The 72,089-nt window shown below is 38.9% G+C and overlaps 2 protein-coding genes across 9 annotated transcripts in view; one reads left to right on the top strand and one right to left on the bottom strand.

The window, feature by feature from the left end:
* LOC120535446 (zinc finger protein 821) overlaps window positions 1–11,200 on the top strand; it is a 132,787-nt gene extending 121,587 nt beyond the window's left edge. For all 8 annotated transcript variants that reach the window (XM_039763308.1, XM_039763313.1, XM_039763311.1 and 5 more), the window contains 2 exons: window positions 6,288–6,454; window positions 10,070–11,200. In XM_039763308.1, the coding sequence (XP_039619242.1) occupies window positions 6,288–6,454; window positions 10,070–10,802 (900 nt within the window). In that variant the 3' untranslated portion in view covers window positions 10,803–11,200. The remainder of the gene's footprint in view (window positions 1–6,287; window positions 6,455–10,069) is intronic.
* A 19,984-nt stretch (window positions 11,201–31,184) lies between these two features.
* atxn1l (ataxin 1-like) lies at window positions 31,185–64,332 on the bottom strand. Its single transcript, XM_039763305.1, has 3 exons — window positions 64,140–64,332; window positions 38,371–39,590; window positions 31,185–32,988 (listed from the first exon to the last, which is right to left on the bottom strand). The coding sequence occupies exons 2-3, from the start codon at window positions 39,469–39,471 to the stop codon at window positions 31,711–31,713; spliced, it is 2,379 nt and encodes a 792-aa protein (XP_039619239.1). The 5' UTR covers window positions 39,472–39,590; window positions 64,140–64,332; the 3' UTR covers window positions 31,185–31,710.
* Window positions 64,333–72,089: the final 7,757 nt, after the last annotated feature.

The raw sequence follows: 72,089 nt of genomic DNA, 5'->3' as shown, positions 1-72,089 counted from the left end.
TGGCATCTTTTTTTGGCCACAAGTTCGTTTCTGTTTGGTGTGAAGTTCTGTGTTGTGGAGATTCTCAGGATGGACTGCAGGTGCTCATCAGTGAGGCGACTCCTGTGTGCTGTTTTGTTAGTCTTTATCACTGAGAAGAGCTTCTCACACAGATATGTGCTACCAAACATGCACAAGTTTCGAGCCACATGTAGACGGACTTTTTTTGTTCTTCAAAGTCACCAAAGCGCCGTGCAAACTCAGTGCGCAATAACTCTAGCTTCGCAATAACTTGCAGCATCATAAGGTAGACTTGATTAACGCAGTAAGTGTTTGGCAAGGCAGCTGAAGCGCTGCATTATGGGATCTGTAGTTTATTGTGTTACCAGCGCTTCATATACCCGGGCCATTAATAACAATAATACAGTATATAAAATGATCTCGGGCGGATATAATTACACGCCGGGGCGGATGTGGCCCGCGGCCCTTGAGTTTGACACATATGGACTAAATAGAACTTGAAAAGATATATTTTTTCAAATGTGATCGCAATTCAGATAGAGTTGACGCCAAGACTACAGCCTGCATGCCTCAATGAGTCATCCTCCCTCGCTCTTACTTTTTACCGCTCATCTAATGAATACACTGAGTATGGCTTTACCAAAACAATCATTGATGGCGAATAAAGTATCCATTATTCGAGTATGTAGATCGGTATATATATATATACATATATATATATACCCACGTATCGCAGCGGAGAAGTAGTGTGTTAAAAAAGCTAGAAATAGAAAAGGGAACATTTTAAAAATAACGTAACATGACTGTCAATATACAGTATTTGTTTTGTGAGTGTTACTGAGTGTTGCTGTCATCAAGGATTTGATTATCATTATTTCTTTCAATCAGGTTCGTATTTGTAGGATGTGTTGTGTTCAAGTTACATTCCGTGTTTGTCAATCGTTGTAAAGATGACAGGTTTCATTCATCGATTCGCTTCTTACTGCATCAATAAACAGCTCGCCTTCTTCTTTATCTGAGACCTGACACACTGCATGCACGGGTTTTTTACACTGTCTTCCTTTAGCGGGACATTGACTTTTCCAACGTGTGCTTTGTTTCCGCAGTAGCTGGATTTATGAATATGCTTATCAGACGCTTCATATTTTTGCTGCCTTTTCAATTGTGTAAATCTTTTTGTTCAGCTTTTGGAACTGTTGCTTTTATCTGTGCACTGCGCCAGTTCACGTGAGCCACTCGGTGTACATGCATCGAAGGTTCCCAGCTGTGCTGGTGCCATCTCGCTATGTCCATGGCTGTATTTAATGTTACCTTAGTCCTGGCACTTAAAACTTTCTCTCGCAGTTTCGCTGAGTTTGTGTCAAACACCACCCTGACCATCTCATCTTCCTCTCCATAAGCACAGTCCTTCACCCGTGAATATTTACCCATGGCAGTTTGCTATTGGATTGCCGCTGACGGACGGCCTTATATGGGCAGGCACTAAATTACAAACGCCAGCGCAGCCTGTCTATGAACTTAATTTAAAGTGTAGGTTTACATCGTGCTTTGTTTCCAAGTAGCAGAACTCATGAATATGGTTGTATATGTCTTTCGCCGCTTCTTATTGTTTCGCTGCCTTCTCAATTATATAATGCATGTTTTCTTCAGCGCTTTTTGAGGTCTTCCTGGTTTTCTATGTACTGCGTGATTACGGGAGGCGTGATGATGTCACACGAAACTCCCCTCACGGCGTTGAAGCTCATCTCCATTACAGTAAATGGAGAAAACTGCTTCCAGTTATGACCATTACGCGTAGAATTTCGATATAAAACCTGCCCAACTTTTGTAAGGAAGCTGTAAGGAATGAACCTGCCAAATTTCAGCCTTCCACACACGGGAAGTTGGAGAATTAGTGAGTGAGGGCTTTGCCTATATATATATTTATATATATATATATATATATATATATATATATATATATATATATATATATATATATATATATATATATATATACACACACACACACACAAATAAAAGGCAAAGCCCTCACTGACTCATCACTAATTCTCCAACTTCCCGTATAGGTAGAAGGCTGAAATTTGGCATGCTGCTTCCTTACAAAAGTTGGGCAGGTTTCATTTCAAATTCTACGCATAATGGTCATAACTAGAAGCTATTTTCTCCATTTACTGTAATGGAGTTGAGCTGAAAGCCGTGGGGCGGAGTTTCGTGACATCATCACGCCTCCCACGTAATCATGCAGTATGTAGAAAACCAGGAAGAGCTCCAAAAAGCGCTGAAGAAAACATGCATTATATAATTAAGAAGGCAGCGAAACAATTAGAAGCGAGTGAGTGACATATAAAACCATATTCACCGGCTCACATGAACTGACGCAGTGCGCGGACGAAAAGCAACAGTTCCAAAGAGTGCTGAACAAAAACCGAATTACACTGCTACGCTCAAATAGACAAACTACACGCCGTGCCGCAATAGTAGAGGCTTCGCCTCTAGCGCAGACGTCCGAGGTTCGATTCCCGAGAGGGAATGTACTGAGTATGTACGCGCGCTTCCCGATTCATTTTAGCCTCGCATCGCCTTGGTTTGAGACATATGAAAAAATATGCGGTTAACGCAGAAAGATATCACCAATTGAAGCTTTATGAATAATGGATACTTTATTCGCGATCAATGATTTGGTAAAGCCATACTCAGTGTATTCATTAGATGAACGGTAAAAAAGTAAGAGCGAGGGGAGGGTAACTTACTGAGGCACGCAGGCAAAACCACTATAGCACGCGGGTTATGTACTGTAGTGCGCGTCAACTCAATCTGAATTGCACGATCACATTTGAAAAGAAATATATCTTTTCAAATTCTATTTAGTCCATATGTGTCAAACTCAAGGCCCACAGGCCACATCCGGCCCGGTGTGTAATTATATCCAGCCCGCGAGATAATTTTATATATTATTGTTATTAATGGCCCAGGGATATGAAGCGCTGGTAACACAATAAACTACAGATCCCATAATGCAGCACTTCAGCTGCCTTGCTGAACACTTACCGCGTTAATCAAGTCTAGCTTATGATGCTGCAAGTAATTGCGAAGCTAGCCCACACGATGCCTAAGAGAAGAGGTGATTCTGAACATAGAGCCTTTAAAAACCGATGGGAGGCTGAGTATATGTTTACTGACATTGCCGGTAAACCCGTGTGTCTCATTTGTGGAGCTAATGTGGCTGTAATTACAGAATTTAATCTAAGACAGCACTATGAGACAAAACATCAAGATAACCTGAAAGACCTGAATGCAATGCACAAGATACAGAAAGCAGAAGAGTTAAAGAAGAATCTGACACTTCAGCAGACGTTTTACCGTGCAAAATCACAAAGTGATTTCAAGTGAAGCTACTTTTATAGGAGACACAAATGCACCAGTACAACTTGCCCCACTTTCCCTTTTGCCAAGTAATCTTGAACCAAATCGGCACAACGGTGTTCCCAAATACGCACTTTGCTGATAAACTGAGCGCACTGAGTTCGCACGGCGCTTTGGTGACTTTGAAGAAAAAAAAAGAATTTTGAGTTGTTTCACAACCCATTTGCCGTCGATGTGGAAACTGCACCTGTGCAGCTTCAGATGGAGGTGATTGAGCTGCAGTGTAATGGCACACTGAAGGCAAAGTACGATACTGCAGGGCCCGCACAGTTTATTCACTCCATTCCCGCAAAAATGCTCCAGCTCCGTCTACATGTGGCTCGAACCTTGTGCATGTTTGGTACTACATATCTGTGTGAGAAGCTCTTCTCAGTCATGAAGACTAACAAAACAGCACACAGGAGTCACTTCACTGATGAGCACCTGCAGTCCATCCTGAGAATCTCCACAACACAGAACCTCACACGAAACATAAACGAACTTATTGCCAAAAAAAGATGCCAGGCGTCCAGCTCTGATAAAATGATATAAGAGCAAAGACAACTGAATGATTTCATTTGTTATTGCTGAAAAGAACAAATTTTATTTATATTTATCAGGTTTTGTTATGCACCATGTTCATATTTGAATTTGTATAATTTAGACAGGATATATTTTTATGGAGAGCAAAATATAAGTTATGTAAGGTTTAAGTTGATTTATTCCGGAATAATATTCTGTCGACTAAATAAAAATTTCTTCTATTTAAAATTTAAATAGAACTTAAACAGATATGATAGTTCATATTATCCACGCAGACTTGCACGTAAGAGCAGGAGTCATCCGTTTTAACAAACAGCGTATTGCACTGATATGAAATAGCCTGCCCATTTAATTATTTAGGAATGGATAAATAAATTAAGATTTTGTACAAATAATGTGTTTCATTTTTGTTCCTTAATGGATTCTGGCACCCCCAGCAAACAGTTGCTCGCACCCCAAAGATTATACATATATATATATGTATTTGTGTCTGTCTGTATATGTATGTGTGTATACAGTGGTGTGAAAAACTATTTGCCCCCTTCCTGATTTCTTATTCTTTTGCATGTTTGTCAGACAAAATGTTTCTGATCATCAAACACATTTAACCATTAGTCAAATATAACACAAGTAAACACAAAATGCAGTTTTTAAATGATGGTTTTTATTATTTAGGGAGAAAAAAAAATCCAAACCTACATGGCCCTGTGTGAAAAAGTAATTGCCCCCTGAACCTAATAACTGGTTGGGTCACCCTTAGCAGCAATAACTGCAATCAAGCGTTTGCGATGTCTTATACAGCACTCTGGAGGAATTTTGCCCCACTCATCTTTGCAGAATTATTGTAATTCAGCTTTATTTGAGGGTTTTCTAGCATGAACCGCCATTTTAAGGTCATGCCATAGCATCTCAATTGGATTCAGGTCAGGACTTTGACTAGGCCACTCCAAAGTCTTCATTTTGTTTTTCTTTAGCCATTCAGAGGTGGATTTGCTGGTGTGTTTTGGGTCATTGTCCTGTTGCAGCATCCAAGATCGCCTCAGCTTGAGTTGACGAACAGATGGCCGGACATTCTCCTTCAGGATTTTTTGGTAGACAGTAGAATTCATGGTTCCATCTATCACAGCAAGCCTTCCAGGTCCTGAAGCAGCAAAACAACCCCAGACCATCACACTACCACCGCCATATTTTACTGTTGGTATGATGTTCTTTTTCTGAAATGCTGTGTTCCTTTACGCCAGATGTAACGGGACATTTGCCTTCCAAAAAGTTCAACTTTTGTCTCATCAGTCCACAAGGTATTTTCCCAAATGTCTTGGCAATCATTGAGATGTTTCTTAGCAAAATTGAGACGAGCCTTAATGTTCTTTTTGCTTAACAGTGGTTTGCGTCTTGGAAATCTGCCATGCAGGCCGTTTTTGCCCAGTCTCTTTCTTATGGTGGAGTCGTGAACACTGACCTTAATTGAAGCAAGTGAGGCCTGCAGTTCTTTAGACATTGTCCTGGGGTCTTTTGTGACCTCTTGGATGAGTCGTCTCTGCGCCCTTGGGGTAATTTTGGTCGGCCGGCCACTCCTGGGAAGGTTCACCATTGTTCCATGTTTTTGCCTTTTGTGGATAATGGCTCTCACTGTGGTTCGCTGGAGTCCCAAAGCTTTAGAAATGGCTTTATAACCTTTACCAGACTGATAGATCTCAATTACTTCTGTTCTCATTTATTCCTGAATTTCTTTGGATCTTGGCATGATGTCTAGCTTTTGAGGTGCTTTTGGTCTACTTCTCTGTGTCAGGCAGCTCCTATTTAAGTGATTTCTTGATTTAAACAGGTGTGGCAGTAATCAGGCCTGGGGGTGGCTACGGAAATTGAACTCGGGTGTGCTACACCACAGTTATGTTATTTTTTAACAAGGGGGCAATTACTTTTTCACACAGGGCCATGTAGGTTTGGATTTTTTTTCTCCCTAAATAATAAAACCATCATTTAAAAACTGCATTTTGTGTTTACTTGTGTTATATTTGACTAATGGTTAAATGTGTTTGATGATCAGAAACATTTTGTCTGACAAACATGCAAAAGAATAAGAAATCAGGAAGGGGGCAAATAGTTTTTTACACCACTGTAGATCTTTAAACTAGATTGTTAGTGATTTGCTAAAGTTTACATTTAGTTTTGCATACATTTAAATATATGATTTAATATAGCAACATAATGTGGTTAGTTTGTCATTACTAACACAAAGGGATACATATTGTAGATAATATAAAGAAAAGATCACAGATTATCATTGAATATCATTATTGAAGTTTGTGTTTTGGCTTTTGTTACTTTGTCATTTTTAGCACACAACAGTGGTGGGTACTAGGAAGAGCTATGTGTGCCCAGTGTGTGGTCGAGCTCTGAGTTCACCAGGTTCTCTTGGACGGCATCTCCTTATTCATTCAGAGGATCGTCTTTCAAATTGTGCTGTCTGTGGTGCACGCTTTACAGTCCGGTGTACATTCAGCAGGTCTGTTCATGTTTATTATTAAGACTGTTTTTATGTAGTAACAATAACACATTACTAATATTTAAAGAGTACATACTGTTCTTGCTTTGACAATTGCAATTTATAAACAGACTACCACCATACCACACTATTTAACTCTCCACACATTTGATTGTCTTGTTGATACCTCAGTCATTAAATAAGTAGCCAGGACTCTGTGTGTGTATGTATTTTTGAAAAAATCATTTGTAAATAACCACCTAACTTCATGTATGTCTTTGTCATCCACTGTTTTAATTGTATCCTTTCCAACATCATCATACTCTTTTTCACCTAGTCATTATTTGACTTTAACTCTATCACTCCACATACATCAGCTTTTTTTTCCTTTTTGCATGGTTATAAACAATTCATTTTCTCTGTCAGTGAAATTCTGCACACCCACTTAATCGTTCTTATTTAATTCTCATTACCCTTTATTGGCTACTTTTTTGCACCCATCTGTTTTGCCTCCATGTATCACCTGTTTTTTCCTGCATTACAATACAATACAATACAGTTTATTTTTGTATAGCCCAAAATCACACAGGAAGTGCTGCAATGGGCTTTAACAGGCCCTGCCTTTTGACAGCCCCCCAGCCTTGACTCTCTGAGAAGACAAGGAAAACTCCCAAAAAACCTTGTAGGAAAATGGAAGAAACCCGGAAAGGCAGTTCAAAGAGAGACCCCTTTCCAGGTAGGTTGGGTGCAGTGGGTGTCAAAAGTAGGGGGTCAATACAATACAATACACAGAACAGAACAATTCCTTAATACAGCATAATAATAAAAATTTTAGAAGTACGGTTTAACAGTAGATGATATGACATAATTAGGTTTGGATATTTTTAGAGTCCTGGAGACCTCATCCATCTAGCTGCCTCCCCATTTGGCCATGCCACGGCTGAAAAGTTGCTCCGATGAAAGGACCCCTCTTTCCCATGATTCCTGTGATCCTCCATCAGGGATGACTTTACCATAGGCAGGCAAACAACTTGGCAATGGGCGTGGCACCAATTGCCACATTTGGGTACCGCGAAAAGAAACAGAATAGGTGAGGGTTAGTATTCAAATATAATTATCATGTTACTTATGTTTTAGTGCTAATGACTAACAACAGAGATGCAGTATGTACAGTTAATCAGCAGCTCTAGTCAGGATATGCTAAACTGAAGTAGTGAGTCTTCAGCCGGGATTTAAAGGCTGAGACTGAAGGGGCATCTCTTATGGAAGCAGGAAGACCATTCCACAGTTTAGGGGCCCTGTAACTAAAAGCTCGACCTCCCACTGTTATTTTATTAATCCTTGGAATCCTAAGCAGACCGGCATCTTGAGATCTTAATGTTGCTCAGGTTTGTAAGTCATGATAAGTTCAGACAAGTAAGCCGGACCTTGGCCATTTAATGCTTTATATGTTAAAAGGAGGATTTTGAAATCTGCCCTAAACTTAACTGGGAGCCAGTGTAAAGATTTAAGAACTGGGGTTATGTGTTCATATTTTCTTGTTCTTGTAATAATTCTTGCAGCGCATTTTGGATTAACTGGAGGCTGTATAGAGAACAGTTTGAACAGCCAGTGAACACCGCATTGCAGTAGTCAATCCTACTAGAGATAAATGCATGAATTAATTTCTCACAATCCTGTTTATTTAGAAAGCCTTTAATTTCCTAACATTTTTAAGATGGAAAAACATGTTTTGGACGACTTTGTAATATGCGCTTTAAATGACATGCTAGAGTCAAAGATAACACCTAGATTGCGGGCTGATTCAGTAAAATTAATTGGGATTCCAACTGAGTTAAATGACGACAAAATATTGCTGTGATCAGCGTCATTCCCTCCAACAATTAACATCTCTGTTTTATCTGTATTTAAAGACAAGTAGTTCTCATTCATCCATTCCTTTAATTCACTAACACAACTAATTAAAGACAACATTGGTGAAACTTCATTTGATTTAAATGAAAGGTATAACTGGGTGTCATCTGCATACGAGTGAAAATTAACATTATGTTTCCTAATGAGAGATCCCAGTGGAAGCATGTAAAGTGAAAACAGTAAAGGTCCCAGTACTGAGCCCTGCGGGACACCATATTGAACTTCTGTGTATAATGATGGAGTACTGTCTGCACATTTCTGTACATACTGGAATCGATTTGATAAATAAGAACTGAACCAAGCGAGCACGGGGCCTGTAAGCCCAACATCGTTTTCTAGGCTGTGCAGTAAAATCGAATGATCAATGGTGTCAAATGCTGCACTTAAGTCCAACAACATAATTACAGTGGAGTTTCCTTCATCAGAGGATATCAGAATGTCATTTACAACCCGTGTTAGTGCAGTTTCTGTACTATGACCAGTGCGAAAGCCAGACTGGAATTTCTCAAATAAATTGTAACGCGTAAGGTGTGACTGAAGCTGACTGGCGACTACTTTCTCTAGTATTTTAGAGAGAAATGCTAAATTTGAAATAGGCCTATAGTTATTTAGTATGTGTGGGTTCAGCTTTAGCTTGTGTTTTACATACCAGCTTTTCATGTTTTCTTTTTCAGTATATTTTCTTTTTGCCATCAATATGTTGTCATTGACATTCAATGTACTATCTTATTACCACCATCAGCGTATCAAATGTAGCTCTGGACTGTGAATAGATTCTTTGTGAGGCTGAACCTTTACTGCAGAACCTTTTCTGTATCACCACCTACTATTCTCATCATCTTTCTTTCTTCCTCATGCTGTGTACTAACATTATTATAGACAGTAATTCGAAACCAATCTTTCTCAATGTCAACTTTGACCTTTTCACTGCACCTTTTCATTGAGTTTTCTATATCCACAAATGTTTAATATGCATAGTTTCCTATTCTTTGTTGCTTTTCACTTGTTTAACTCTCAACAAAATTCATGTTCTTTCCATCTTTTCCAGGGATTAGATATTGTTGCTTTTTACCATGCTTGTTCTCTGTTTTCCTTATTCTTTTTCTTCAGCGCTTCTTTTTGCCTGCTAAAAAAACATTCTTTAATTGGTAGATGGGAATAAATACACTAATTTTTATATTTAAGTAGAACTTAATTACACAGATTTGTTAAGTATTCAATTTATAGACTACCTTCATCCCTCAACGTTTGCAATATGACACCAGTTGTGGTTATTGTTTTATCTTTCTATTTTCTTCATTGTTTTCTTAGGTTTTCCTTGCAATAATAATTGGATAGCTCCTTTCACTTTCTCACAATGAGCATTATCACATTCTTAAACATCTTATTTCCTGCACTTTTCCAAGAAATGTTAGAGTATTTCTTAATTTCTTCAATTTTTAAAATAAAATTACGAAGTGAATAACATTTTGAAAATGCAAATAAAGGTAATGTGATATTTATTGAATACCTTAATGTATACCTAATTGATATGTATTCTTATTTACATAGTAAACAAGGTTATAGAAGTTGACTTTGGATATAAATATATTGATTTTGCATATTGGAATGGAGGTAAAATAAACACCTGTAGTAAGAGTTATCACTGTTAAATTACCTTGGTTTATGTTCATAGTCACTAGTTTTTCAACATATAATCTAATTTATATGTTGCTCTTACAGGGAGAAGGTACAGGATTTTCTGAATTCTGGGGAGTCTGTGGACAGCTCCAGTCAGCGGCTTTTATCTATATCACAGACGTTTCCTGTTGATTTAAATTTATGCCCTAACCAGACTCCTCCTATACCACAGCTTTCTGATGTCCTAAATTCACCAACATCCTCACTTTACTGTTTATCTGATGTTTTGAACCCAACTCCAGTGTATCCTTCTGGAATTCTATTAGTTTGTAACAGATGTGTGGTATACCAACAGTTAGTTGACGCTCAGTCACCATCAATGAGGAAGTGGGCAATTCGAAGGCAAAATGAACCCCTTGAGGCACGAATGCAGAGGCTGGAAAGGGAACGCATGGCAAAGAAATCAAAACGAGCTAGTGAGTCTCCAGCAGAACGTGAGCAGCGCAGAATGAGAGACAGGGAAGCTAAACGTATGCAACGGATGCAAGAAACGGAAGAACAGAGGGCACGAAGGCTACAGCGAGATCGTGAAGCTATGAGATTAAAACGAGCCAATGAGACACCAGAGAAAAGACAGGCTCGGCTCATCCGGGAGAGGGAGGCCAAAAGGCTGAAAAGAAGGTTGGAAAAAATCGACCCAACTTTAAGGACACAGATAGAACATGATCCAGCAGCAGTGGCAGCGCTCACTGCAGATATGAACCTTTTCCAATTTCCTATGCCATGCCCAAATCTAGAAAATGGTCTTTTCATGAAACTACCCTTACAGGAATAAAATGTAGTTTGCAGAATACTACCAGCCCTCCAACTACAATACTGTCAGCACTGATACTTAACATCAAGAAGGGGACTATAATTATGCTTAAAACCATATGCAACAACAAATGATTTAGCCTAGAAAATAATAGGCTTTTAAAAAGATATTTGTGCTTTACGTTACTTCCTCTGAAGCTGTTTTGGTCTCTCCTGGTGAATATTAGTGCTTCTTGCTGAGATCAGCTTCAATTTGAACTGAACAATGGTGGGTGTTAATGTTACATTTCTAAGTGATCTTAATTTGCTGACTATGAATGAAATACATTTGTATAAATAATGAGCAATCTTTTTAAATGACTTCTAGAGTTTACTGTAGCAGAATTATTTGAGATTTGCTAACTAGACATTTGTCAATTTGGTAGTCAAAAGTGATTATCAGTGACACACAAGTCAGAAGTTATGGAACACAAAAAATTACACTTCCCAGCAATACAGTTATTTATTCATTAGAAATAAGCATTTTATTTATCTCTGGGCCGTATTGTGCCACTATTGAAATAGTTGTGCTTTAGTGTTCCGTTAGAATACATATTTGATTAAAATCTTTCAGCCATGCAACTGGAGAAAAATTAAGTTTTTTTTTTTTTCTTTATTTTATTAGGCAGATCCATTCTGATGGTGTAACATGGAATTCCATTGATGCTAATACTGAATGCAGATGCAAAACACTAATGATAGACTTAACATGTTACTACAGTATAATGATGGAAAGGGTATTTCTGTTTTTAGTACGTTTAAGACCGAAATAGTGTGGCATGTATGTCATCAATAAATGTTTTGCTTGATGATAAAATTTTGGTGTAAATCGTACACAGTCAACTAAATTTATTCTATTTATTTCATATATTGTACCCTTTCAACAACTGTGTAATTTTGCATGCCACTTGACATTATTATATGGAATTACAAGGGTTGATGTTAAATGTTTACTGATAAAAGGTTAACTCTTGGAATATCCTTACACTTTATAGATTTACAAATTGGAAAGAACCATGCAAAAATTGTTTAAATCAGTTTGAAAGTACTCTGAAGGTACAGGGCTGAATGTTTACTGAGATCATGTTTTTTATTCTGAACAAGTGATCTTAAAGTGAGAGTCTTAACATCTTTGAGCTCTTAAAGGATGATTTATGGCTATTTATTCAAGTCCTCCTTGTTTAAGTACTCTATTTACTGATGCAAAATTGAACATTTTTAATTAAACTAAGAAAAAATGAGTGTGATTAAGGAAAGACTTAAGTTAAAAACGGGACTGACTTCTGATTAAAATGTTTGTTGAAATGTAAATCAGAAAACACTGCTTCCTTTAAAGAACTTATTTGACAAATAATCTAAGTGGTAGACAATTTTTAAGATCCACGTTTGCAACAATGCTAAGTTTCACCTGCTTCTCCCCTTATACTGTTTAGTGCAAACAGTGTGTATTCTTAAGCAGAGTGTCTTGGTGTAAAGTATACAGTAAATCATTTACACACTAAGCATAGGTTTATTAAGATGGTAAATAAATACTATTGAATTGTTGGCAGCAAGTAAAACATTGAGTTTGCTTCATTATGAGCCATTGTGTAAACTGGGTTGGGTGCATTTTATATTGGAGGAAATACCAAAATGCTGCAAGGCAGCAGAGGAGATATGAATACCCATTGTGACAAACAAAAAAGTATATTTTTTGTTCCCTGGAGTGACCTTCAAAAATAGGCCAAATGCTACTTATAAAAGAACGAATAATCAAAGTTGCATTCCTAAAGTAGGTTTGTTGTACTTGTAAAACTTTTATCAGACCACAGGTGGATTTAGCGTTTATTATTAAATTAAGAGATGCTTTGAAGTGATTTCTTCTTTCTTCTCCAAGAGCTGAGGCTATAGTCTCTTGTAACTGTTACCATAGGTTGCTCTTTTTAATTAACTGTAATGGGTGATTGACATATTTTAACAGTAGCCGTTATCTGCTTCTCTTTTTTTTTTATCTTTTCTGAGTTTGGATGTTGCATCTAAAACTGCAAGCAATTTCTATAATATGTCAAAAATGAGAAATTGGACAAGTGATAAATATAAAGAGGATGAACTACTTGAAACATGTCCTAATTCTACAAGTGTAACATTGTTATGGCTTTCTGGAATTGAAAAGTTTCATTTAATGTCAGTGCCACATGCACTGTTAGTTTTTTTTTTGTTTTTTTGTTAAATATATCTATTGTGAAATGGTAATCAATAGATTAATGACTTATTTGGTATTTGACTATTCCAAAAACCCTTCTAGCTAAGGGCTATTGTGGCACACTGGTTTGTGCTGCTGCCTCATACCTCCTGTGTCTTGGAATGGAATTCTCAGCCTAGTAGTTGTGTGGAGTTTGCACTCATTGTTCTCATAGGTTTTCTCCAGGTATCGTGGGGCCCTTCTGCATCCTAAAAATGTGCGTGCAGAGTTAATCGGTCCAATATGAGTGATCATGGCTGGATGTGATGGACCTTATGATGGCCTAGTGTCCCATTTTCATTTGGGTTCCTACTGTGTGTCCAGTGCAGCCAAGATAGGTCTCTAAATGACTCTTTCATACAAAATCAGTAAATGGAAACCAAGTATGGGCTGTTGCTGCACTTTTAATGAATTCATGCCACCATTCTTTATTTATTAAACCTCATACCCTAGTGGCCATATGGCTGTAGCTCACTACTAGCTTTTGGTTGGTTGTTTTTTGTTTGTGCTACCTCATGGTTTGTTTTGAGTTTTCATCACATCAGACCTAGCTGAAGTCTACACTTACCAGTAATACTGACTTCAAGTATCAATTATTTTATGACTACTTTTTTTTTCCTTCAGTTTTTCTACACCTGACATTCAGCTACAGGCTAGTGTAGATGTGCATGATTGTTATGCAATTCAGATTGCCATTCTTTTTAAATGCAGTACTGGTAAATGATCTTACTGACTACACAGAAAAATTCTATAAAAATATTTGTTAAAATGCCGTGAAGGGATTTAATATATAATGTCAGGTAATGTGGTGCAAATGTGCATTGAGCTCAAGCCAAATTGAACTTTTATATGGCAACTGTAGTATAAATAAAGCATTTTCTGAATATCATTAGGTGTATTTTAATACTGTAATGACACTGCACATGTTACATGGTGCTGCACTTTTTTTTGGTAATCTTTGGCTAGTTTAGTTGAAAGCTAAACGGGGCATAGAAAAACTTTTTCCATAGATGTTATTGTGTATCAAAAATATTGAGGAATTAGAACCTGAAATTATAATAATCTATAATGTAGTTTTACACAGAGAGAGGGACTCACTTATTCATCATAATGTAACATGATGCTCAATGTTCTGTAACTTAAAGTTTTTTTTTTTTTAATATGTAAACGGTGGGGGTCCAGTACCTTTTGGTATCTGTGTATGTTTATCGGCTATCCAAATTTGGGGATTTTTGTTCAGAATTTTAATAAAATGAGGTACAAGAAGTCATAATGCTGAACTTACAGATTCTGTCCTTTTCCGTTAAGCAGTGTTACAAGTCCGTCTGCATTTAACGGACTACAGGGAAACACAACTTTTTTGCAATTTTTTGTCTGTATTTTATAGTGCAAAGTTGTATTGACTCCAAAGTCTAATATAACTTTGACATTACAACCATCATAACAAATAAAAAAAAAAATAATTAAAACACATTTCTTGCTATGTCAGTGTTCATTGCTAAAATGTTGGTAAATGCTGTTGCTACCCAGTTGGTTTGATATCTGCATACAAATGTGGTTCATAAATAAGCCTGAAATGCCCAGTGAACAATTATGCTGAGTGTGGGACAAAAACAAGTTATACTGTACTGATTGATATTGGTCTCACACGGAATGCCTTACATTAGTCCCCCAAATCATTAGACTTTTATTTGAAATGTTATCTAAAAGGAGAGCTCTGTGTTGGATTAACATTAACACGAGCATTTAGAATAAGAGTAAGACGCTTCAGAAGGTGCTGACCTTGTGCAAAAGTTTAAAGGTCAGTGCAGCATATGTAGCAACTTAGCAAATGATGTCCTCTGTGGTTTAAAACTTTTAGATATCAGGTTGTAAGATACAGTCATATGAAAAAGTTTGGGAACCCCTCTCAGCCTGCATAATAATTTACTCTACTTTCAACAAAAAAAGATAACAGTGGTATGTCTTTGATTTCCTAAGAGTACTGGGGTTTTTTCTGAAGAAAGATTTTTAGTGAAGCAGTATTTAGTTGTAGGAAATTAAATCAAATGTGAAAAACTGGCTGTGCAAAAAATTTGTGAACCCTTGTAATTTTGCTGATTTGAAAGCCTGTCACTGCTCAATACTGATTACTTGCAACACCAAATTGGTTGGATTAGCTCGTTAAGTCTTGAACTTCATAGACAGGGGTGTCCAATCATGAGAAAAGGTATTTAAGGTAGTCAATTGCAAGTTGTACTTCCCTTTGACTCTCCTCTGAAGAGTGACAGCATGGGATCCTCAAAGCAGCTCTCAAAACATCTGAAAACAAAGATTGTTCAGTATCATGGTTTAGGGGAAGGCTACAAAAAGCTATCTCAGAGGTTTCAACTGTCAGTTTCAACTGTAAGGAATGAAATCAGGAAATGGAAGGCCACACGAACAGCTACTGTTAAACCCAGGTCTGGAAAAATACAGGAGTGGCATATGCGCAGGATTGTGAGAATGGTTACAGACAACCCACAGATCACCTCCAAAGACCTTCAAGAACATCCTGCAGCAGATGGTGTATCTGTACATCTGTTCTACAGTTCAGCGCAATTTGCACAAAGAACATTTAAATGGCAGGGTGATGAGGAAGAAGCCCTTTCTGCACTCACACCACAAACAGTCGCTTGTTGTATGCAAATGCTCATTTAGACAAGCCAGATTCATTTTGGAACAAAGTGCTTCAGACTGATGAGACAATAAATGAGTTATTTGGTCATAACAAAAAGCGCTTTGCCTGGCGGAAAAAGAACACCACATTTCAAGAAAAACACCTGCTACCTACTGTCAAATGGTGGAGGTTCCATCATACTGGGGGGCTGTGTGGCTACTTCAGGGACTGGGGTCCTTGTTAAAGTCGAGGGTCGGATGAATTCAACCCAATATCAACAAATTCTTCAAGATAATGTTCAAGCATCAGTCACAAAGTTGAAGTTACGCAGGGGTTGGATATTCCAACAAGACAATGACCCAAAACACAGTTCGAAATCTACAAAGGCATTCATGCAGAGGGAGAAGTACAATGTTCTGGAATAGCCGTCACAGTCCGCTGACTTAAATATCATCAGAAATCTATGGGATGATTTAAAGCAGGGTGTCCATGCTTGGCAGCCATTAAATTTAACTGAACTGGAGAGATTTTGTATAGAAGAATGGTCAAAAATACCTCCATCCAGAATCCAGACACTCATTAAAGGCAATAGGAGGCGTCAAGAGGCTGTTATATTTGCAAAAGGAGGCTCAACTAAGTATTGATGTCATATCTCTGTTGGAGTGCCAAAATTTATGCACCTGTCTAATTTTGTTATGATGCATATTGCATATTTTCTGTTAATTCAATAAACTTAATTTCACTGCTCAAATACTACTGTTTTCATAAGGCATGTCATATATTAAAAAGAAGTTGCTACTTTGAAAGCTCGGCCAATGATAAACAAAAATCCAAAGAATTAAGAGGGGTTCCAAACTTTTTCATATGACGCTACATTAGCTTTGTCACTGAGTACAGAGAGTGCAAATGATGCTCTGTAAAAATGTGACATGTTATTGTTACACTGCTTATGAATTCCTGTCTATTTGGAGGAACCTGATTTATCTCCTATCTCAAAAGTGTATTGGACAAGTACCTATAGAACCATTGGTACAATTTACAAATTACTCCCTTAAAAGTGTACTGGTTATTTAATAGTGCCTTTCGTAGAAAAGAAAGAAGGGTAAGGGTTCATTTATACTTCAGGCTCAGAATGCGTATGCGCCCACCTCATGGCTCCCACGCGTTCCCAGTGTTTGTGATGCATCCTCTGGGCAGATCCTTGGAAATTAATGTGACGCTTGCACGTTGCTGTACCAGCAAAAAGTCAGGGGGAACATTGTGCTAAAAGATGGGTTGTTAATGTCAGAATCTCTGTTTACTATCTACATGTGACAGAAAGCCTCTGTGTGGATCCTACAAGATTGATGTGCACTTTTCAATGTTTGATGAATAGTTTGAAGTGGTGAAGCAAAATGCCGACTTACAGATGCATTCGTGGTGCTTTTATATTCAAGCGTCGCATATTCCCGATCGCAATGACACGATACATTTTAAAAGTCTCTCATACCCATCTTCTGTGCCGTCTTTTTTTTCTAGGGCATCCTCCGGTCCTGACAGCAGCGGATTGCCACACTGAGCACATTAAATGTATGGTATTCCAACTCTCTGCACATTTAGAATCCTTACATTTATACTTGATATCACTTTCATGATGAAATGCATTAAAGTATGTATGTTACATTTTACATGTACATCAGTAATTTCATTTAAATAATGAGTACTGTTAATAATTACAGAAATGGGCTGACACGGTGGCAGAGTGTTAGCACTGCTGTCTTGCAGGGAGTCACGTCCCTGATATTCCCTGCCTGGAGTCTGCGTATTTTCCTGCTGGGTTTCCTCAGTGTGCTCCGGTTTCCTTCCAAAGATATGCAGATTTGGTGCCTCTAAAATGATGCCAGCATGTATGTGTGTGCTTGTATTCACCTTGCGATGAGCTAATGCCTCAGCCGGGTATTGTTTGTGCCTCGCGTCCAATGCTAGCTGAAATGGACAAATCCCTGGACTGATGGATTTAATCATTAAACCTCCTTTTCAGAGATATTGCGGTAAGGTGTCATCGGAATGTGTGTTCCAGGCAATTCACAACACAGCAAAGCTGAACCTGTTATCACCATGATAATATCTTGCACTGCCACCTGGTGGATTCCTCCAGATGTACGTAAAGTACACACACAAGTATAACCAGGACAACGCTTGTGTAGCAGGAGTGTCCGCTGCAGCATGCATTGCTTCACGTGAAGTATAAACCCGGCCTTAGACTCAAAAATAAAAGTACAATCGCATAAAACTGATGGGACTGAAAGAGAATGTTTTAGTGTGGTTTTTCTCAGAGAGGTGTTCAGATGAAGCACAGAGAAACTTGGACCGATACGTGTGCCAGATACTAAGAGCAGGTTGTGCTGACAAAGGAGGATGCAGCTTTCATTTGACAGTAAAGACAATCTGCACTCCAGCATTACTGGTAGGAGAGGCAGCCTGAGCCACTGGATTGAGACCGTAGCTTCAGGTTTGCGGCTAAGGATGCAGACAGGAGAGTAAATGGGAAGTAAATGTGTATGTATTAAAACAGCTCTCGTATACTGCAGTTGTGTGCAGTGTGTTTGGGTAAAAAAAGGTGAATAAACCTCTAAATCCATATAATAGCTTTTATTCCCATACACACAAAGATCAAAACATGAAGAAAACGTATCAAATGTGTTGTTCCTTTACAGAAAGTGAAGAAAATGGAGTATTAGGCAGTGTCTGCATTCTTCTTTACAAACTCAAACATTCACTGTATGAAGTGAAAAATGTTTTTTGATTTTGCTTTCCTTTGAATCACTGAACAGTATGACAACTGTTTCTGGGAGTGGCTGCACATCTCAGTTGCATGGAGTCGACCAACTTCTGGCCCTGTGAACAGCCCAGGATGATTGGACTACATTCCACAACTTTTGTGCACGTCTTGGTTTTTTACCTTAAACCACATTTTTGATGTCACCCCACAAGTGTTCTATTAGATTAGGGTCCAAGGATTGGGCTGGCCACTCTGTTGGTCTGGAACTAAGATGTTGCTTGATAACTGGTGTGTTCGGGGTCGTTCTCATGTTGAAACACCATTTTCAAGGGCATTTCCTCTTGGGCATAAGGCAACATTACGTCTTCAGGTATGTTGAGGTATTCAAACTGATCCATGATCCCTAGTATGTGATAAACAGGCCCAACACCTTGGCATGGGAAACCTCCCCCTCTCGTGATTTTTGTGTCATTGTCTTCACAGTGTACTGTGGCTTGAATTCAGTGTTTGGAGGTCATCTGACAAACTGTCTGTGGCCCCTAGACTCAAAAAGATCAAACTTGCTATCATCAATCCACAAAATGTTGCGCTATTTCTCTTTAGGCCAGTCAATGTATTTTTTGGCAAATTCTAACCTCTTCAGCACTTTTTTTTCTTCAACAATGGGATTTTGCGGGGGCTTCTTGCTAATCGCTTGGCTTCACGTAGGCATCTTCTAATGGTAGCAGTACTCGCAGGTAACTTTAGACCACCTTTGATCTTCCTGGAGCTGATCATTGACTGGGTCGTTGCCATTTTGGCAATTCTTTGATCCATTCGAATGGTAGTTTTCCGTTTTCTTCTACATCTTTCAGGTTTTAGTTGCCATTTTAAAGCATTTGCAATCGTTTTCTGCACTTTGTTTTCCCCTCTCCAATCAACTTTTTAATCAAAGTATGCTGTTCTTCTGAAAAATGTCTGGAACAACCAATATTACTCAGATTCTAAGAGAGAAACGCACAATAACCAGCATGTACAACACTTGCTGCCTTCCTTCCTTAAATAAGGGGCATAATTGACACCTGTTTGTTCACAGAATGAATGACCTCAGTAACTGAACTCCACACTGCTATTATTTTAAACAATGAATGATTCAGTTACACAGAATGTGCATCACGCATATCATGACTGTTGGTTTTCTATTCCTCTGCCGTACCTACTAGTAAATTACTTGTCATGTACAAATATGTCATTTCCACCAAAAACAGTGATTGATCAGGTTTGTGATGTCAGACTGCTATTATTTTGAACACAGCCGCTCTATATGAACTCTCTCTCTCGGGCCTGTTGTGTAAGATATTGTAAAAACCGCAATGTGGAATGGTAGATAGGTCTTCAGTTAGAAGCACTGACACTCTATGCTGCACATTGATGTGTAAAAAATCTGGAATGGACAACCGCCTTTACTGATCTTTGAGGTATGAGTTTGCTGGCTGTAGCCTCAGCTGCATGTTGCTTGGTCGTTTGATGTTTTTCCAAATCGAATTTTCTTTTTTTTCCATAATCATGATATACATGAATTTGCCATGGGAATGCACTTGGGGTCTGTGGGCTGCCACTGCAAAAGCTCCTGAATATGTCTGCTGTTGAGCCAGCATGAGACTGCACCCATATTGGAAAACGGTGTACTGTACTGTATGAAAATCTGCCATTTTAAAAGGTCTGGCTTTGCTATTCACCTCAGTACCTGTCTCTCTCCTGGGCCCCCTCTGATCACTTGTGATTCCCACCATTGCCACTGCTCCGGGTATATTTGTCTCATTAACACAAATCCTTTAAAAAAACACACACACACACACGGAAAATACTAAACCTATCCTTTAAGGTTTATTAAGAAAAGCTGAAGAAAGAAATCACCATCTCCAATAAAATTTGAAATCCGTCATCTCAAGTTGTAGTTGATCCCTTTCATAGAGTATTGAGCAGTTCAGTCTTTGATTTTTGGCAATTTTGAGACGGATGTAGCAGTAAAGCAGGGGTGCCCAATGCGTCGATCCCGATCAACCAGTAGATCGCATTGCATTCCAAAAATTTTTTAAATGTTAGTCTATCATATATCCTCCCTATGGCATTTGCCACTTGATTGACATACAGAGCAGCCAGTCTGAGATCTCTTTTCTTCTAACACACTGGTCATCCTGCATGCACGATCAAGCACACGAGCTAAAGCAAAACTCTGGCTGTGATCGTTAGCCTTCCAATTTATATCGAGTAAATAAAAGGGATTTTAAAAAATTTGTTTGGGGAATGTATGGGCTGGATGTGGAATTGGAAGAGGATTTTTTTTTTTCTCACAATGTCACGATCGAAGTGCATTTGTCTGATCTGTCAATCTGTTATTGCTATTCCAAAGAAGGAAAATGTGGAAAGGCACTTTCGAACTGTTCATAAAAACTACAAAACTGACGTCCTTCTGAAAAGCGATCTGAGAAAGAAAAAGGGAGAGGGAACTAAAATCGCAGTTAATTGGACAGCCGTCATTTTTCACTCGACTGAATTCAAAAGCTCCTTGTCTGCATTATTCGGCTCTACTTATTTATGAGAGTCAGCCTTTTCCCACATGAAGATGATTGAATCCAAATACTGTAGTGACCATAAATGTATTGAATTTTATTGTGCCAGGTACGACAACATACAGTATTTTATGTATACAGTAATCCCTCGCTATATCGCGCTTAGACTTTCGCGGCTTCACTCTATCACGGATTTTATATAAAAGCATAACTAAAAATATAGCGGATTTTTCGCTGCTTCGCGGGTTCTGTGGACAATGTGTCTTTTTACTTCCTGCACATGCTTCCTCAGTTGGTTTGCCCAGTTGATTTCATACAAGGGACGCTATTGGCGGATGACTGAGAAGCTAACCAATCAGAGCACGCAGTTAAGTTCCTGCCTGCTGAATGCGGGGTTAACCAGGAAGTCTCGTCTCGCTCATTCAGCATCAACGTGTTTCTCTGTGTAAAGAGTTGTGCTCTTTTGTGTTTATCTTTGTGCATAGTCAAGCCCTTCGTTATGGCTCCAAAACGATCTGCAACTGCTTCAGGGGCCGTGCCCAAGCGCAAACGGAAGATGTTAATGATTGCCGAAAAGGTAAACGTTTTGGATTTGTTGAAGGCTACGATTCTTTTTATTTAAAAAGTAGGAAAGGAATATAAGATCTATGGCCGCAGTGTCATTTTAACCAGGGTGCAAAACGAGTTGTAAGTGGATGTAATAAGGCAGTAAGTAGTCTGGATGGAATCTGCTTTAGGGATTTGGATTGAAGACAGCCAGAAGAAGAACAATGGCAGTGCTACACAATCGACTGAAGTGGCTCCTTTAGGGGCTGTAACGGTCTCCTTTGTTGTGCAGTAAAATAAAACTCATTGTTATCGGACAAGTCATCGTGTCATTGTTGGTGAGTAACCATAATTAATTTTCTACTTACAGTACTTAGTACATGTACGTACGTTTAGTGTCACTGTACACACATTTACTGTATACTATTTTTGTTGCAATGTACGTATTTATTGCTGGTGGCCTGTCTATCGTAATGGCTGTAACATGTGATATCGGAGACACCCAATATCTTTAAAATAATATTTAGGTTTTACTGTATATAAACAGTGTTTTATATACATAATTTCAATGAATTTTACCTAATATCTAAGACAATACAACGAGATTATGCTGTATAACTCTGCAGGGAATATTTATAAACAGTGTGGGAGAGTTTATAAGGGCTTAAAATATATAAAAATAACCATACAAACATATGGTTTCTACTTCGCGGATTTTCACCTATCGCGGGGGGGTCTGGAACGCAACTCCTGCGATCGAGGAGGGATTACTGTAATGTATACTCGATAGATATATATAATTAATCATTTTTAATGAAGGTAGATCATTTCGACCTGGTCATTTTAAAAGTAGCTCGTAAGCCGAAAAAGTGTGAGCACCCCTGTAGTAAAGCATAATATGTCCTCTGAATTCCTGGGCGTAGATGACCTTATCTGAATTTCATGTTTTCATTGCAGGTGTAGCTTACAGAAATGACATCTCTGTGGTCATTTTGAAGAGTTTTTGTGTCACAAATGGTAATGTGAATGGTAATCTGGGTTAATATATTCATTTGGGGATGAAAGCAATTCTAGAATTGCTCATTTTGGGGTTCATCCAACTCTGGTTTTCTTAACTTTTTTGTTCGCCTTATACAATTTCTTGTATTAGGAATTTGTTAGTGTTGGGGTCAGAGCGCAGGGTCAGCCATTGTACAGCGACCCTGGAGCAATTGCAGGTTAAGGGTCTTGCTCAAGGGCCCAGCAGAGTAGGATCTCTTTTGGCAGTGATGGGGATTCGAACCGGCAACCTTTGGGATACCAGCACAGATCCTTAGCCTCAGAGCCACCACTCCACCCCTGGTTGTTACTGTGCTTATGTGTGGTCGGTGGCAGTTCAGATTAGTAAGAGAAATTCTGTTGCACTGGGAGGGAAAAAAAGCCCTCATCATGGGCAGTGTTGCTCAGCTATGTGGACAAATGTCTTCCTTCAGCTTGTTTCTGAAAATGAAATGTGAATACCAACAGGACCGACTGCTGCACAAAGACATTTTTACCTGTTTTTGGAATCAAGCGGCTTACTTATTAAGATAATCGTGTACCGCAAATGAAATTCCATTTATGTTTTGCTGTCAAGTGCAGTGTTATCATCTGTCAGGCCAGTTCATGAGTGAGATGATAAAGTCGACTCAACCTAAAACTTGGGAGCGGAGAAGGAAAAAGCGTTTTTGATCAGGCTGCTACACACACTGTCCATCCATGTTGTCCACTGCAGGAAGCCACCGGTACGCGGAGACCCCCCGTGATCTGAGCTGAGCCAGACGCCAAAATGACTGCAAACACAAGGCTTATTGTGCTGTATATATTATACTGTTTACTTAACCAACATGATAAATGCAATGTTCCATAAGAAGTTAGCTGTAACAATAAAAATACAATATCTTTGTGTCATAAAGTACACATAATTAAGCAGAAGGGGGGGCAGACAGCAAAGTAGTTCACAAAAAGATACAAATAATACAGTACAAATCTAATTCTTTATTCAAAACAGATACAAACAAAAAAAAATGCAACAAAATATATATTTTTAATGCTTCTGAAAGTTCAGGTAGGTGTACGGTTATTCTATGTTCCAGTAAAGGGAGCACTTGGGTAGACAACTAAGGCTTCAGATAAGAGTTAATACAAATCGGTACAGCCAGTAGATATTAATTTTTCACTATACATATTTATCCAACCTGGATTATATTGATTTGATATTATATAGAAATTGCATATTTGTCTTACAAAATTTAACAGTGCCAAAAGTAGAAATGAACATCATGCTACATCTGAAGAGTTTCACGTGGCCTCCCTTCAAAGGTAAAGGCTGGGCTCGTTCACCCTTAGCTAGCTGCCTTTTCCCACCATTTCAAAGAGCAGTGCCACAGTTGATTTGTTGGGAGGTCCACTGCACCCGACACCCAGGCTTTCATGCCACCTTTAAAACAGCAACACATGATTTGTCTTTTCTTTGCTGTGCTGTGAATTATGTCAGTTTCTCTTCCAACTAAAACTGCTACTGAACTACCTGCGCCAAACGTGACGGGGCAGAGAAGTGTCAGTGTCTCCTTTAAACTGGCCCTGAACGGTTCATCGTGCTTGAGGTGATTGCTTTCTTCACTTGCTGTGGTCTCCTTCGGTGAGTCCTGCTCTAGTAACTCGAATTGACTGCGAGAGAACACACTCACAAACATCTTTAATGTCGCTCCTCCTTTTAGAATACCCTTGGAATTGCCATTTTACACGAACCAGTCAATGGATTGGGGGCACACTTAGTAAGGAATACAGGAAACAGCCACCTGCATATAAGGAACAGCTCGAAAGCTTTCCTAGCGTGTAATGTTGCACATTTTGGATAAAATCCCACTGCTTTCTTTAGTTAGTTGTGTTTAAGGCAAATACTCACAAGATCTGAAGAATACACGTAACAAACCTTGCTTGACAGAATACTTAGAATGCTAAACCGGAGTCTGCGAGGGCCACCAAGCTCCTCTCCTGGGCGTTCAAGTGGACCCTCCATGTTCCTGCCCTCACAGACACCATTACTGCCTTGGTAAAGCGCTTGGGTGTAGAAGGCATTGGGGCTTTTCCTTACATTACAGGCTGAGCAACACTTGAATGACACGTTTTTGCGATTGTGTGGTTTGACAAGTAACTATGAGGTGGGTGGCCAGTCTCGGGGAAACAAAACACAATGACTGGCTGGCATGACTCGAGACCTCACGACATTCTCTAACCACCTTAACAGTCCTGCCTATGAAGAAATAACCAGCAGCTATCTGCTTTAAGAATCTTCTGTCATGCACATAATGACCTTATATTTTTTTTTTTTATTAAATAAATATCCATATCAAAAACCCTGAAGTATCCTAACAAGGCTGTAAAGAAAATCACAATTTAAAACCAGAATGAACAAAAAAGGGACAACAAAGCCCCGTAACACACAGCATTTCAGAGCTGTTGGGCTGGAGCCTATCCTAACAGCATCGGTCACAATGCAGGATCCACAAGGTTGAGTAATTTAAAACAAATAAAAACAAAAATGCCATCCAGCTCTCAATCTGAATTCAGGGCTAAAATGTGCACCAGAAACTCAAGGACCGCTCGGTAATGTTGTTAGGTGTAGCTGACGGTTCACTCAGAGAGAGCCACACTGGCAGCTTACTAGCAATGAGGAGACAGTAAATGTTGGTTTTCATGGCCATCGGAGGTAAATCAGGAAAACTGCACATTTGCCTGGCCTTCTGGACCACGTGCCAACTTTAGTTTGATTTCTAAGAAAGCACCTGGTAGTGATGGGCAGGGTGACGTTAATATAACACGTCTTGGGGGGGGAAAGCAAGCAGGAGTCGCACACAATTAGAACAGCAACTGAACAACTTCCTTATGAAACGTTTTTCTTTTAAAGTCAACATGCAAGCTTAATTTTCAAGGAGTTTTAGCAGAAAGGTTACCGCAATTTATTTACACGTCAAGAAGTGATCTGTCCGTACAGTCGGGCGCTGCTGTTACCATCCGCCCGTGTGGACCTCAGCAGGGCAGGAAGCCGGGCGCCTCCTGCCACATTCGAGACAAAGTAAGTGAAGTCAAACAAATAAATTAATAAAACCTTTTGGTGGAACTGCTACTTCTCAACATGTGAAGTGTAGAGATACAAGTATATTTAAGAATTTTTTGCTACAGTCTAAAAGAACATTAAAAGATTTTTAAAAAACAAAACAAGCAAGTGAATAAAACTTTTTTTTTTAATTTGACTTGGAAAGTAGTAATATAAACATTTTAATAAAGTGTTAAAAGTCTAATAAAGACATGGTACATAAATGGAGAAACAGCACAAATATGTGCCCCTGATCTTTACTGAAAATGTCTTACAACTCTATAGCGTGTGCTTCTCTGACTATTAATGATACTCTTTATTTAACAAACTGCTCCAGTAACATTAAAGCTGATAAGTTTTAGTTTTCAGTGTCGTACTGAAGCCCTAAAACATTGGGCTGATTCTCAGCTCAAACTAAGCAGCAGGTCCAGCATGCTGCTTTAAATAAAAAAAATTAAAAAAAAAATACACGTACACTAAATATATATATATATATATATATATATATATATACACACACACACATTATATATATATATATATATATATATATATATATATATATATATATAAAATAAAAAAGGTAAAGTGCTTGGTCTTGATCAGATGAACTGTATGAACATTTTACCCCCTTTCTCCTCTGACCACTTTGTCGCACATAAACAGCTGGCAGGAGGCCATGCCAGTCTCTCCTCTCTCTCTCTCTCTCTCGACACTTCCTGTTCCTTTGCACACTCCTGCACCCTGTAATGCTAACACCAGTGTGTGACGCTGCTGGGACTGTAAGCTCTCATTCCGCTGTGTTACATACACTATCAGGGTATGCATTGTGCCAAGTGTTCACTTGCTAACACACGTGCAGAAATTGTTTAATAAAGTTGAGAGAAAGATGTGCAGAACATTGGCCAAGTGAAAAAGAATCAACTTTGGAATAACAAGCCAACATCCAGTGTGCCGGCTTCTTGGTAAGCCATTCAGTGAAACACTATGGAGGTCTCAACAGACACGGGGTGACCGAGTGCTTCAGCAAAGGACTGTGCACAAGAATTGCAGGGCAGACTCCATAAGACGTGTCGGTTGTTCCCGGGCCACAATTCGTTACACCTGCCAGGTTTTGTCCCCACAGTGGTTTGCTTCTGTCTCTCAAATGCTGGTTGCCAAAAAGGGCCAAGTGTATGGCCACCACGCAGTAGACATTGCGCCTGTAGTGTTTCAAATGACGATTGTGAGATGTTTGCTCACCAAGTGGTTGTTTCTCACTTAGTCAATGTGCTTATCGTGCCCTTTTTCTTCCAACCTCGCCAAACACGGATAACCAAACGCCTGACTGTGCAGCTCCTGTGCACATTACACGTAGCTACTTGAAACCACTGGTCAGTCGGTAGAACTCCTGAAATTCACAGCAAAAGGACATCTGTGAACGTGTGCTGCTAGGCAACTGCAAACTCTTACCCTAATTTTTAATTTTTTGTTATTTTTACAAATGTTCCGTTTTTTTAAACAATCATTTTGAAAAGAGTTAAACAGGCTGGTAAAAATGTTAGGTCTGACGACTGCTGCATCCTCTCAACAATCCTTTACTGGTGGTCTTATGTGATGGATTTGTCTACATGAAAGACCATCGACGAGGTATTCTACAAAATCTAAATCTGATTTCGTATGCGATTGTCTCAGAGGTAACCCTGACATCTTTACAAAATAACTACTGGATAAGAAAAAATACAGAGGGCTCTTGCAGTGATCAAAGTGGGTCCACAAAAGGAAACTTTTCATTTAAAGCTCAATGTCAACGTCCACAAAGAGAGGAGATTCAGCAGGAAAGGCAGATACACTCGCTCTAAATGTCTACTCGCTTCTTTCAGCCCTAACTGCCTACGTATTTACAGCATGCATTGTTATTAAGGGCGTTAGCTAACATTTAACAAACTATATAGAAGAAAGGAGACGACAAGAGCTATCCATTTAAAGGACAACTGCAGAGACTCCTAAAACCTTACAGCACCAGGCCATGAGCATCGCCAGCGTCGGTCACCGTACAGAATACCAGTGAGGTTTGTGCAGAGCTGTGGGGCCGCGTATTCACCAAACGAAAGGCACACGACTGAATGTGCACGTGCTTTTTAGTTTTGAAGAGGGCCACAGTGTTAAAAACACGCTTGGAGAGCCAGGGGGGTGTTTCTGATGAGATTTTCCAAAAGTACAATATGACATTTTATTTAGTAAAACTGCACAGTTTTAAGTGGACAACAAATGTATAAAAAGCAGGCCACAAGGTGACACCAAAAGAGATTTCAATTCTAAACCTTTTTGATATTTTTGATATGTTTAGAGGCAGGGATCAAAAGTGTTGTCTGGTAAAAGGGCGCAAATACATATATTTGCCTGGAAAAGGTAAATTCAAGGTGGAGTAAGACGGACAGCAGTTACCCCGAGATCAGGCAACAGTTTTTAAAAACAGCAGAGCTGCATACAAATCAACTGAGGGACCGAGACTCTTCTGCGTCTGTTTGTCTGTCTGTCTGTCTTCTGGTCTTGTATTACAGTGGTGCTCTCCATCTAAAGCCTCAGCTCTTTTAGTCTCAGGCTGACTGATGTCGTCTCACATCTCACGTCTAACTAACCTGACCCTTGACTTTTATATTGTCTTCATATTGCTTGCTCCATGTTGAATGCCCTGAATCACCAATGACTTGGAATGAGGATTCCTACATGACATACCATACAAGCAACAATTCTACATTGCTGTTCGTGGAGGGGTGTCTGCTTTTCTTCAATTACTGTGCATATAAATAGGTCATCTGAATCGGAAGTAAACACACCGGGCCATCAAATCATTTTTTGACAGTTTAGAAAATACAGAACACACTGCGTCATTTCAAGTCATCTAATACTGGAGCAGATCAAGGCTCCAAAACGTTACCCGCTCTAAACAGCACAGCTCAAGAGCCTCTCACAGATGGTCCCACTCTGCTCTGCGAGTTTTGTCAACTTTTACGTTCCAGTCGCCCTCATTCATTTTACTGCAGTGTATTAAAAAGTTCCTTCACGTTTCAAAACTCTTAGGTTTGAGGCTTCTTATTGCAGAAGCTGCATATACTACTTCACTCTGGGATCAAGGAGACAATATAAACAGAAAATATATAAAATCATTTCACCACTGCTAAAATTTCACAATTGCTTGAATTTCCTTCACACGTTTTGTGGAGACTGCAGTAGTGACGCCAAGTCAAAAGGGCAAATGAATAGACTATGGACTACCTGGCCTTCCATTGTGTCTTAATATAAATTTTAAACAGAAACAAATGCTCGGAGTCTTCTGAACAAGTTCTTTTTTTAGCTATCAAGAATTCTGAAGAATATATTTGAAATGGGCCTTACAATTAAGCAAAACTTCATGAAATGATTTCCGGAGCAGTGGACGACTATTTATTATTGCCACTCAAGCTGCACATTCTTTAGAGCTTCCATCTCTCCCATGATTAAATATTGCTTCTAGCTCATTTCCCACACTATGAATGTATTTTAAAGTACATAAAGTTTTCCAGCATGTGTTTGGGGAAAGGCACAGAAGTAAAAGTTATCCTGCAGGAGAACAATTTAGCAGAGCACAACGAACTCACAAACCTACACCAAATGACACTTTTGCGTGCAAACACCTCCCAACAGATCAATCCCTGTGTATGACTTGCGTTCTGATGTATGACTTACGTTATTTTTCTTTTCTTCTCAAAGTAAACCTTTTCCCTAAATCTGAGTACGTAAAACAAGACACAGTCACAACATCCTTGACCATTATGAACGTTTGAGTTGGTCTTTCCCAATTATGCTGCAAGGGCTAAGCCAGAGTAACAGCTGGAAGAACGCCAGTGAGTGCTTAGAAGTAGAATGGCTATCTTTGTATTAGAAGATGGTTAGGCCAACAGGGTTAAAAATGTGTGCGCACAGAATACAGTAAGATGGCTTTCTGGTGCAACTCTCTGTAACACATGACACCTACCAGTGACGAATGTACTCCATTAGACAGAGTCACATGTATAAACCCCTTTTAACAAAAGTGTTCCTGGTCTAATTGGGAATAAAAGCAAAACCGATGTGACTGCCACCTGGAGATGGTGAATAAATTGGTCAGGTCAGTAAATTACCAGTAGATTAATGACAGAAGGTCACAAAGTAATTTTGTGCTTGTCAGCAACTGTTAGGATTAAATGCCTGGCATCCTTGAATCAAAAGCCTTGTCAGATACCACTGGTAACCAACTGTTTACCACACCAGTCTACAGAAAGGAGAGGTCACCGCAGCAAAAGTAATGGGATGGTGTCAACTCACCGTCCATGTGGCCCAAATCTGGTCCCACGGTGCTTCTGTTTCTTTAGGCCATCACTGCAGGATGTCTTTTGTGGTTGCAGTGCCAATGAGGCTGTCGTGTAGATAACAGTAATAAACGCATCTGCTACAATACTAGAAAGTCACAGATTATGATGAGAACTACGTTTGGGGGGAAAAAAACTGGAAGAATATGGCTAAGGAAAAAATGACATGTGACCCTGATAAAAACATTAAGGCAATTAAGAACCTCCTGACTTTAAGACAGTAAGTCTTCTGTAGGTATACAGTAACAGAAAGAAGTCACCTTGGAAGATGAGCGAGCTGCTTTTCCTGGTTCATTTCCTATTTTTTTCTTACTCAAGTCATGTCCCATTGGGATTACTGGACTTTCATTCTAAAGCTGAAAATACAGAGTCAGACTTTATTCTTTCATACAAAGGCAGGCCTGAGAAGCCTCGGGTTCAATCAACTAAACCAACGTAGACATTGGGCTTGGATTATCTGGAGAATCCCCACTATCCTCCAAAAGGAAAGGAACGGCACTCAGTTTGGATGAAGAACATTAGAAAGGTGTGAAAGGTTTGCCACTTCAATATTTTGCATCTCAACACAGACAGCTGCATGGTGTTGTCAATGAAAAGAAATCAAAAGAAGGCAACGTTTTTTGAAAGGTGAGAAGATGATGTGATATGTTGTGTGTTTGCATTGCTCATACATCTGTCATGGTGGCTTTGCGATTCTATGCTGTATTCACTCAAGTGCTGAAGGTAAGGAGTTTTGAAATGGTGAAATGGAGCGGCGAGGTTAATATGGAGCTAAATTTATGAAAGTGAGGCAACGCTGATCATATTTAGAAGAGGAATGCAGATTAGTGTGATGCAAACATTAAGAACTTACAGTGGGGCACATTAAATGTAACAGTCAATTGTAATTTTGTTAAAAGCTGATAAACCTTCATTATGTTTTAAAAACATTTGGTTTTGCATTTTGAAACCAAAGCATACTTTGACCTTTTAAAGGTTCTGCATTGATTTTTTGGTAAATTCATGTTACATGAGTAGTAGTCTTCATACCTGGACATTTCTGATGATAAATATAAATAAACACATACACAATTTTTGTCCTTGTCCCATCACTAGTAGTATCATTTAAAAAGGTTCATGAAATTGAGGAGGGCCCCTGATTCTCAACGTGCTACAAAAAAAACAAGGCTGGGATAATAAACTCCAGAACTTTCTTTCCCAGCATCCCTTTCTTTTTGACTATACTAATACGTTTAGGAACATTGATTCTTTACAACTGACGATAGTAAGCTTGTCAAACAGTGCAGAAAAGGTTAATAAACATTTGTATGTTATAATATTTTGATGTTAAAAGTTCATACTCCCTGAAAATCAGATGAGTGTAATGATTTCCCATAATATATGGGGGGTATTAGAGAAGTGGCTCCCGAGTTCAGTCCTTTAGCACACCTACTCACTCTGTTACACAAGCATGCTGTGTCTGAGACCTTACTTCAGGATATCGTGTTGTTAATGCTAGTTTTAAAAGCCCCTGCTTGATAGAAACCCATTAATTCAATAGTCCAAAGGACCTGAACTGGAATCCACTAAGTTAATTGGATTAATGTTAAGAAGAAGAGGATTGAATCCTCCTTACTGTGCAAATTATTCTCTAGCATTCTGAGGTTCCACACTCATTCTCCTTCCTTGAACAATCTCATTCTGCTGCTACTTTCCTGCATTTGAACGCCCCTCAATGGACAACTTGACCTCCTGAGGGATAAAAGAAGGCCTAGAAGGGCCAGATGAAGGACTGACCCTCTCCTCATTTTTGATCCCATATCTTTGGAAATTGGGTGCTGGCCAGTGTTGCCGAGACACACTTGTTGACACAGCCGTCCCTACTCTTGTTCCTGGGAGATTCTCAGTGTGCAAATAATAATTCGTCTGACCTTTGGCCTGGTCTGACAATGTCCTTTTTGACTGGAGTGATTCCTCTACTCCCCGTTCCACTTGCATTGCTTCAGCCTCGCCCGGCCTTTCGATACAAGTTCTCTCTGTGTGATACTGATCTACGGTTCTCACTTGATGAGATTCGGGAGGACCGCTAGTCTGAGAGTTTCCAGTTACTGCATCACCAACACTGTTGACGGCTATGGTCCTTGCCTGCGACTGATGTTGCAAAGTGAGTGATACACAGACATCTCCCAGTTGTAGTTGATGGCAGGATAACCCATACAGCTGCCCTGTCCTGTCAGGGCTGCAAGAGGACCATCCCTGGCCAAAAACAAAGAACGGGTGCTCTGGAGGAACATCAATGGTGACTTTACTCTGCTGTTCACCAACCGTAAATTGGAGGGCTACCAGGCCGGGCTTCTGTTGGCTCTTGCGTATATCCATTACTATGCTGGAGTCAATTTTAAGGCCATTGCTTACCTCTGCACTGCGCACAAAATCTTGAGTCTGCAAATCTTCTACTCGTTTAAGTTCCCCTGTAGCCAGCTGAATAATGGCTCCCTTCATAAAGTGAGAGGGGTGAGGTGGTGCAGAGGCAGGAGCTGATCCTGTTGGCCCACGATTGTCAGTAGTATCAGTTCCACTAGACTTTTCAGAAACAGATGGTGTTGGTGGAGGCTCTGTTTCTTTAGAAAATATTGGTTCTGCTACTGTGTTTAAAACATTGCTCTGCTGTATTCCGGAACTGTGCATCTGAGGAACATGATCTAGAGGAACCAATAGGGGCTGTCCGTTTGCCAGCACAACAGCTTGATGTGGAGGATGACCATGTTGCTGAATTCTTTGTTCTAAAGGCACAATATGATGCCCACTCTGCACGGTACTATGCAATACTGTCTGTTCTGCCCGGGCACTTTCCCTTTCTTGTGCAGCTGGCATTGCCTCTCTGCTTTGGTGAGATCCCTGTGACAGATTTAAAGGAACAACAGAGACTTTTTTCCGACCGCCAAGTGCACTAGGGGAAACCAGACGGCCAACAACTTGCTGCACCTTAAAAAAGAGAAAAGTAACAAATGAATAAATGATTCATATTTTTAAGAATGAGCTCTAAAATTATTAAGAGGAATAGTAAATAAATCCTAATCATGACAGGAAAGTTATAGGCTTCATGCATTTAAAAGTAATATGCTGCTGTATTTCCTTAACAATGAATAACTGCATAATTATGCATCAGTGGAACTGATATTTCATTACCTAAACATAGCTGCAAGTTAACAGTTGTGGGAAATTTAGCAAATGGAATACTGGATTATTAAATAAAAAAAGAAACTCCTGTAGAAATGATCAAGGATAAGGTGAAGATGTTCCTCTCAATGATAGGCCAGTGATTGCAGATCCAAGAACTGAGAGACTCCAACCATTCTCTACAGATAAGAAAAAAATGCAAGTGGCGACTTCATCAACACTTTTAACAAGATTATACTTTCACCGTGGATGATTAACTGATGAACCACATCGATCAATTGAAGCAGTAAAGAAACCATGGATTGATTCCCTCGCTAATAAATTCTGAGTGCCGACAAGTAGTGCCGCAAAATACCAAAACTGGATGGTTTGTGCCTCCTACTGTAAAATTGTCAATCATCTTACAAATGGCCAGTTGGTCTGTGCTGCACTAGAAGATCATCACAAGTGAAAAGTGCTGAGAAAAATATTAGAATCTCAGCTTCAAAGAATGGCACATAATACAAGATGCCAGCTTCAGATTACTGGCCGATTGGCACTCAAGGCATAGCGTTGCTCAGATGTTAGGGTCATTCTGACTTTCCACACATGCTGAGCTTACTTATCTCCTCTGAGACTGTGTCCGGTTATACAATCAACGGATCCAAATCCACTCTTCTAAAAAGTGTGTTTTTTTTTTTCTTTAGAATGTATATGAATGTTGAAACTTAGATAAAGTAACCAGTGTGTGTATGTTTGTAAGAATATATGAAAGGGGAGCTTGGGACTTTAAGATTTCAAAGTATTTCATGTTTAGCCAAAAGCAACTTAATTTACAGTCCACCAGACCACGGGAGCCTATCAGTTGTCCCAAATTTTCCGACTGATGTAATATAATAGTGTCAGCAAGACACAATAAATGTAAAGGATTTTAAAAGCACTTCTAGACAGACATCATAACTGCCATAAAGAGCGGTGACAACTGTTTTTGTCATCTACCATCCAAATGCTCATAAGCATCAAGCTGAAGAAGACGAAGAATACAAAAGCTGAACTGGCTAAAACAACGTTTGCTGTGTGACGCTGATTTGAATCGGTCAGGTTTTATGTTTGCATATCTAACATTTATGCCTGTTATTTCTGGAGATAAATATTAAGTAAAGATTGGAACAAAATTTGGGTGCTACCTCAATGAAGCAGTCTTGTTCTTTACTGACGTTTAGCAATGACAGTCAGTCAGTCAGTCAGCCATTATCCAACCCGCTATATCACGGGGTCACGGGGGTCTGCTGGACCCAATCCCAGTGACTGAGGAGTGTTAATATAAAGATGAGTTTGTTCAGGTTGTGCTCTTTACTGTAATAAGTAGCAATTCGACTACAGCCCAACATGACCTAGCAAGGGAAGGCTTTCAAGCAAGCCCATGGCATCTGTTAGATTGTGTAGCCCCCTTTCAAATATAGCTATCTGAATGAGGAAAAACTTGGTGAGAGCAGCCCTTGCGGCAGTTCTTGGCTTTTGCTAGGGTATCCTGAAGTGTCTCTCTTTTGAGGGAAGCAATTTGAAGATGGATCAATATGTCTGTGCATCCCGGCTGGAGCACCTCCTGAGAGAGCCACTTTTAGCCCCTGGTAAGGAATCAAAGCTGTTGATGAAGTATTTTTGCATTTGTATTTGAGGTTATCTGTGCTGACTGAATGTGAAACTGCCAAGTGCAGCAGGAGGTACATGCAAGTTAAGGCTAACAATTTAGATATTCCCAGTATTAACGTATCTACTAATATATAGTAAAAAGAACCTTATCCTGTAGGTTAAAGTGCCTTTTGTGAACACTTTATTCACAAAAAACAGATGTTAATGTTGTCATTGATCATGCTTGGATACATTTGTCACTGGTTTGAATCCCCTGATACTCCACCCTCCAACTCGCCTGACCTTAACCCCATTGAAAATCTATGGGGTATTGTGAAGAGGAAGATGTAATACACCAGACTCAACAATTCAGAAGAGCTGAAGGCCACCATCAGAGCAACATGGGCTCTCATAACACCTGAGCAATGCCACAGACTGATCGACTCCATGCCACGCCGCATTGCTGCAGTAATCCAGGCCAAAGGAGCCCCAACTAAATATTGAGTGCTGTACATTTCTAAAAAATCCTTTTTTTGCCTTGGTCTTAATTGATATTCTAATTTTCCGAGATACTGAATTTGGGACTTTCATTAGTTGTCAGTTATAATCATCAAAATTAAAAGAAATAAACATTTGAAATACATCAGTCTGTGTGTAATGAATGAATCTAATATACAAGTTTCACTTTTTGAATGGAATTACTGAAATAAATCAACTTTATCATAATATTCTAATTTTATGACCAGCACCTGTATATATAAAATTGAAACTCTATGGATGTATGTGAAATGCAAACTTTTGATTCAATTTCATATTTAAGAAAAATCTAAATTCAAAGGCCAATATTGTGATATTCTGCACTTTTACTTAATTTTCAAAAGCCTCTTCTGAAGGTTAAATACAATCCGTAAAATCTCTACAACTCTTTCTAAGTATGGTCAAATTTACTTTGCTCACATAGCCTGGCAGGGATAAGCAGAGGAAAAAAATGGATTGAGGATCAAAAGAGGAAAGGTTTAGAACAAATAGGGTTGGCTTTGCTGTTTGCAAACTGGTTTTACTGTGGTTGGCAGTTCAAATAGTATAACATCTGTAACGGGTGGAAGGACAAGGGGAAAGGCCATGTGGGAGTCACTATCTTCCCCAAGACACTGTGCTGTATAGTTGATTTGGGGAGTGGTACATGCCCTGGTGGTCCACAAATGGCATCCCAGATGGGACTTCCTGGGCGATGGCAGGTAGGAGCCTCACTTAAAAAAAATTCTTGTGACCAACCCGCTACACAGCAAAGTACAAAACATAAAAGATATAATAAACAGTCCTTTCTTCTTTTCCTCTCTCTCTCGCCTCCACTTCTCTTTGCAAGCTTTGTCCTCCACCTCCCGACTCTGGATCCCTGACTGGTGGTGAGGCGGCTCGTTTTATAGTGCACCCGGAGGTGCTTGTTTCTTGACCTTCTTCCTGCTGCACTTCCGGATGTGGCGTAAGTGGTTCCTCCAAGGACTCTGGTGCACCTGCAGCACCCCCTGAGCCCAACAGGGGTGTTCCAAACTTCCAACATGCCCTGCGGGGATCCATGGTGCTGTAGCAACCCAGGGGGGAAACCCTCTAGAGTCTTAGGGAAGATAGTGACTCCAACATGGCCTCTCCCTCGGTCCTTCCACCCAGCCAGCATCCCGGCCGGGTAATGGCCCTGGCCATCTGTCATACATCTAAAAATAAAACGTGTTACTACATAAGGAGAGGCCATCTAGGCACTTGCAGTGATCAAATTTCCATAAAATGCTTGATGTTCTGTTGTATACCTGATAAGCAGCAGGTCAAAGAAGATAACAGACATGGTGGCTGTTTTACAAAACAGATTTTTGCCTTTTTAATCTGCATGCTCAAAATATTTGTACTTTTGTCAGTAGTCAGTACACTAACCACTAATTTGCATCAAAAGTGAAACATCTACATATCGTAAGCCTTCATCGGTCCATTTCCCACCATCTCTGCTACTGAAAAATCACAAGCAAGAATAAAAATAGCAGATTTAATAGTTATCTTTTTTGTGAATTATTCAAACTTTACGTATTACTTCATGGGGTGAACAGTATCACTCCCCTTTTTATTTCCACTTTCAGTTTGCATTTTTATTTAGCTGGTGAAGCCTCCTAATTCCAAATAATGGGTATTCAACATATAACTCATTTGTAATGGTGATCATTAAATCTGTTAAGATTATTAGACGTCAAAAATACAACCATAATACTTTGTGAGTTGAGGTTAGTAATAAGATAATAAAATATCAAGTATTGAAACAAATATCTGTGATTTCATAACAGCAAATTTTAATAGTTAGATGTTACTGTTCATTGAGATTGAAAGTGAAAGTAAAGTTTCGGTGGGTAGCTAAAATGGTTCTGTTTCTATCGAAATGTCACCACCCTCCTCAGAATTTCAAGCACCTGCTTAAAGATTCTTGTTTGGTGCCAGCCATGTAAAGTACCTGTCTATACTGCAGAGGACTGTCAAGAACATTGGATGCAAAATACCAGTTGCCCGACTGCAAATGCAACACTTGCTATGCTGGTGAGGGTTATAAAATAAATACCTGCATGGCACAAACAGACTGTTACAGGCAAGAAAAGGTATGCACATGCAAATACATGATTTGGAACCATTACAAATGATGGAAATCATAAAGCATATATACTGTATGTATGTTATGGATATGTACAGTACTGTACCATATTATGATCTTTGATGACCACTGTAATGAATCCGGAGCTTTGCCTTTCCTTATATGAAAGTCAAAATAAGATGAAGTAAACAAGGTTTACTGAAATGAGAATGACAGGTAGACACAGATGCCAGCAAAGCAGGCAATATACAGAATGGAAACTCTAAATTTGTACAAGAAATACAAAACAAAAATGTTTTGGAAAAAATGTTATTATAAATTTTGGAAAGAAGAAAAAAACTTGTTTTCTTTGCTAATATTTCATAATATTATTATTCATATAAATTATACAAGGTTTTAGACTCTGTATAGAAAATGTGTGCATACATGTCTACATGTTGCTGATCTTCAATGTGTTTTCAGAAGAATCAAGGGTTTATTAGCCATTATGAATGTAGTGAGAAGTCAAGCAAAATGACACCTTTTATTGGCTAACTAAAAAGATTACAATATGCAAACTTTCGAGGCAACTCATGAAGTAGGGCTTCTACTGGACTACCTTGAACATTAACAACACAATTGTCCCTGAAACCATTATCGGTTCTACATGTGAGGCATCATTTGTGCGAAATGATATTTCCAAGTCATGACAAAATAACATCTTCTATAAATGAGTAACAGCAAAGGGAAATCCATTTGGAATGCATTAAAACATTATGTAATTAAGGGTATTCAGTTTAAGGAGGACCATGTCAAAACATAAAATGTATACCGTGACTCCATCACTTGCTTCTGCATTAGTGTTAGGATTTGTACTTATTGATTATAAAATGAACAATGTACTTTTTGTAGCATAAATAAATCTACAGAACATTCTGGACTGACAGACTCAAAAGAAATAATGGCCTCACCTCAAGGTCAGTGTCTGGGGTACTCCTGTGGCTGGGCGATGTTCTTTCTTCGACAGCAGCCTGTCTAAGTGATACATTTTGTCCATCCATATAACTGTCAGATCTGTTTGTATTTGTTACCATATGGAGAACCTGTACATTTTTATGAGAGTAGATGGTATCCATGGGCATCTCTCTATTCCTTGGACTATCTCCCTCTCCGTTCTCCTCTTTCCTTTTGTCCTGTTGAGGAGTCACAACAATGCTGTCATCATGGTGACTCAATGCTTCCCTGAAGACTGCACCAGAAGTAGCAACTGCTGTTGTGGAAGCCCTTGCGCTGGGGTGCTGATAAAAAATTGGCACCCCTCTAGGACTGACATCAGTAGCCGTAAGTCCTCCAATCATTCCAAGATGCTGTGGTTGTGGTTGCATGGCCTGCTCAGATGTAATAACGACTGAAAGGCCTCCTGCTGTGGCCACTTTGGCAAAACCATGGCCTGAAGGCTGAGTCTGAGGAGGAGGTGTAATGACTCCTTCATGGATTACTGGAGGGTATGGGACTAGATGAGAAACGTGCTGCTGGGAAATGGCAGCCTGTGGGGAAATTAATGGAGTTGGAACAAAGCCAGGTGGAACAGCATATGGGACGGCATAATGAGAGCCAACAAACTGCAGAGAAGAATGAGGAATCTGTGCATATCCAAGGGGGGAGTAGGGAATCCCTGGGTGCTGCAAAAGTGCAGGGGGAACGCTGTATGCTGGAGAGAGGTGACTCATGTTTAATACAGGATGGAGACTGGTTGGAGAGTAAGTACCAGAAGGAAGAGCTACCTTATATAACATGCTAAACTGATCAACAGGTACACCCATACCATCTGAACTCTCAGAGCTGTAATGTGGAGCAGGCTGTGCTCTAATCCATTCTCCAGAACTACTGTGTCCCTGGACATCACTGCCAGTGGAACCAGAGCTGCTGGTTGAAACAGACTCCTCAGCTCCCCCTCCATTGCCCCCAGTTCCTCCTCCCCCTGTAATGTTACTATTGTTATTATTCACTGGCAGCTCCCGCTTCTTTGGAGGGAGGCATTCTTGGTTGCGTTCATGAGCTGGCTTCATCATTCACATCAGCGTAGCGAATGTCTCCTGCTCTGATGCTGAGGAAATGTCCAGTTGTCAGCAGGGGTTAGGGCCTAATGATATAGCTCTAGGAACCACCTGCTGACGCTCTCCACCTCACCCTGTGAAGAGAGAAAATAAGATCTTCAATACAAAATCTTGTTTTCCTACATAAAGACCTGTGATAGAATATGCAAAATGCATTATGCTTTTTCTGTTCCTGGACAGTCCATCCACTAACTCTTTATAAACTGAAAAAATCTAATTGATACTTCATGCCATTTTCTCCAAAAAGCAAAAGCAAACCAAATTATTTGGCCAGGACAGCAAAACTGCAGTGTTTACGTTTATTCGCCGTGTTTTCTACACAATGAGAGAGGTCGGGAGCATGCGCTGACAAGAGCATCGCCACACCTACCACAACCACCTGGATTGGGACCCGAATGCAGTGGGTGACTCCTGCACAGTGGATAATTAGTACTGTCCAAATATCTTCAAGGCCATTTCATAGTTTTATGGAAGTTATTTATCAGCTTCTTGCTATGTGAAGATGTTGGGAACATAAAAAATAATCTTGGTCAGCTTCATCTAGAGCAGCTAAAACAGTAAGCATTAACAAATGTGTCAGTATAACCTGGAATTTTGTTTAGAAAATATAATAGCAAAAATGTCAGGCATAATTAGCATATTTACAATGTAGTTCCAATAGCTTCTAACTTTCAGATTTGTGGACTGATAATTTATTTTCTGAACCTACTTATTCCAATGATAGATAGATAGATAGATAGATACTTTATTAATCCCAAGGGGGATTATGGGAGAGCATCATGGGAGGCCAAACACCATCAAGCAATAATCAACACAGCTCTTGGGCAGGGACCTTTGATCATCACATTATGATAATTTAGAATATTCATTTCCTTTATCTGAGAGACAAGCTAAGACATGGAGGCAGTCTGTATAAAGAGAAACATCCTGTGAATGGAGAACATGATACAAAACTGCAATCTACATAAAGATTACGGACTAAATGTTGTGTGTAGCATTAGCAACCAGTCAAGAATAAGCAGGCCGTATAATGAAATGGCCCCTTGAAACCTGAAAGTGAATTAAAAGCACTTTAGGATGCTAGTAACATGTAATAATGGATGTTTTCTCAAGAGTTTTTATCCCACAAGGTTTGAGGTAAGTGGAAAACAGAAAACAGGCATATGGAGTACATCAGATATACTGATTTGTGCTTTCTAATAATTGGAATTTGTATGTACTTAATAAATTCTAACTTATCGTGTTTCCTGAGGGCAGCGACATGTTGCATGTTGGTTGTACAAGCAAGTTAGAATTTAAGTGTACTCTGTTAATACTCCTACTACTACTATTTCTTTCTTCATAAGTATTTAAAATCAAACTGCACTTTTTACTTGTTTTAACAGAAGCAATACAATCTGAAAAATATTTCTGAATGAACACTTTATTATGAAAACAAAACATTAATCTTCTCCTTGTCAGTGCCAAGTTCTTAAAATGGAAACCTATTTCATTACAGGTAGGTGTCAGGTTTACGATGGTCTTGACTAACAGCAGTTCCACAGATAGAAATGAGAACACAAAATCCCCAAATTTTTCTTTTTAACTAAAGCTTCAATTAATTTTTATTTGGCAGCTTCCATTTTAACTTTCAGGTAAGCAAACTAGTTTTGACAAGGATGAATAAATAGCACCTGTCACTAACAGGTAGAAACAGATCTTCATAATAAGGATGTCACAAGCGCCAACATTTAGGTAGTAAGTCAATGCCAAAGTTCTGAAGATACAAAGGTACCAGCTTTTTAACAGAATCAATAATACCAAATGAGAATCATGCGTGACTGCAAGTAGACAATTTACTCTGGAAGGCACAATAATGTGTGAGAAAAGCATAAGTAGTACATAACATCAACACCTATCCAAAAGAAAAACAGCAAAGGTCAAGTCTGGAAAGACATTGTGTTAAAGTCAGAAGAATTTCAGCATGTGACTACAGGAATCATTTGTTATTACAGTGATCCCTTGCTATATCGTGCTTCGACTTTCGCGGCTTCACTCCATTGCAGATTTTAAATATAAGCATATCTAAATATATATCACAGATTTTTCGCTGGTTCGCGGATTTCTGCAGACAATGGGTCTTTCAATTTATGGTACATGCTTCCTCAGTTTGTTTGCCCAGTTGATTTCATACAAGGACGCAACTGGCGGATGGCTGAGAAGCTACCCAATCAGAGCACGTATTACGTATTAAATAAAACTCCTCAATGATATACGATATGCTTCCTGCGCAGTGCTTCGCACACTTCAAAGCTCTAACAGCCCTATTGATTTTTGATTGTTTGCTTTTCTCTGTCTCTCTCTCTCTGACATTCTCTGCTCCTGACGCACACTTTGAAGAAGAAGATATGTTTGCATTCTTTTAATTGTGAGAAAGAACTGTCATCTCTGTCTTGTCATGGAGCACAGTTTAAACTTTTGACTAAAGGGTGTTATTTCATGTCTAGAGGGCTCTAATGATGTTAAAAAACGTATTTAGAAGGTCGTAAAGAGGTTTTCTATGTTCTAACTGCTAAAATATTACATTTATAAATAAAGAATACTACTTCACGGAAATTCATTTACCGCGATAAACGAAGGTTTACTATATTTAAAAAAAAAAAAAAAAAGCACTGAAAAAATACCAGCTAACACGATGGGCAAAATGGCATACTAAATTACTAAATACAAATATTTTTGATGTCAAATTAATGTTCACGATTGTAACCTCTAATGCTGGGTCCGTGGACACTTTAGCTACGCAGGCATTATATTGTTTATACTTGTGCATGTACTTTACATAAATCTGGAAGATTCCACCAGGTGGCAGTGTGAGATATCATCACGCTGAGAAAACGTTCAGCTTCGCAGTGCTGTGAATTGCCTGAAACATCCATTAAATTCTGCGGACACCTTGCCACAATATCTCTGAAAAGGATGGATGTTTAATGATTAAAACCATCAATCCAGGGATGCACCCATTACAGAAGCATCGGGCACGAGTCAGAAAACAATCTCTGGACGGGGCATCAGCTCATCACAAGGTAAATACAAGCACTCACATATTCTAGCGTCATTTTAGCATCACCAAATCCCCAAACCGGAGCACACTACACAATCCCACCAGGGAAACATGCAAACTCCATGCAGAGAACACCAGATTTATAACTCCCTACTTCAAGGCAGTAGCGCTACTGCTCTGCAAACATGCCTCTCCCCATGTGTAATTCTTAACAATATTCATTATTTAAATTATGTTTACGACTTATCTATAAAATGTAATATACATATTTTAATGCATTTCATCATGAAAGAGATATCAAGTATAAATCTAAGGATTCTAAATGTACAGAGACCTAGAATATCATACATGTAATGTGTTCTGTGTGGCAGCTGCTGCTTGCCCAAGAAGTACGTACCAATCAACAACTGGGTCAGTTTTAAGATGTTGTTTACGATGGTCTACTTTAATCATAAACTACAAGATTAAAGTGGACATTTCGAGATTAAAGCCGAAATGTCCACTTTAATCACAAAACAGACCTTTTCACTGTGTCCCTAATTTTTTTTTTCCTGTGGTTCAGATATGCTGCCGTACATTCTGATGCTGTTCTAAAGGTACAAAAAAAGATGGCACAGAAGATGGTATGTAAGATCTTAAAAATGTATAGTGTCATTTCGTTGGGGAATAAGCAACGCTTCACTATAAAAGCACCACGAATACATTTGTATATTGCCATTTTGCTTCACCAAATCAAACCGTTCATCAAACACTGAAGTACACTCATTGACTCTATAGGATGACATCACGTTCTTAGTTGAACACACTGCGCCCCTAGATTTTTTGCTGGTACTGCAACTTGTGCACATGCCGCGTTTCTGAGGACGTGCTCAGAGGACACGTGAAATGAACGCTGGGAAGGTGTGGCAGTCATGATGTATGTGCGTACGCATTCTGAGCGTGAAGTATAAACCCGGCCTAAAATGTAACAAACACAGTGAAAACACAGACAGTATGTCACATATCTGAAAGGTATGTTATCAAATGTAATGCTGTCTACCAAATGATGCTGCAGGTTCAGTTAATAATCTAATTCTGGATTTGTACTCAGGCTGATCAGTCATATAAGATGTTTTGAAAACAACACAGCATAGAGAGTTTTGGATTAATGTAAAAGTAATACGTGCACAGGAAATTAAATTTTGGACAGATGTTAAAAAAGAGACAGTTTTGAAAAGTTAAAGCACCTGGATTTGGTGGTATTTGAAAATTGACTCGATTAGACACAGCCATTAAATAGTTTTTTAACTAGCTAAAAAGGCAAATATAAATCTTACAAATCTTACAATAACAAACGTTTGTAGTACTAGGGTGTTGTACCATGTTAGCCATTATGAATGTAGAGAAGAGCCAAGCAAAATGACACCTTTTATTGGCTAACTAAAAAGATTACAATATGCAAGCTTTCGAGGCAACTCAGGCCCCTTCTTCAGGCAAGATGTAATAACAAACGTTATAAACCTAACCTAAGGAGTCTCTGACAAGCCAGATTTTAAAAGAATGTTGTTACATCAACAGCTTTAAACTAGCCTCAATTATTTTGGAAATCACTAACTCAACAGTACAGGTATAATAATGCAGTATTTTCTCAGCTACTAGAGAGAAAATGTCAGAGAATAAATATGGAAACGTGCACATAAAATAAAGGTAGTCCATGATGATATCATTCCTCTTCTGAGGGATCAATCTTCAGTTAGTGGTGAGTTTTTATGTCATCATTATGGCTTTTCCAACTTAATGGGGTATTGTACCTCAAAACTGTAGGTTGTTTAAGCACAATGTCAACTACCAAGTACACCAATGATGTTTTGTGATTTAAAGTACCATAATATTGCTTCACTGTTTTTATATGTATGAAACTTTGCCTGTAAAATATGTAACATAAAACATTGCATTTTTAAAGATATTACCAATAATGAATATTTTCTGTGAAAATTCTGACTATGCACAAGGTAAGTACTAACTGTGGAATGGGTGCCTCTACGTCACTGAGTGCATTTCCAGTAGAGATGCTCCAATCAATTTTTTAAAGGCTGATATTGATCACCAATTTCATGTTACCTGATTGACTGATTCCAATACCAATTCTGATTTTTTTTCTTTATCCTTATACCCTTAAAAGCCTTATTTTTATATTAAAGTGTTACCTTGGGTATTTTTATAAATAAGCTATAGACCACAGATGTTAATTGTTTATTTTTAGTAACAAAATGAAATTCTATATGCTTATTATTCAGTGACCACAAAAATACTAAAATAAATAAAATTAAAATATATACTTTAAGTAATAGAAATATACAAAAATATGTATCCATAATACATATAGCATAAAAGAAAATAAAATCCTTTTTACAATTACAAGGTGTCATATTGTTTTTATTTCTGTAATGTACTTTTCACAACTTCTCTAACAAAAAAAAAACCAAAATTATATATACACACACATATATACACATTTTCCTACGTCACTAGGAAAGAAAAGAGTTTAAAAAAATGTTTTTAATTTTTCAATGTAGTCGATAGCTCCATACACTTCATCAATTTTCCTGCAATGACTTTAACCACTTTGAAAAAAAAAAATCATCTGCTTGACCTTCAAACCAGGATGTCACAGCTGCCTTGACGTCTTCATCACTTGAAAACCGCTGTCCATGGAGAGATTTCTTCAAAACTCAGAACAGGAAATAATCTAAGGGAGCCAGGTCAGGACTGTAGGGTGGATGGTTCAGCTGCTGGAAACCACATTCTCACATGACACGCCTGTGATTAACGTGACATATTAACAGTCACATTGTCTTGAAGAAGCAGCACGCCTGCTGTGAGTTTTCCTCTTCTTTTCTCCTTGATTGACTCCTGCAAAGCGACCATTGTGTTGGCGTAACTCTCCCCGGTTATGGTTGTCTTGTGTGGCATGAACTCCAGAAGCAAAAGCCCTTCAATATCCCAGAAGACAATTACCATGACTTTACCTGCAGATTTTTCTGCCCTGAAGTTTTTTGGGGTGGGGGATGACTAGTGTTTCCACTGCATTGACTCCATTTTGCACTCAGGGTCTCTGTGATAGAACCAAGTTTCCTCTCCAGTCACCAAACAATGAAAAAAAATCACTTGGTCTTCATGGGGCATCTCCAAGTTGTTCTGATAGCACTGGAGCCTCGTGGTCTTTTGACATGGCGTCAGCAGTCTTGGAACCCATCTTGCACTGACATCTGACAAGACCAAATTTTCATGAACTATTTTCCAAACTGTACTTGCTGAGATGCCCATTTCTTCAGCTATTTGGGAACCCTTAATTAGTCTGTCTGACAAAATTAAAGTCCTCGACTTTCTTGCACATTTCTGTGTAAGTTGCTTACACAGGCCGTCCAGTGTGAAGATCATCTTCAATGGACTCTCTACCCCACTGCTTACTCCAAAATTTTACTATGTAGGATGATGGGGCAGACTCATCATAAACTGCAGTCATGTGTTCATGGATCTCCTTTGGCCTTTTCCCATCTTTTGTGAGAAATGTTATCTCTAAACATTGCTCCAAATCTAGCATTTTCTTACTTGATTCACTCGAGGACTCTCCTGACATCCTGCCTCTTGGAATGTTAGACTCGCACTGAGCCACAACTGTGCATGAGTAACCTTGAGACAGGTCACAACTGTACAGACTTATTTCAACAGGCTTGCTACTTTCTTTTATACTCAGGTAGATAAATTATTGAGCACCCCTCTTATATGTATATATACTGTATATACAGGCAGTCTCTGGGTTAGGTACGAGATAGGGACTGTAGGTTTGTACTTAAGTTGAATTTGTATGTACTGTAAGTTGGAACAAGTACATTATTTTAATAAATACTATTGTTGACCGACTTTAACAAAGTGCTCTGCCAGTGAATGATGGAGTTTCACCCCTCTCTGACCTTTTTATTATTTCTGCTTTATTTTCAATAGTGATGGTTTTTCTCTTCTTTACTATATCATCAGCACTTGCATCAGATTTGTGTTTCAGAGACATTGTTGAAAGGTGAAGACAAAAGGTTAAGATGAGCTCTTCTGCATAGCACTGTACACGCTATCACAGCGTGGGACCCATCAACACGTCTAATGTACTGACAAGAGACACCTTCCTGCTATGTGCGTTACAGTACAAGCAGGCTTGCTATTGAGAATGACATGGGGCGGTGAGGGGGGGTTCATCACTCACCCACCACACAGTCACCTCCACTACAGTACGCTGCCTGCAGCATCCGCCCACCAAGAACGAACATGGTGCGGCCAAAGGCGGGTAGTGAATCGCCCAACCCCAATTCAACAGGCAGCCATCCGAGGCACACTACAATGCTACCCCCGCCTCCCCATTCAACCTCAATGGCCTCCGTTCAGCCACAACCGAGTCACCGCTTGCAGCATTACCAGCCGTGTGTGCTGGGCGGGCAGTGAAACGCCCCCCTCTGCTCCATCCAGCCAGCGTCCAGTCAGGAGCAGTAGCTGCGGTGGCATAGTGGACTGGCAGCGAACCATCGTCCTGCACACGAGCGATAGCTGTGGTCCCCGGTGACTATGGATCACGGGTCACCGCTTGCCGCCAGGAGCCGCCCGATGTACACTACACTGCACGAGCAACGAAATCGCCCCCCTCCAGCCACCTGCAGCATCCCCAGGCCGAAGATGACGGAGCGGCAGTTACTGAGGCGCATGCGTCACAGCTGTGGCCTCGTTCGTAAGTTGTAGGTCGGATGTCCGTAACCTGGGGACTACCTGTGTATGTATATATATATATATATATATATATATATATAAACTGCTCAAAAGAATTAAAGGAACACTTTTTAATCAGAGTATAGCATAAAGTCAATGAAACTTATGGGATATTAATCTGGTCAGTTAAGTAGCAGAGGGGGTTGTTAATCAGTTTCAGCTGCTGTGGTGTTAATGAAATTAACAACAGATGCACTAGAGGGGCAACAATGAGATGACCCCCAAAACAGGAATGAATGGTTTAACAGGTGGAGGCCACTGACATTTTTCCCTCCTCATCTTTTCTGACTGTTTCTTCACTAGTTTTGCATTTGGCTACAGTCAGTGTCACTACTGGTAGCATGAGGCGATACCTGGACCCTACAGAGGTTGCACAGGTATTCCAACTTCTCCAGGATGGCACATCAATACGTGTCATTGCCAGAAGGTTTGCTGTGTCTTCTAGGACAGTCTCAAGGGCATGGAGGAGATTCTAGGAGACAAGCAGTTACTCTAGGAGAGCTGGAGAGGGCCATAGAAGGTCCATAACCCATTGGCAGGACCAGTATCTGCTCCTTTGGGCAAGGAGGAACAGGATGAGCACTTCCAGAGCCCTACAAAATGACCTCCAGCAGGCCACTGGTGTGAATGTCTCTGACCAAACAACCAGAAAGACTTCATTAGGGTGACCCAAGGGCCCCATGTCCTCTAATGGGCCCTGAGCTCACTGCCCAGCAGCATGCAGCTCGATTGGCATTCGCCATAGAATACCAGAATTGGGCAGATGCACCACTGGTGCCCTGTGCTTTTTACAGATGAGAGCAGGTTCACCCTGAGCATGTGACAGAAGTGAAAGTGTCTGGAGAAGCCATGGAGAACATTATGCTGCCTGTAACATCATTCAGCATGAGCAGTTTGGTGGTGGGTTAATGATTGTCTGGGGAGGCATATCCATGGAGGGTCACACAGACCGCTACTGGCTTGACAAAGGTACCTTGGCTGCCATTAGCTATCAGGATGAAATCCTTGGACCCATTGTCAGACCCTATGCTAATACAGTGGCTCCTGGTGCACGACAATTCCTGGCCTCATGTGGTGAGAGTATGCAGGCAGTTCCTGGAGGATGAAGGAATTGATACCATTGACTGGCCACCACACTTTCCTGACCTAAATCCAATAGAACACCTCTGGGACATTATGTTTTGGTCCATCCAATGCCACCAGGTTGCACCTCAGACTGTCCAGGAGCTCAGTGATGCCCTGGTCCAGATCTGGGAGGAGATCCCCCACAACACCATCTGTCATCTCATTAGAAGCATGCACCGATGTTGTCAGGCATGTATACAAGAACACAGGGGCCATACAAAGTGCTGTGTGCAATTTTGAGTTGCTGCAATTCAATTTTGGCAAAATGGACTAGCCGGCCACATAACTTTTTCACTCTGATTTTTGGGGTGTCTTTGAATTCAGAGCTCTGTAGGTTGATCATTTTCATTTCCATCAAACGATGTGGCATCCTTTCGGTCCTAACACATTACCCAGTCTATATCAGTATAGATATCCAGGAGGATTTCTTTTTCCCATTGAGATCTGATGTGTTTTCAAAGTGTTCCTTTAATTTTTGAGCAGTTTATATATATATATATATATATATATATATATATATATATATATACACACACACACAATCAATATTAGCAATTAAACAGTGCTTAAATTTAAATATACTGTATACATACATATTGGTTATAATAATCTGCAATTGTTAATTGCACACCAGCTTTTTTGCTGTTAAAATACAGTAGACCCCCGCTAAGTCGCGGTTCAGAGTTCGCCGCTTCAGTCATTTGCAGATTTTTCCTTAGAACCTAACTAATTGTTATCGGAAACTGAAAATATCCTCTGCAATATTTATGGCTTTTTTCGTGGCAATACTATACTGTAGATGGAACAGGAAGCAGCTACTGGTTTGCTTTGTTTTTGTCTCTCAAGGCTGGGTGCGTACCCGGAATCTCCACCATAAAAATAAATAAATCACCGTCTTTTCAATTGTGGCTTCTCATGCAACGCTACACTTACTTAAAAGCCTGAACAGTGCCTATCCTTTTTGGCAGATTGCTTTGTTTCTTTCTCCTCCCCCAGACATTATCTGCTCCTGTTGAGAGTTGTGCTCCCCTATGATGTTTGTCTATTTTTAATCAATAACTAACTGCATACTGAGATCCTTTTACTTCTGAAAGAGACATGTTTGTTTGAAGTGTTTGAATACAGTTCCTGTCTCTACAATCTCCTGTGTTTCTGTGCAATTTTGTGACCCAAGCGTGACACCCAGCAGTACTGCAGCCTCAATGTCCCTGGGATTGAGCCGCTGCACTAGACTAGCCTGCAAGCATCAGCGCTTACCTCTGTGTGCTTGTGTACAGTCAGGTCAACCGCAGTTGGCTCAGTGATTTACTGAGTTTTGTCCATGGCGTCAGCTGCATTTTGTACATATTGTTCTAGTAGTTTTTTAAATAGTTTTTACAGATCATTAGCAGTGTGTCAAATGATCAGTGTTGCAGTAATTGTGATGCTATTTGCATGAAAAAAAATGTGTTCCATTAAAATTTCACTTTCTTTGTTAATTGTGACGTTTACTTAAAGTGCATCAAAAAAGTATTTGGCTTCCAGGGATGCATTAACCCCCCAAGTAAGTGGCAGTTTAAGGGTTAAAGCCCCAAGATACCTGCGAAACGAGCTGCACCGTCTAAGGCTTCTGACAATGAAAATGCGCTTGCATGAATTACAGTACATATAGCGGTAACATCGGTATTTTAAATTCTAGCACTGAGGGAGACATAGCAGTACAGTATACAGGTTTACCTTTACATTCTTTATTTTTAAGTAATGTATTAAGATGAGTTTGAAATTAAATTAAAGTGTTTTGGGGGCATATTTAGGGTTTAAACTATGAAGATTGGCATTTTTTTAACCACATCCAAAATTCACAGTTTTTCACAATTCGCAGGTGCTCTAGGAATGTAACCCCCATGAATTTTGGGGGTGTACTGTATACATTTACTATATTTATGAAGGTGTGTTTTTTTCTCCAGTATATCAGCTAGACATTCGTAATTCTTAAAAGTGTCATTATAATATATGGATTACCATTTTAATTATGTAGCATTTCTTTCTTACCAAAACTCATACTGTATGACACACAGAAATAATTAATAAACACGGTACAAATCTTTTAAAAAGCCACAAGTATATCAACTGTTCATAAGTTGTTTATCAAGAAAACATAAGAGTAACATTCTTAACAGTTTTATAAATAAAAGATTAATTTTGCCGTTAAGCTAACATGCCTATTGTTTGCTAAGCAGTAATTTCAAATACTTCTTTCCAATTAAAAATGTAAGCTGCAGCACTTAAAATATCTCGCTGTCCAAACTGCAATGGTGTCCGTTTTAATTTAAAGGACAAAATAAAAAGGTCTGAATTCATCAAAGCAGTTTTACTTGTCTAAAAGCACAGGATGATTTCTCCAATTTCGTTTATTACTCCACTTTCTTTAACATAAAGACTAAGGTCTCTGATAAAACAAGCCTTGACTGCTCTTTGTTTACACTGCAGGAAGTCTTCTACCAAAAAAAAGATAATACTGTAATACCTGGCATAAAAGAGCACAGCAACTAAGTGACTGTAAAGCTTAGAAAAGCAGAGGCTGAAAAGTTCACATTTTATGATCAACCAATTTACCAATCACTGCTCAAGTCTTTTTTAGTGAAAATGATTTGATTTACATCAGTAGCCGATTGATTGCAGCATTCCTAATTACATATAAGGTCTGCTTAGATGTGCCACTTAATTTAGCAGACAAATTTTTACAGAAATCAAAACCCAAACAGACACTGAAAAAATCTGCAAACACCACAAGGACTGTGATAGTATCAGAAAAAAAAGTGTCAACAATGAATACGATCAAAGATCTTTTCAGATTGAACAAAAATTCTAAAATAAACCATGTAACATTTTTTGCATAAACATTTTTTATGTTTCATTTCCAGTTGAACGTTTGCATACATCTTTAAACATACTAAATGTCCATAATTTAAAACAAATGTATGTTTCTAAACAAATCAGTAATAGCCAATTATAATTCAGGCTGGATTAAACATCAACATATTATTATTGTCTAGGACTGGTTAAAGTTTTCTTTTTGAGACTGCTACTTGAATCAGAAGGCATAATGCAAGATGAAGATGAAAGAACTACTTCATGTCACAGAAGCATGCAGTTCTGAAGATGAAAAACAAAAGGCCTATTATACCCACAGCAAAAGGACACATCATAAAAAAAAAAGAAACTGAAAAGAAGTAAGCAATTACCAGGGAACAGGTTATTCACAGAAAACAAATGGACATATCCGAGGTATTATCAGAACTGAAAAGAAAAAAACCTTAAAAATTACTGCCAAAGAGATCTCAAATTATCCACAGAGAGCAGAAGTGAAAGTAAACTTGCAGTGTGTTGAAAACATTTACGGGAGGAATACACAGGCTTCATTGCACAAGGCAAACTAAAACTAGCAAGATGACATTACATTTAGCAGTAAAGCATAAGATGAACAAGAAGAGTTCTCATGAATGTACAGCTTTAGTTCAAGATAGAGCCTAATCAAAGTAAAAAGTGAAAATGTGGAGAAAAAAATGCAAATTATCCTTAACATACCACGTAGTTAGTGAAGCAAGGATGAGGGTGTGACTTGGCTTCAACCTAGTGTGCCTCTGAAACTAGCTCACTGTTCATTACTGATGAGGTACGTTATGATGACAACAGTAGAAATGATTTTGGAAAGGCTACTATACCACTTTTTCTTTGCCAATACCAATACTGATATTAAAATGTTGACTATCTTACAATACCAATCCAATATTTTTTCTTTTTAACAATTACTAAATTTTAAATCAGTTATGTGTATCAGTGCACTTCATTTAAGACAAGGTTTTAAAAGTACCTGCTCAAAATGCTCTAATAAACACTCAATTAGCCTACTGGAAGAAAGACAACATTATTTAAAGGAACACTCTACCTAAAAATTATGTTTTTATATGACTTTTTGAATTGAAGCCAGGACTACGGACTAACAAATCAGGAGATAGGCCGGTCTTCAATTCAAAAAGCCATTACCATGAGGCTTTAGGTTTCCATGACTAAATTCAATGACTAATTCCAGATGTATATATATTTAACAACTGAATAACTAACATGTTTATTATGCAACACAAGTAAAATTTGATTTTTTAATGGATATTTTTCATATTGTTTGGCATTGTAAACCAACTGGTCACAACTGGCTTCAATTATATTATAAACTTTTTTCTCTCCATTCTGCAATGAAAATGTAACTAAAATTTTTTTAGCCAACAATACAAGCTACGTGGGTTAAGTAAGATAAAACATATAATTTTTGTATAAGTGATTCCTTCAAGAAAAAATTAAAAATCAAACAAAACATGTACAAAGCCCAACATACAGTAAATAAAATTTTAACATACATAACTTGTTAAAACTTTGCCATGTAATAATTAATGTTACTCTCTAACTAACCAACTATTAATAAAAAAACAATGCAATGTAAATAATCACCTAAAAAAGGTCATGTCATTTTCTAACCCGCTTAATGCAGACAAGGGTCACAGGGGGGCTGAAGTTTATCCCAGTCAGCATAGGGGGCAAGGCAAGAACAAACCTGGACAAGGCGCCTGTCCACTGCAGGGTGAACAAGCCAATTTATGATTGCAAATTCACCTAACTTGTATATTTTTCGGACTGTGGAAGGAAACCCATGAAGACATGTTGAGAACATGCAAACCCTTGTGCAGGGAGGCACTGGGACACAAATCCTGGTCTTTTTACAGCGAGGTAGCAGTGCTCCCATTGTGTAAGCGTGCTGCTTATCATTAAAAAATGTAAATACAAAAATAACTACTTACTGGCCCATGTTTTATAGGCCCTTCTGTTTACTCAGTTTCATGAGGGGCAATTTTTGTTTAGAAAAACTTCTTTAATCACTTATATTACAGGCAGTACAGTCAGTGCTGAAGATCTACTCACCCTCCACATTAGGGCTGTAAAATTACTCAAAAACTAAGGTTCAGATGTTCATGTTAAAAATAAGCATACATTCAACTATATTTAAATGCAGGCTGTGTGTCTGTACTATACATTTTTTTATGTTTATACTATTATTCATATTTTTACTTTTTTGTCACAGCAAAGCATTAGGTCCATATAACTCACACTCACACAAAATTTACAACAATCACTGTATATGTTCAAGCAGAAAGTAGACCTTGTGACACTTAACACTGCCTGAAATACGCATCAGAAATTGCAAAAGTTGTGATTGCTCAAATACATTAAATGTACCATTAAGTCATTGCTTTTTTCCCTCAGCTATCCTCCTTTTTTGCTCCTAGAGTTCAGACGATGCAGTGTGACTGTTCATCTCTATTTCATGTCAAGGCACTGCGAGTATGTGTGTGTTTCATAAGTGAAATGTACTAAATGTCATAATGTAAGTACAGTGACAGTAACAGTGAGCTCCTCCACATTATTTATATAAAAAATAATGTATAATATTTATTTATCAAATGTTCTATTCACATCAACTTACAAAAATCATATAAAAATGATTTTGAGTGTTTATCATGAAACTACTATGTTAATAAAGAGTACAGGGCAAAATTTTAAAGCAAAGCACGGAAATCTTAGACAGTAATTAAGGAGTGTTTCAGAGACCGGATAAGGAGACTGCATGTGAAATCGTGTATTGGCTGAGGTAGCTAAACAAGCCTTGCGAACACTGAAAAGGTCTTTTTAAATGGTGATTTCAAAGCTGCTGTAGTAATAAAAGAAAAATCAGAAATATTTTCCATTGTCTCTAACAAAAAAGGAAACCAGTCTTGCCTGCTTTAATGTACTGTATGTTTAACACTGATAGCATAAGACAGCAGTTAGTGTGGGATCTCAGGTTCAAGAGTGAAACAGAACAGACATCAGCAGAAGGTGGTTACTTTTAGGATTCTGGAGAAGTATTTAAAAATCTGTTCTTAGTTGGGCATTTAACAGAAGGTTATCCTTTGTACTAATGACAATACTAGCTAACTATTAAAAATTAAGTAAAAAGACTGATCGTGGAAGTGATGTGTAAAAACAGATCTGTAAATACAGCAATATTGCATACCATGTCTGTAGTAACAATGCAGAAATCATTAAGTGGTAAAACAAACAACTAGAAACTTTGTTAAGAGGGCAGGTTCCAGCCAGTAATGTTTTTTGACTGGTGAACTGTATGTGCTTTGCTTGACTTGGGAATCCTGTGGCTCTTGCACATGCTCAATATTGTTACTGTGCATGCTAGAAAGGGGTGCAAAAATGTTTTTCAGAATTCAGAGACTGTGAATTCATCATGAGCAGTATGCATTTAAAATGTCTTCTGAAAATGTGGGAGTGTCACAGAAATAAGTAAATGAGGAAATAATTTTAAGACTATAGTACGGCGCATCCAGAAAGTATTCACAGCGCATCTCTTTTTCCACATTTTGTTACAGCCTTATTCCAAAATGGATTAAATTCATTTTTTTCCTCAGAATTCTACACACAACACCACATAATGACAATGTGAAAAAAGTTTACTTGAGGTTTTTGCACATTTATTAAAAATAAAAAAAATGAGAAATCACATGTAAATAAGTATTCACAGCCTTTGCCATGAAGCTCAAAAGTGAGCTCAGGTGCATCCTGTTTCCCCTGATCATCCTTGAGATGTTTCTGTGGCTTAATTGGAGTCCACCTGTGGTAAATTCAGTTGATTGGACATGATTTGGAAAGGCACACACCTGTCTATATAAGGTCCCACAGTTGACAGTTCATGTCAGAGCACAAACCAAGCATGAAGTCAAAGGAATTATCTGTAGACCTCCGAGACAGGATTGTCTCGAGGCACAAATCTGGGGAAGGTTACTGGGAAGGTTCTGTTGCTTTGAAGGTCCCAATGAGCACAGTGGCCTCCATCATCCGTAAGTGGAAGAAGTTCGAAACCACCAGGTCTCTTCCTAGAGCTGGCCGGCCATCTAAACTGAGAGATTGGGGGGAGGGCCTTAGTCAGGAAGGTGACCAAGAACCCGATGGTCACTCTGTCAGAGCTCCAGAGGTCCTCTGTGGAGAGAGGAGAACCTTCCAGAAGGACAACCATCTCTGCAGCAATCCACCAATCAGGCCTGTATGGTAGAGTGGCCAGACGGAAGCCACTCCTTAATAAAAGGCACATGGCAGCCCGCCTGGAGTTTGCCAAAAGGCACCTGAAGGACTCTCAGACCATGAGAAAGAAAATTTGCTGGTCTGATGAGACAAAGATTGAACTCTTTGGTGTGAATACCAGGCATCACATTTGGAGGAAACCAGGCACCATCCCTACAGTGAAGCATTAGGTGGCAGCATCATGCTGTGGGGATGTTTTTCAGCGGCAGGAACTGGAAGACTAGTCAGGATAAAAGGAAAGATGACTGCAGCAATGTACAGAGACATCCTGGATGAAAACCTGCTCCAGAGCACTCTTGACCTCGGCTGGGGCGACGGTTCATCTTTCAGCAGGACAACGACCCTAAGCACACAGCCAAGATATCAAAGGAGTGGCTTCAGGACAACTCTGTGAATGTCCTTGAATGGCCCAGACTTGAATCCGATTGAACATCTCTGGAGAGATCTTAAAATGGCTGTGCACCAAAGCTTCCCATCCAACCTGATGGAGCTTGAGAGGTGCTGCAAAGAGGAATGGGCGAAACTGGCCGAGGATAGGTGCGCCAAGCTTGTGGCATCATATTCAAAAAGACTTGAGGATGTAATTGCTGCCAAAGGTGCATCGACATAGTATTGAGCAAAGGCTGTGAATACTTACTGTATGTACATGTGATTTCTCAGTTTTTTTATTTTTAATAAATTTGCAAAAACCTCAAGTAAATTTTTTCACGTTGTCATTATGGGGTGTTGTGTGTAGAATTCTGAGGAAAAAAATGAATTTAATCCATTTTGGAATAAGGCTGTAACATAACAAAATGTGGAAAAAGTGATGCGCTGTGAATACTTTCCAGATGCGCTGTAAATAAAGAAATAAGCAACAAAAATATATTTCAATACACATTTATTTATCTATACCCACTTTCATGTTATTATTTATTTATTTATTGTTAGATTTCACAGTACTTTCATTTATTTTTGTATTGATTTGTTTTATCCTAAATATTCCTCCATACTAGTTTTTACTCTATACGATTTAAATAAATAAAAGCACTTTAGACCTGAAATGGGGTGGCACGGTGGCGCAGTGGTAGCGCTGCTGCCTCACAGTTAGGAGACCTGGGTTCGCTTCCTGGGTCCTCCCTGCATGGGTTTCCTCCAGGTGCTCTGGTTTCCTCCCACAGTCCAAAGACAGGCAGGTTAGGTGCATTGGTGATCCTAAATTGTCCCTAGTGTGTACTTGGTGTGTGGGTGTGTGTGCGTGTTAGGATATAGCAGGTTGTGTGTGTGTACCCTACGGTGGGCTGGCGCCCTGCCTGGGGTTTGTTCCTGCCTTGCACCCTGTGCTGGCTGGGATTGGCTCCAGCAGACCCCCGTGACCCTGTGTTAGGATATAGTAGGCTGGAGAATGACCGACTGACTAATGACTGACTTTAGACCTGAATGGAAACACATAGTGAAGAAGAAGCAGACACTACTTTTCTCATTAATATTAAGATCACACTATTAGTTATATGGTCATTCCTGGCGTATTTTATGTCAGTTTTAAGAACACAAAGCTGCCTGTCAACTCTGCAGCATGGATATCACCCATCTTTGCCAATACCAAGTGCTCTGGGTAATTTTCTAGCAATGAGTATTTAAGAGCAACTGTTATAATATTTAAATCAGCTAATAAGAAGATGTGTGTTTCTTTCGGGAATAACGTCAAAAACAAAAAAGTCCTTCCCAAAGACTGAAAATAGAATCCAAAACAGAAGGAAGCCTTTTCTAAGGGTTGTGAGATGTTTTTAAAATCGGAGAATTTATTTGTAACTGTAGTCAGGCAAGTATTCGATCAGTAAAATTCTATTATTTCATTTCCTTACGAAAGCCAAAACACTATGATGAATACTAAATTGAGACAAATGAGTTATGAGTCAAAACCAGATTATAAAAGACAAGACTATCTAACAACACCTGATCAAATACATATCTTTGACAAAGGAGCTCTCCTGCATTGCACTGTCATTTTTAAAGATCCTTTAAGATGCGAGTTGGAGAGGAATTCCTAGCCACTAGGCAGGATCTCCTAGCAAACCACTATCCACCCATAGCAGATTCTGAAATGGCGATGTGACAAATTTAAAATTTAATCAAATAAAAAAAAATTCTCAACGAAATAAATTTCATATGTACATAAAAGATAAAACTTGAAAACTAAGCTAATAAAATTTTATTTTATTTTTTTTTTTTGTGAAACATCAAAAAGTATGTGAAGCATAAAAAGAATGTTCTAACCTGTCAAAACTGGCTTCCCAATTGTTCACAGCATCTTGTTGCAAGAAGATGAATTTCACAAATGCTGCTTTGCTGGCTAAATAAACCTTTACCACTTCACACCCAGAGACACAGACATACTTGTCATCATTACCCTTCATTTCCCAGCCACCAAAATTCAATGGTATCTTGCACAATCATTATGTTAGCAGATCAAAATTTACTTACTTCCTCAGAAAACAAAAGTCACCAGTAATTAATATAAAATAAATATTCCAGGTTAGATAAAATCTTTGTTATCATATTTTTCAAACTTGAAAGAAAAATATGCAAAATAGTAATGAGTGACACTGTATGTTTAAACACAACACCAATTTGTAGGCAGAGGGGACTGGGCAGTCTAATGGTCTGGAATCCCTACAGATTTTATTTTTTTCTCCAGCCGTCTGGAGTTTTTTTTGTTTTTTCTGTCCACCCTGGCCATTGGACCTTACTCTTATTCTATGTTAATTAATGTTGACTTATTTTATTTTCTTACTGTGTCTTTTATTTTTCTGTTCTTCATTATGTAAAGCACTTTGAGCTACTTTTTGTATGAAAATGTGCTATATAAATAAATGTTGTTGTTGTTGTTGAAACACTGACTTACCCACACACATTCCCAACTATCCAGTGCTGATCTGTATTTGCCCTGTAATCAGCTGAAAGTGCTCTTTCACTCATGGCGATTTTAATTCTATAATGTCCTTGAAGTCCATTTTTCATTGTAGATATCCAAGAGATGTATATGGAAATATTTTCTTACTCTTCTTTATTTAGTGCAGATGTGTTGAGAGAGGATGCTTTGGTTAGCAGAACTAGGAAAACAGCTTACCTGCTCTCTCTCGTACTGGGATACTGTAACTCAGGCAGCGACTGACTTAATCGCGTGTGAATGGAAACCTTTCTAAGTGTGTGAAATAACCACACAGCTACCCGTCCTGGGTATAAGGTTAATCTGCATTCAGCCCTGCATGTAGGTCCTCCAACGTGCAGGGAAAAACCTGGAGGTTGGTGGAAGAACTGGCACTCCAGCCACCATAAAAAACCTCACACCGTTCCATTCCATCTGAACTAGTGTTGTGCTGAGGTGTCACCCATTGCATGGCTGCACTCGGGTCCTAATCTGGGGTTCCTGAGTTGGTTTGTCATGTGGTGGGTGCAGCAATGCGCTGTATCAGCGTGTGCTCCTAACCTCTCTCTACCCTATTATAGCCCTCTTCTAAAAGACACACCAATCAGCTTCATATGGCACCTTTCATAATCCACATTGCCACAAAATAGTTTAAAAATGCACATTCAGTTAGAATCAAAATGTTCCAAATGCAGTGATACCTTGAAAACGATACAGAAAATACTGCAGTATGATGTTTAATTAGACCTTTTTTTAGTTGCTAATAAAGAAATCAGAGTCATGCACAAGAATGAAATGACTGTTTTCGACAACACTTATGTAAAAGCTTTATGAAAATAAAACAATGGTTAAAGATTCAGGTGGAGAAAAACAAGTTTTTCTGCTTTTCTGTTGTTCTGATTGTGTACTGTATATAAAACTAAAAAACCTCATGTGTGATTGAAATGTACTGATTTATTTTAATTTATTGTTTTTACTCTGATTGTCCAGGCTGCTTCCACAATGTTTACATTTTTCTAAAGGCATGAAACCACAGATTGCTAAAACTAATGCCAGTGCCCAAAGGTTATCTCCATTGCAGCATCCTGTGGATCAAGGATAATTCTTTAACTCTCAGTAACATCATTCTTTTTAAAACACATGTACTGTAAATGGCAAAAGTCCATCAGTATGGAATTAATTCAAAACAACTACAGATGAACATGTAATCCTGCCATAAATCTGTGATTAAAACAAAAACATTTTGACGAAAATTTGTGCAATGACCACTTGTTTCTATAACTTTAATCTGCTGTTTCACTGCCAGCTGAAAATACCCGTTAGCAAGCAGGCATGTTCTTTACTTTTAAAAATGAACTTCAAATAGATAGACAATTATGTGATCTTATAAAGCAGTTACTAAAGCAATGAATGATGCAGAAAAAAAGAAATGAAACCTGAATACAGGCAAATCATAAAACTGTAAAATTACATTTTGGGATGCAGCCACTTTCACCTTACTAAACATTCCGATGTGTAATACATATCTGACAGGGTAGCAAATCAAATAGAGGATCTAGACAACATGATGAGGAACACACTCTTCTTTACAGGTTATCTGCCAAGTCACTTTAATAAACAGAAAACAATTTCAATATCAGGTTAAAACAAACTGGTCAACTCTATGCAAGGGGTGTGAAACTCAGATCCTGGAGGGACAAGATGACTGCAGGTTTTCATTCCAGATACTTTCTTAATTAGCAACCAGCTGCCATTAAAACATGCTTATAATACCTGAATTTTTATTCACATGGGTTTTGAAACAGTGACATTTTTTTAGGCCTCAAAACACTTTTGGTAGTGCTTTCAGAAAACAGAAAATCACCAGCTTTGGAAACGTCTGATGTGACAGAATAAGGGTACTAAGTGGCCATTTAGTTAAATAACACACTTTATTAACAGTAAGAATTTGCTTCTCATTAAGTAAATAGTAGCCCACGAGGAAGTGAGCATGAGATCCCTGATTTAGCTGGTTATCTGTTGGCTCACTTTGTATGTCATCACTGTTAAGAGGCCGGTTAAGGAATGAGTGTAAGCCAGCTGAAATTAAGGCAAAAGATATCCATTCGATTAGCAGCAGTAACTGATTACTGATTAAGATAATGGTTGAAAAGATCTCTCAATTAATATATCAGAAAAGGAGTGGAAAGTAGCAATGCAGAGAATTCACTCGAGCTCCATATGTGCAACGCATACAATTATACAACTCAAAATTATATATCGAGCACATCTGTCTCGACTAAAACTCTCCAAAATGTTTCCAGGGCATGATCCAACCTGCGAACGCTGCAACCAAGTCCCAGCCTCACTGGGTCACATGTTCTGGGCTTGCACCAAATTAACATTATTCTGGACAAAAATTTTTAATTACCTCTCAGACAGCCTTGGACTCACAATCCCTCCTAACCCATTAACAGCTGTGTTTGGGGTTCTTCCAGAGGGGCTTAAAGTGGAGAAAGACAAACAAACTGTGATTGCATTCACTACACTCTTGGCACGCCGACTCATTCTGATAAACTGGAAGAACCCAAACTCTCCTCTTTTAAGTCAGTGGGAAACTGTTGTGTTATACTATTTGAAATTGGAAAAAATCAAATACTCAGTTAGAGGATCTGTACAGACTTTTTTAAAACATGGCAGGATCTAATTAGTAATATTTTAAAATAAGTTCATAAAGTACAGAGAATTGATTAATTTAGGTATGTTTACAAGCCTTCAATTTCACGCCGTTTGGCTTGCTCTCTCTCTCTCAGGAGTGGGGATCGATCTGTTCTTAACTTAATTTTTCTTTTTGTAAAAACTTGATTGCTTTGTATGGATTGTAATAAAATTAATAAAAAGAAAATAAAAAAAAAAGATAATGGTTGAAGCGAAAACCTGCAACTACTCTGGCTCTCCTGGATCTGACTTTGACACCCTAAGTCTTCTCTCATCCCCAAATGCAACTCTTGCTGGATTTTTAATTTTTATGTCAACAGTAAAACTTTATGAATAACTCAATATGAATTTTGCTGCTTATAGTATTATGCACTAGCCCACATGAAGCCAGAAAACTAAATCACATATCTTTGAGCAGAAAATAAGACACATTTCTGGTGGAAAATTAACTATTTCACCAATTTATGTTACTTAAACAGAAAAAGTGTCTTATGGAAGAAGTAAATCAAATAAAACAGCCGAATGACCTTCTTTGACTGGCAGCAGTAACATGAATACAAACATAACATACATTGTATACGATTTTATGGATTATAATAATTTGATGTAAAATGTTATAGGATAATGTTTCCTATAAAAGACACGATACCAATATAAAGATAATTTGATTTTCTAACCAGCAAATTCAAAACGACCTTATTGCTTTCTTAAAATGGTATATTTTCTCAGTTTAAATATTTGTTAAGTATCCTGTGTTCTACTGTGAATAAAATATGGGCTTATGAGATTTGCAAGTCATTACATTCTGTTTTTATTTACATTTTACACAGTGTCTCAACTTTTTTGGAATTGGAGGTGTACTTTATGATCTTAATATTGCCGTACTCTACACTGTGCAAGGTTTGACAAGGCTGATGTGCAGTTTCTGAGTTGTCTACATACCACCTCACACCTCACTTTAGTCTCACCAGACAATAATACTTTCTGCCATATATCTGCTGTACCTTAAACAATGTTTTGCAAGTATTTTGTGGGCACGGATATAAACTTTATTAAGACATGCCTTCTTCCTTGCCACTCTTTCATTAAAGTATAGTATGTCTTGAAGATTGCTGATCTATGAAAACAACACCTTTAAATACAGCCACCAACTTTTGTAGCTTAAGAAGCATCATAGATTGCCTGTAAGTAGTTTAATTTCTTCAAAGTTTTGAGAGATCACTCAGATGTAGACAATGTGGCACTAGTTTTGTTTCTTCTACATTTTTACATTGAATTTTGCTGAACTCCAAGTAATGTAATCAAATCTCTGACTTGTTTAGAATGTTCTTGCATCTTCATTTGAGTGCTTTCCTTGAACTGTTTTCACCATACTGACAGACCATCTCTGGAGACAAATGCCTTTCTCTCTCAATTCTTTTCAAACAGCCCAGTAACCTAATATTCCCCTAGAGCGGGAGTCCACTAACAAGTTGTGTGAATTAACGTTCAGTTTGCTAATCAGACTTGAAAATACAAAGGAGTTTTTTTTAATTTCTACTTTTTTTATTTCTTTTTTCAGGATTGCAATTTGATGTGCTCAAAGGTATGTACAGAATGGAGGCAAAAAATCGGTATATAATCTATCCATCCATCCATCCATCCATTTTCCAACCCGCTGAATCCGAATACAGGGTCACGGGGGTCTGCTGGAGCCAATCCCAGCCAACACAGGGCACAAGGCAGGAACCAATCCTGGGCAGGGTGCCAACCCACCGCAGGACACACACAAACACACCAAGCAATACTAGGGCCAATTTAGAATCGCCAATCCATCTAACCGACATGTCTTTGGACTGTGGGAGGAAACCAACCCAAACACGGGGAGAACATGCAAACTCCACGTAGGGAGGATCCAGGAAGCGAACCCGGGTCTCCTAACTGTGAGGCAGCAGCGCTACCACTGCGCCACCCTATATAATCTATTGCAAATTCAAATTCTGAGAAAACAACCTTAGAAAAATGGAGTGGGGTAAAAACTTTTAAGGCATTGTATACAAAAGTTGTAAAATATAATGATTGATAATCTGGCTTTATCACACATTCCGGATGAAGAGATGACCACAACTGAAGACAGGTACTGCAGTGTGAACGCCCAACACATTCTTCTTGATAGTGCTCGCTATGAAAGGCGCTACATAAAACACACGTGACTGAATAGTATTAATAACGCACCATCTACTGTATATGATCGTGAACCTGCCAACCAGACTGCATCATCACATTACAAAGACACATACTTTTACACAATATCAAGGACGATTAATAAATATTGCATATAACGCGGTTCTGTAATGTTCACAAGGAAGGATTAGAACTTCAAATCAAAGCAAAAGAGTAACTAACAAAAATGTTAAAAAAAAAAAAAACTCCACAAGAAAGGGGGTGGCGCTTCCAAATGAAATCAGAATCAAACTCGTAATTTAAACACACGCGTAATACCTGTTCATGTTTTAGCACAAGATAAACAACATTTTACGAAATATCAGGGAGGGCCACGCACGGACACTCACGCACTCGTCACTTTAAGCGTGTAACAACTATACAAACCAGATTTCTCTTAACCACTCAGCAGTTTATTTAATTAAACACTCAAAAAAGTCTGTTAGAATTAAACCCATCTGTTAATGACAATTTCAAAATTAAATGGGCTTTCGGGACGACACGTTTCAAGGGGTGTTTTTGATCTAATTAAGAACATCATTAAGCCTAACCAATCTCAAATTTGCTAATGGCGTGTTTCGAATAAACTTTTTTTTTTCCAATCTGTGCTTGTTACGAAGGCCGAGCAAAGAAGTGGCAGCTCACCATCTCCCCTCCCCCACCTTTAGTACAGAAATGTATAATCCGTTACTCTCTTACCTCCCCATCTCATTCTGCTGGTGTCGCTTGTGGTTATTTGTATTCGTACAATTCTACAGAGATATCCAGTCTGTAATATATGCATAAAATTAAGATAATTGGGAAACTCAGTCCTGGAAAATTATGGCCATTTTACGGCAGCCTTGCAAGCAAGCCCCATCGGCGCTGCTCACTGACGTCACTCTGGACACTTCCTGGATGACCTCACCTAGCTTTTGGTAATAGAGTGCACAAGAGAGCTAGAGCGGTGTCACCTAGTACGAGCTGCCATCTTGCTACTGTTTATTTTGTTAGTGTCCAAAGTGTACGGAAGGAAATACGGAAGCTGAGTGTTTCAAAAATTACGGACGGGGGTACACAACGAAGCGATACCTTGATTTAAACTACAACAATGGAAACAAAAAGCAATCACAATTTTGTTTCTTGGTGTATGTGAGCATTAAGAACACAAACTTCTTTCCGTTTACTTTTTCATTTTAAATAAACTATAATAAATCTGAACACTTCCGAAAAGGAAATAAACGATTATTTTCGTACGACGTATTGACGGTGAATAAAAGGTTAAGTTGGAGAGGTTTTTTGTTTTTTCTGTTAAGAAAGTAAACAGTAAATTGATCTTCTATTGGACTGACTGTGTTAGCTGGCTACCTGGGAAATTTCGTAAGACAATCGGCCTCAGTGTGCATGCGGTCAGTTAACTGGGTATATTCGAAGTACTTTCTAACTACGTAAGTACCTTTCTGTATACAATATTTGTAGGTTTTTCACCTAGGGCTAATATTATTGGCAGGCAGTGTGGCGTAGTGGTTAAGGTTTTGCACTTTGGACTCAAATGCTGCTACTGACACAGTGTGGCCAGTCCCTTCACCTACCTGTGCTCCAACTGGAAAAAGAAAAGAAATGTAACCACTTGTATCTCAAAAGTAATAAGCAGGAAAGTATCATTTCTTTGTTTCTTTTTTAAATTTTTTTGTTTCTTGGTGCAGAAAGAATTGTCTGAAAATTGACATCAGGAAAACCAAGGAACTGGTTATAGACTTGCTGCAGCAGCGAGCCTCAACGTGAGGTGGTGTACTCTTACAAATACTTGGGGCTCCACATCAATGACAGGTTGGACTTGCCTTGTAACACAGAAAAACAATATAAGAAAGGGCAGAGTGTTCTTAGGATAACGTGTTCCTTTAATGTGGATAGTGACGTCCTTCACATCTTCTACAACTAGGTGATGGCCAGTACGATTGTTTTACACTATGATGTGCTGGTCTGGTAACATCTCATCAGGAGAAGCCCACTGATCCAAAATACAAATTTAAGGGAAGGCTCAGTTATTGGATGCACTCTGGACCTCTTGGAGGTAGCAGAAAAGAAGAGAACGAAAAAAAACTGAGGCAGTTATGAATATTACTGCACATCCTCTCAATGACACATTAACACTGAGGACTTTCAGCCAATGAATTATTCAGCAGGAGTGTATCAAGAAACTCTGTATGAAGCCGCACTATAACTCTTTTAACTGTGATTGCTAAGTCAGCAGATTTTCTTTCTTTTTAATTTTCTTCCTTTTTTAGTAATTCGTTTGTGTTTTCAGACCATATTATCTATCTAATATTATTAGATCACTGGAGCTGTTTAAAACATAGGGGAAAAAGAGATAAGGTCACATTTGATGTCTACAGTGAGGTGTGAAATAGGAGAAACTGGCAAAGCTCAGTGGTTAGCTTGCACTACAAAGCTCCAGTGAGGGTGCCTGGCAGTGTTGCTTCACTAAGGAGGGAAAGAATAGTAGAGGAGAAAATGGCATCGATAACTAAAATATTCTTGCATTAGACCAATTCCTGCTTTTTCTAGTGACTTGGCTTTCATTGATGGTCACTGCAAAACAAATTTACAGGACAGTGTTCTCTCTTGAGTTCACATAATCAAGTAGAATAATGTGAAATGTGAGTATATATCATTATTAGATGTTTGATTTTCATTTGTTTATATTATTTGTTCAAGTATTTATTTGTGTGTTCCATACAGTAAAGCCCAATTTCAGTGCAGCACAGACCATGAACATTAGAATTATATTATTAAATATCGACCAAAAAACACAGGTTGGCTAGTTTTCTTATTACTCTTATTTAACCAAATTTCAAAAAAGTTTTTGGAGATTTTTCTACTTGCTAGTTTACCCCTAAATATTGATATATTGAAATGTCCTTTCTTAGCGCATACCCACTGACTTTGATGTACCATCCTGTAAAATTCAGTGTTTTACCTAAAGGGGAAAATAGTTTTTGTCAATGAATGAGTAAGTAAGTCAGTCAGCTTTGCTATTTTATATATTGTATAGATAACAATTTTACTAGACCTGAATATGTTCTGAACCTATCCTTGACAAAAGTGTTTTTAATTCAACGATTTACTTTATAAGAAGTACAGACTTGGTCAAGATGGTACCACTAGTTAGAATAAAAGGTTCCATATTATAAGTGATGGTGCCTGCAGACTCAGTAACAAGTAGATTTTGTAAATGATGAGTATTGAAGGATACTTATTTTAATCATAAATTTTAGAACTACAAAAGTGCAATATGACAAGACTCGATTCACTCATGCTCATTACATTAGATTGGTATTATGTAAGGAAGACTAAAGTGACACTTTTTAAACACACGGGGGTGCTATTGCATTAATGTAGCTGACGTGGGTTAAAAAAAAAGAAAGGCCAAAAAATTAAACCTAAAGTTTTTGATTTACACTGATAGCATACTTGGAGAAAAGGAATTATTTATGTGGTATTTGAGTGTGTCAGTGTATGTAAATACATATATGCATACATATATATAATATATATATATATATATATATATATATATATATATATATATATATATATATATATATATATGCAGCTGGAGATCCACAAAGGGAGGAAAAATGAATCGCGTATCAAAGTAATTTTTATTCCTGAGCTTTAATACTACTTATCAAACTAGTTTATGATATGTGATTCATTTTTTCTCCCTTTTATGGATCTCCAGCTGCATATATGCAAACCGTATCACAGACCTTCTCTTCCATATATATATATATATATATATATATATATATATGTATATACAGTGGGTATGGAAAGATTCAGACCCCCTTCAATTTTTTACTCTTTGTTATAATGCAGCCATTTGCTAAAATCATTTAAATTAATTTTTTTCCTCATTAATGTACACACAGCACCCCATATTGACAGAAAAAAAGAATTTTTGAAATTGTTGCAGATTTATTAAAAAAGAAAAACTGAAATATCACATGGTCCTAAGTATTCAGACCCTTTGCTCAGTATTTAGTAGAAGCAGCACCCTTTTGAGCTAATACAGCCATAAGTCTTCTTGGGAAAGATGCAACAAGTTTTTCACACCTGGATTTGGGGATCCTCTGCCATTCCTCCTTGCAGATCCTCTCCAGTTCTGTCAGGTTGGATGATAAACGTTGGTGGACAGCCATTTTTAGGTCTCTCCAGAGATGCTCAATTGGGTTTAAGTCAGGGCTCTGGCTGGGCCATTTAAGAAGAGTCACAGAGTTGTTGTGAAGCCACTCCTTCGTTATTTTAGCTGTGTGCTTAGGGTCATTGTCTTGTTGGAAGGTAAACCTTCGGCCTAGTCTGAGGTCCTTAGCACTCTGGAGAAGGTTTTTGTCCAGGATATCCCTGTACTTGGCCGCATTCATCTTTCCCTCAATTGCAACCAGTCGTCCTGTCCCTGCATGATGCTGCCACCGCCATGCTTCACTGTGGGGACTGTATTGGACAAGTGATGAGCAGTGCCTGGTTGTCTCCACACATACCGCTTAATTAAGGCCAAAAATTCTATCTTGGAGTTTGCTAAAAGACACCTGAAGGACTCTGAGATGGTGAGAAATAAGATTCTCTGGTCTGATGAGACCAAGATAGAACTTTTTCTGTATGTGTATATATATATACAGGGTGGTCCAGATCTAATTATGCAATTTTCATTATGCTATAACTTAAGTTTATTACATAGAAAATCACCCAAAAAATTCCGGACCATCAAGAATTGTGCGAACTGATGACATGAAGAATCGTCTTCGCTCTGAACTGGAATCGTCTCCGCATAAATCAAAGTCATCCAGACGATCTGGATCTGCATAATTAGATCTGGACCACCCTGTATACATATATATATATATATATATATATATATATAATATATAAAATACCGCGCGCAGCAGCGAAGTACTGCCTTGAAATTTTTATTAAGATGAAAATTAAACCTTTTTAAACTGAGGGAAAATATACCAATAATTATTTGTTAAGGATCTCTTTGTATACCACATTGTGAGTTTGGCCCTCCGGTTGTAATATGACCAAGCTGTGCTGAGCTTACTCTTGAGCATGCAACGTACAGTTGGCCATGTGAACAGTAATCTTGTTTCAAATCTCACAGCTTGGATTGCTGCTGTCATAATTGGTTTGAGTTTCATCGTTTGTTTCAATTACGACAGTATTTGTAGGACTTGTGTTGAAGTGACATTCGGCATCTGTCAAGCGTTTTAAGCATACGACCAGTTTCATCGATAACTTCACATCCAGCTTTTGAGAGTTTAAACATTCATAAATATCAAAGTGTCCACTACTGAAATCGTCACCTTTCAATCCAAGATGTTTAAGAGGCATTGGCAGTTGTCGAAAGGTGTAAAAATATTTGACCGTTTCGGTACACTTGAAAGCGACAACCGAACAATTCACCGGTAGCCATCAATTGACATGGAGATGCATAGGTGAAGGGCTTAAGCATTTAACTCTTCTAGTGCTCCTGTGTAGAATAATTATCTCCTGTACCGTCATCAGTCCACACCTTGAACCTGTCCCAGTCATTCAATACATAAGACACAATGTTCCTCCGGATTTTAAGAGTGAGCCTTATATGGTCGTGCAATATGTAACAAAGAGAATGGAAAAGGTAGGTGCCATCTCCGGGCATGGAAACCACTCTGTAAGTGACAGTTCTTTGATCGATGGTGATCACCTTGATAGACATGTTAATGGGGGTACGGTTGGAATGACAAAGTAAATGGGTACCTGAACAATGTAAAGTAAGTCTAAAATACCTACACAATAACTATAATCGTAATAAATGAACAATAAAACAGCAGAGAAGCTGTGGATTAAATAAAAAGGCTGTAGTTATCAGCAGGGAGACGTGAATCCCGTGGCGAAGCAAGGAAGGGAATGTAGAGACTGGAGCGACAGACAGCCTTATATAGGCAGGCAGCCAACAACATGGGAGGCGTTGGGATGGGGACCCAACGCCGCCTCACGCGGTGACTGAGCTGCAGGCTATGGACGTATATATGTACGTAAGTAGGATTCAGTTAGCGTTGGGAACCCGCTTACCAAATTTCTTGAAGATGGGCCCATAAGTAACAAAGACCATTGAAAAGTTCAATATGGTGGCCGACAGTGGCATCATACCGAAATAAGTACCAAATTTCAGCCTTCTCCCTACACGGGAAGTTGGAGAATTAGTGACGTTGGAAAGTTCAATATGGCGGCTGACAGTGGCGTCATACCACCGAAATAAGTACGTACATTGGTTTTGTTTAGCGCAGGGAAGCCGCCTACCAAATTTCATGAAGATGGGGCCATGAATAAGAAAGCTCAACATGGCGGACGTTGTTGACCGTTATGACCGTTACGCATAGAATTTCGAAATGAAACCTGCTGAACCTTTGTAAGTAAGCTGTAAGGAATGAGCCTGCCAAATTTCAGCCTTCCACCTACACGGGAAGTTGGAGAATTAGTGACATTGGAAACTTCAATATGGTGGCCGACAGTGGCATCATACCTCTGAAATAAGTACATACATCGGTTTTGGTTAGCACAGGGAAGCCACCTACCAAATTTCTTGAAGATGGGGCCATGAATAAGAAAGTTCAACATGGCGGACGTTGTTGACCGTTATGACCGTTACACGTAGAATTTCGAAATGAACCCTGCTTAACTTTTGTAAGTAAGCTGTAAGGAATGAGCCTGCCAAATTTCAGCCTTCTACCCACACAAGTTGGAGAATTAGTGATGTTGGAAAATTCAATATGGCGACCGACAGTGGCGTTATACCACCGAAATAAGTACGTACATCGGTTTTGGTTAGCGCAGGGAAGCCACCTACCAAATTTCGTGAAGATGGGGCCATAAATAAGAAAGTTCAACATGGCGGACTTTGTCGACCGTTATGACGGTTACGTGTAGAATTTCGAAATGAAACCTGCTTAACTTTTGTAAGTAAGCTGTAAGGAATAAGCCTGTCAAATGTCAGCCTTCTACCTACACGGGAAGTTAGAGAATTAGTGATGAGTCAGTGAGTGAGTCAGTCAGTGAGTGAGTCAGTCAGTGAGGGCTTTGCCTTTTATTAGTATAGATAATTCACTAAGGCAAGACAACCATTGAAAGCACGCCGGAAGGAGCGTGGATTCAGTGAGCCGCCGACAAGCAAGACACCAATGGCGCATGCATGAAGGAGCCACGGCCACCAAGTCCTGGCACCTTCGAGCCACGTTGACTGTTCATAGAGGCATGTTTCTCACAGAGTTGAATCGCCATATGCAGCGTGTAAAACGGTTTGCGAGGGGTATCCCATGGGATCCTTAAAACAATCCTTTCCAACTGAGGTTAAAACACAATGAAGTAAGCAGTCTTTAAAAACCGAGTTTTCGGTTACGACGCACGACCGCATGCACCATAGCAAACTGTTTTACACGCTACATACAGCAATTTGCATCCGCAACAAACATGCGTCTTCTTCACTCACGGACAATTATATGTTGCTCTCTCCAGAGTTCCATCTTTTCATTCACTTTCTGTTGTATCCTCAAACCCTCCTTTTTTAGACAACTGTGTCTTTCCAGAAGTGTTCAACCATCAATAAATAATTATGCGGCATTTGTTATGCCGTGGCTTCACAATTGTGTTGTATTTTGCTCTCTCCAGAGTTCCATCTTTTCATTCACTTACTGTTGTATTCTCACACCAACCTGTTTTAGACAACCATGTCTTTCAGAAGTGTTTAGCATTCAATTAATAATTATGCATGAGATTGAGCATGTGTCTACCCGGCGTAGAGAGGCGTGAGTAAGCCGTTGAACCCCATTCAATGCGACTCATACGCTCCCACTGCTTGCGTCCCTACTCTTTGTACACAGCCCCCTCCCACCTCGCTACTACTGTGGTCGGGTGTCTTGGTGGATTATATATAGAAAAGCAGCCAAAACCGCACAGAGCAATGAAACGTTTACGTGAGTCACAGGTGCATCTGGACTGTGCAAAGACGACAACGACTCCAGTGACGAGTTGGAGGTCGGCACATGAGCTGGCAGTGCATACTGAATGAGAAATCAGCAGACTAGCATGACGGAGAAAGCTGAGTGGACGTCCTTCTCCTCTCCTGCCAATCCACACTCCGCTCTTGAGCGCAGTGCACTCGCATCCCTCCGTCTGGCAGGAGAAGGCACGATGGGGGTCCGTCAGTTTTCAGTCAAGGACGATTATGTGTTGGTTCGTTCTGTGCATTGTTACAATGTTGCTTTTCTTGCTGGTTTATTACATTACCGATTTTTCAAATGTTAATTTTCTCCCTGTGCTTAAAAATCATTAAAAAATCGGCCTGATTATGCGGCGTATGGTACGCCGCGGTTAACTATATATATATATATATATATATATATATATATATATATATATATATATATATATATATATATATGTATGGATCAATGGTTGAACTCACACACCCCATAACCCACCTTCCAGTCACACACTAGGACCAAATTAGGATCGCCAATTCACCTAACCTGCATTTTTTTGGACTGTGAACGAAACCAAAACACCCAGAGGAAACTCATGCCAACTCGACACAGTATATGCGTATGTACAGTAGTATGTATATATATATAT

Source organism: Polypterus senegalus, chromosome 9 (genome assembly GCF_016835505.1).
Source record: "Polypterus senegalus isolate Bchr_013 chromosome 9, ASM1683550v1, whole genome shotgun sequence".
Classification (NCBI taxonomy): domain Eukaryota; kingdom Metazoa; phylum Chordata; class Cladistia; order Polypteriformes; family Polypteridae; genus Polypterus; species Polypterus senegalus.
This window is presented reverse-complemented; position numbering and strand designations above follow the sequence as displayed.

Coding starts and splice junctions, on each gene's coding strand:
- atxn1l (XM_039763305.1), bottom strand. CDS start 39,471: ATGATGAAGCCAGCTCATGAACGCAACCAAGAATGCCTCCCTCCAAAG. Junction 32,989..38,370: donor CCCCAGACACTGACCTTGAG/GTGAGGCCATTA, acceptor CTCTTTTTTAAG/GTGCAGCAAGTTGTTGGCCG.